General features: G+C 27.2%; 3 protein-coding genes and 3 pseudogenes across 5 annotated transcripts in view; 2 read left to right on the plus strand and 4 right to left on the minus strand.

The window, feature by feature from the left end:
- Nucleotides 1–244, minus strand: part of LOC132803232 (IN2-2 protein-like) — a 2,453-nt gene extending 2,209 nt beyond the window's left edge. Inside the window, exon 1 of one of the 3 annotated variants that reach the window (XM_060815609.1) lies at nt 1–242. This exon is cut by the window's left edge and continues 36 nt beyond it. In XM_060815609.1, the coding sequence (XP_060671592.1) occupies nt 1–177 (177 nt within the window). In that variant the 5' untranslated portion in view covers nt 178–242. The other 2 variants (XM_060815610.1, XM_060815611.1) reach the window with 2 other exon arrangements.
- A 25,455-nt stretch (nt 245–25,699) lies between these two features.
- On the minus strand, nt 25,700–26,392 carry LOC132803085 (probable aldo-keto reductase 2; annotated as a pseudogene).
- A 3,464-nt stretch (nt 26,393–29,856) lies between these two features.
- Nucleotides 29,857–40,334, plus strand: LOC112492202 (IN2-2 protein). The gene is given in 4 exon segments (XM_060815612.1): nt 29,857–30,072; nt 30,074–30,194; nt 30,330–30,530; nt 38,838–40,334. Coding segments are annotated over 4 exon segments (582 nt in total). The 5' UTR covers nt 29,857–29,989; the 3' UTR covers nt 39,015–40,334.
- Nucleotides 40,335–42,420: 2,086 nt separating this feature from the next.
- Nucleotides 42,421–44,884, minus strand: LOC132799187 (probable aldo-keto reductase 2). Its single transcript, XM_048477651.2, has 5 exons — nt 44,588–44,884; nt 44,091–44,291; nt 43,310–43,482; nt 43,125–43,227; nt 42,421–42,903 (listed from the first exon to the last, which is right to left on the minus strand). Exons 1-5 carry the CDS (start codon nt 44,798–44,800, stop codon nt 42,559–42,561), a joined length of 1,035 nt encoding a protein of 344 aa, XP_048333608.2. The 5' UTR covers nt 44,801–44,884; the 3' UTR covers nt 42,421–42,558.
- Nucleotides 44,885–59,359: 14,475 nt separating this feature from the next.
- On the minus strand, nt 59,360–60,581 carry LOC132803086 (probable aldo-keto reductase 2; annotated as a pseudogene).
- Nucleotides 60,582–61,724: 1,143 nt separating this feature from the next.
- On the plus strand, nt 61,725–64,923 carry LOC132803204 (vacuolar protein-sorting-associated protein 37 homolog 1-like; annotated as a pseudogene).
- Nucleotides 64,924–72,089: the final 7,166 nt, after the last annotated feature.

Raw genomic sequence — 72,089 nt, forward strand, 5'->3', positions numbered from 1 at the left:
GACGTCGGAGGTATCGAGGAAAGTGACGCCGGAGTTGATGGCATGGTGGATGAGAGATATCATATCGGATTCAGGCTTTGGAGGGCCATAGACAGCCGACATGCCCATGCAGCCAAGTCCTTGAGCCGATACCTCTAGACCTCGTGAACCGAGCTTGATTCTTCTCACTTGCGCCATTTTCTTACTAATCTCTCTGAATTTTCAGACACACAGATTGAGAGCAGTGACACTTACACTTTCACACGCACACATATATGTACAGGTGGATGGATGGGAGGGATTAATCATAAAAGGTGAGAGTGGTGGAAAGTGGTCAAAAAGAACAGAAAATGGACATTTGGAATATGGATGGCGTAAGAGCATACGTTTGTTTTTTGTTTGGTGAATGTAAGAGCGTACGTTTGTGGGCTTAGGCAATAAAGATAATCCTTCCGTCACCGGCTACAATGTAAGTGTCTAATAAATTATATACGTAAATATACATGTAACTACTTCATTAAAAATAAATAAGCATACACATCATATCCGTAATTCAACATTCTATAGTGATACTTGAAAAAGAAGTAATAATAAAAAATTAAAAACATTCTGTAGTGATTATAAAAAACATTTACAAAGTCAATCCCAATGGGAACAATCAATGGTAATTTTTTTTTTTCTTTAATGATGACCCAAGTGGGTGGATCCAACGACATATAATTTTGTGTAATATATTTCAAAGCAAAATATGTTGATCCTATATCGATTTTAAATAAAAAATGAAACTTGCTTCTTCATAAGTATGTATATATATGGATTTAAAAAATAATTATTAGCTAAATAAACAAAAGCTTCCAAAAATTATCTAATATATGTAATTTTCTTTAATTATTTTATTTTATGAAATATAATAATTTTACTTTTTTGGAAATATAGAGTTTTTTTTTTTAGAAATTTATTATTCTTTCTGAACTTATATATTAGAATCAATCAAGCATTTATATCTATAGATATTTTCAATCATTAATTAATTTTTCTTTTAATGAATAACCAAGCTAATTAAATTGGTATTATTCTCTCACATTCAATTTATATTTAGCACTCCTACGTTCATTCATTTTTCCTAAACATGTGATAGCAAACTTATATATAAATTGAATATTTATCTTTTTTTCAATAAAATAAAATAAAATTTATTTAAGTCCTTTTCAATTTTTGCCTTAGGCCTTCGAGCAAGTTGAGCTGGCCTGAGCTAGCTGTATGGGACAAGAAATATTTCCCGAATGGATGTTTGTTCCTGTTAAATATAAAATTATATAATTTTTTATAAGAATATAATTAACTATATATTTTTTAAATACTATAATTAATTGTAATTTTCCAACTATATAATTAATTTTAAAAAAAATTATTTTTTGTCATATTTTTTCTTAATAAATATAAAATTTTATACATATACTTTTAGTAGGCATAATAGAACAATAATATATTTTTTCTTAATTACAATTAATTATAAAAAATTGAATTAATTATAACTATTGAATTAATTTCAACTATTGAGTACTGGGACGAAAAAAAAGGAGCATCGTGATTTCTTACCGGCCATTGGGTTTTATTACCGCCTATTTATTCACGAACACCACAACACTACTTCCCAATTAAGAAGTTCCATTCTAGAAAATTATTTTCTATCAAATAACCATTTGTTTCTCTCTTTCTGATTTGTTTTTATATTTTATATTTATTTTAACAATACGTAAATGTGAGAATCTAATAATATTTGGGCTAAAATTTTATTTTGATCGTTTTAAAATTTTCACTAAAATCCCAATGCATAAAATATTATACTATGATCTATTTAACTGAGTTAAAATATTTGAAGAATCACAATTTAGATTAACTATTTCATGCCGTGAAAATATAATGAATTCAATAGTTAAAATTGTATAAAATCAGAAAAGTATTTAAACTAGAAACTATTATAGTACTATTAAATTTGTGTAGAAATTAAATCAAACCAAGTTTTACAAAAAAAAAAAAAAAAGAAAGACAGAAAAATTAGGTCCCTCTAAAATGGTTGTGATGAGCTAGTTTCACCAAAAATAATAATAATAAAAATAATTAAAAAAAGTGTGGCAATTTCATGGTCAAAAACATTTGGTCCAAAGAGTTGGGCCTGGACCTGGTGGCATAAGTCCAGTATTGCCATCCACGGCCCACAGTTACATCAAACCACATATTGAAATTCTTGTCAGCGAAGATATAAAAAGAGTGAAAAATATACACGGATTAATTCAATATAGTATCCAAATTTAATATATACATATATATATATATATATAATAATTTAGTGGACGGACTAATTCGCTTTTATCATTGACGATCTAGAGACAACATTAGTTTAAAACATTTGTCTTATTTTTATGTTTTAATATTAAAAATCTAGTAAAGAAAAGTGAATGTTTATTGGAAGCAATTAAATTTTAATATGGTGTTCAAATAATATTAGATTTTTTAAAAGAAATTAAAAATTTAATACATTTTCTTCTTTATCTCCAATTAATTTTATGTCACATTCAGTGAAGAAAATATTGATGTCGATGGAAATGTCGAGGGTATGATTTTACGGAAATATCGATAGAAATGTCGATATCGATGGAAATATCGGTAAAGTTACGGAAACTGTAAATTTTTAATTTAGAAAATAATTTTTTTTATATGAGATAATTAACATAATAAAATTATATAAGAATACAATAATTAGAATACAATAATCATAAAATATTCTATAAATATAACAAATTATTTATAAGTGAATAAAATATAAAGTTAATTCACACCAAAATATATAAAATTTAACAGATAATAGTAAGATACAAGAAATTCTCAAATATAATCCCTAATACATTATTAATACCAAAAAGAATTCCTTGGTTCTTCAAATTGATGATCATATCTTGATGTTTCACGTGTATAACAATAGGCATTCCAACTCATCATATTAGAGAATTTTTCCATGTAATTGTAGATGTGCCAACTATATCTTTCTCTATCAATCCCAACCAATTGTCCAAGTGGAGGATAGTGTGGATTTATCCAATGAGGAGTGTAACATTCATTTTGAGACATGGGATGATTGAAGATATCAACATCGTAATATCTGTGAGGATTATGTGAGCTCATTTGACCAATTGGATACACAATTGGAATCTCAGAATTTCCAGATTGAGAATTAACTTGTGTATTTAAACTCATTGCATCCAAAGAGTTAGAAAGATAATCTTCATCATGTTGATTCATCATCGAATTGCCATAATGCCTTCTTGAACCAGTGCCTGCTGTTCGAGCTCCATGATCAAAATCCTGTGTTGCATGTGTATATTGATCTTCACCAGTAAATGGGCTTAATGGTTGTTGGCTTGGTTCTCGATAGTATGTTGCACTCCCACCTCCACCTATATTATATCCTCCTCCTCTATTGCCACCACCACCACCACTGCCACCGTCATCGTCGTCGTCGTCGTCATCATCATCATCATCATGATCATCATCATCAAGATCAACAACATCATCATCATCTTCATCCTCATATTCATTTCGTTGAGAATAACTACCACCAAATGTTTCTACACGAGGACTAAATCGTCTAGTTGAAGGCCTTGTCACTATTTCAAACGAATAATTTCCTCCACTATCACTGCTCATAACTTCTTCAGCAATAACATTCTCAACATTTATCCCTGATTGTGAAGCATGCATTGCGACTCGAGGATCTGGATTGCCTTCATCATCATCTAAGTGTGAATTCTTAACCCATTGGATAATAGGATTATCTTCATCTTTACCAGGGTCAGCTCCAATTTCAAGAAGATCCAAATAATCAGAATCTAATTGCGGTTGATTTGTTAATTCCATATCATAGTAGCAAAAAACCAATTTCTGAAGTTTTTCATATGCGAGTCTATTTCGTTGTTTTGTGTGTATTAAAGCGAAGGTGCTCCAATTACGCTCGCATGCGGATGATGATACAGTTTGTGACAAAATACGCATTGCCAATTTTCTGAGTGTTGGGGTGCTATTACCATACATTGTCCACCATTCAGCTGTATATTTCAACATTATAAATCAAAATATATTAAATTTTAAAAAAATTTTAATTATTAATAAAATTTTTGATATTAAGCACATTTTTTTATAACAAGTAATTGAAATGCACATACCAGGTATCATTTCTGCCCGGGCGGCAATTGCTGCACGATCACCAAACCCTTTTCGTGCATCTCTAAAGCATATTATCTATATGTAAAAGTGAAAAAAATTATAAAAAATGTTATTAGTATGTTAGTTAAAAAATAATAATAAACAAAATCTTACTTCATTTCCAAATTGAGATATACGATCCGAATTTGGATATAATGCTGCAAAGACATCATGAACAGCTTGTACAAGATCTGAATCAGTGCCAATTCCTTCTTTATACTGGAACCGTGGATTTAGAAAGTATGCTACAAAATAATAATAAAAATTAAATCTAATATATAAATTATAAGACAAAATATTAATTAATAATAAGTGATTGACATAAAATTACCAGCCATATGGAGAGGATGAGAAAATGTATTGTCCCATCGAGCATTTATGATGCCCATCACCCACTAAATTCCTCTTTGGTTATTGATTGCATATCTCATTTTTTGAAAACAATCATACAATATTGGCATCGTAGGTATGAACTCAGCATCAACAATTCGCAAAATATTATATAATGGCCCATACAAATTAACAACGTGAGTAACAGAATCCCAAAAATGATTATCAAAGATAAGTTTCTCCACTTCTTTACCTGCTTTTGTTCGACTCAATTAATGCTCAGCCCATGCATCGCTTGTAAAGACTTGTTTTAGAGAAGCTTTCTTTTTAAGGAGACTATTTAAAGCAATATAGTTTGTTGCAAACCTTGTTGCTCCTGGTCGAACGATGTCTCCTTTGCATATATCTCGCATTAAAGAAAGTAACCAATTATAATTATAAATATAATTGGTTATCATTCTTGCACGCTGAATGATCCTTGCAATACTTTCATGCTTTCCAATATCCTCAAATATAAGATCAATACAATGCGCAGCACATGGTGTCCAATACAAGTTGTACTGTGTCATCAATTTCTTACCAGCCTTTACGAGTGCAGAACCGTTATCCGTGACTACTTGCACAACATTGTTCTTGCCCACTTCATTGATAACATTCTCCAAAAGTTTGTATATATACTTATAGTTTTTTATTTTATCTGAGGCATCAACTGACTTAAGAAACACTGATGACCCTTTGCAATAGACCATAAAATTCAATATTGACAGCTTAGTTGGTCCTGTCCATCCATCGCACATAATTGTACAACCATATGTCTTCCAGCTTTCTTTAAACTTTTCAATATGCTGTTGCATCTCTTTATATTCCATGTCTAGATATTTTTCCTTAATTTCATATGGAGATGGAATTTGAACTCCCATACCTGATTGTTGAGCACCAACGATCATGTTTTTTAAATGGTGTGATTTTGCCTTTGCAGGTGGGACATTATCATAAATAAAGAACTTTGCTACTAGTCTTCCCAATGTGTTTTTCATACCATCTTTTGTCAACACATCTTTTATATTTTTTTGTTTTGCACCGGATGACTTATACAACGAAGGTGCAAGTGCAACTGAGAAAATTATTGAAATTGTTGTCTACGAATAGGCTCCCTCACACTTGTTGCAGGACGAAATTGAGCACATGGTTGACTACCACCCTCTCGAGAAGATCCTGATCCTTGACCTCTAGGGTTAACAAAGTTCCTTCCTTGTTCTTCTTCCCATCTATCTTGTTTAGATGCACGGACTGCAGCTTTATATGAGTCTCTTTCATCAGGATGCATATCTGCTGGATATATACATATATCATCATTATCATCATCATCATCGTCACCATCATCATAATTACTCCGAGATGGAGCTAAGTTACCCCGTAATTCATTACGAATGTTTTCCTCCATTGTTTTTTTTTTTCAATTTTGCATGGTCTTTCTTCCTCAAATAATGGTAAATCTCTTTCTTCACTTTTGGAGGTACATTGGGGCACTTCTTGACATTACTTTTTGGATCAGAATGTGCTAAATGATACTTTAATCTTGTTATTCCACCACTTTGCATTTTATGGTTACAATATTTGCAAATTGTACCATACTTGTTACCTTCAATTGGAATACTATGTGACCAAGCTGGATCTGCTTTTCCGCTACTACTTTCCATTTTTCCTTTTAATAATCATACATAATTATTAAGTTAATAATAATATTAAGAACAACAATAGGAATAAGAATAATAATAATAATAATAACAAGTAAAAAAATAATAAAAGTAACAATAATTTCAATAATAATAAGAATAACAATAATAACAATATTAATAACAATAATAACAACATTAATACTAATAAATAATAAATATAATAAGAATAATAATTAGAAAAAAAATAACAATAATAACAATAAAATAATAATAATAAACAACAATAATAACAACGTTAATAATAATATTAATAATAGAAATAATAATAACCACATTAATAAAAATAATAACATCAACAATAATAACAACATTAATAATAATCATGATAATAATAACAATATTAATAATAATATAAATAATAACAACATGATAATAATAATAATAACAATAGTAAGAAGAATAATAATAACCATAATAACAATATTAATAACAATAATAACAACATTAATAATAATCATGATAATAATAACAATATTAATAATAATATAAATAATAACAACATGATAATAATAATAATAACAATAGTAAGAAGAATAATAATAACCACAATAACAATATTAATAACAATAATAACAACATTAATAATAATCATGATAATAATAACAATATTAATAATAATATAAATAATAACAACATGATAATAATAATAATAACAATAGTAAGAAGAATAATAATAACCATAATAACAATATTAATAACAATAATAACAACATTAATACTAATAACGATAATAAATATAATAAGAATAATAATTAGAAGAAAAATAACAATAATAATAATATTAATAATAATAATAAAGAACAATAATAACAACGTTAATAATAATATTAATAATAGAAATAATAATAACCACATTAATAAAAATAATAACATCAACAATAATAACAACATTAATAATAATCATGATAATAATAACAATATTAATAATAATATAAATAATGACAACATGATAATAATAATAATAACAATAGTAAGAAGAATAATAATAACCATAATAACAATATTAATAACAATAATAACAACATTAATACTAATAACGATTATAAATATAATAAGAATAATACTTAGAAGAAAAATAAAAATAATAATAATATTAATAATAATAATAAACAACAATAATAACAACGTTAATAATAATATTAATAATAGAAATAATAATAACCACATTAATAAAAATAATAACATCAACAATAATAACAACATTAATAATAATCATGATAATAATAACAATATTAATAATAATATAAATAATAACAACTTGATAATAATAATAATAATAACAATAAGAAGAAGAAGAATAATAACCATAATAACAATATTAATAACAATAATAACAACATTAATACTAATAACGATTATAAATATAATAAGAATAATACTTAGAAGAAAAATAACAATAATAATAATAAACAACAATAATAACAACGTTAATAATAATATTAATAATAGAAATAATAATAACCACATTAATAAAAATAATAACATCAACAATAATAACAACATTAATAATAATCATGATAATAATAACAATATTAATAATAATATAAATAATAACAACATGATAATAATAATAATAACAATAGTAAGAAGAATAATAATAACCATAATAACAATATTAATAACAATAATAACAACATTAATAATAATCATGATAATAATAACAATAATAATAATAATATAAATAATAACAACATGATAATAATAATAATAACAATAGTAAGAAGAATAATAATAACCATAATAACAATATTAATAACAATAATAACAACATTAATAATAATCATGATAATAATAACAATATTAATAATAATATAAATAATAACAACATGATAATAATAATAATAACAATAGTAAGAAGAATAATAATAACCATAATAACAATATTAATAACAATAATAACAATATTAATACTAATAACGATAATAAATATAATAAGAATAATAATTAGAAGAAAAATAACAATAATAATAATATTAATAATAATAATAAAGAACAATAATAACAACGTTAATAATAATATTAATAATAGAAATAATAATAACCACATTAATAAAAATAATAACATCAACAATAATAACAACATTAATAATAATCATGATAATAATAACAATATTAATAATAATATAAATAATGACAACATGATAGTAATAATAATAACAATAGTAAGAAGAATAATAATAACCATAATAACAATATTAATAACAATAATAACAACATTAATACTAATAACGATTATAAATATAATAAGAATAATACTTAGAAGAAAAATAACAATAATAATAATATTAATAATAATAATAAACAACAATAATAACAACGTTAATAATAATATTAATAATAGAAATAATAATAACCACATTAATAAAAATAATAACATCAACAATAATAACAACATTAATAATAATCATGATAATAATAACAATATTAATAATAATATAAATAATGACAACATGATAGTAATAATAATAACAATAGTAAGAAGAATAATAATAACCATAATAACAATATTAATAACAATAATAACAATATTAATACTAATAACGATAATAAATATAATAAGAATAATAATTAGAAGAAAAATAACAATAATAATAATATTAATAATAGAAATAATAATAACCACATTAATAAAAATAATAACATCAACAATAATAACAACATTAATAATAATCATGATAATAATAACAATATTAATAATAATATAAATAATGACAACATGATAGTAATAATAATAACAATAGTAAGAAGAATAATAATAACCATAATAACAATATTAATAACAATAATAACAACATTAATACTACTAACGATAATAAATATAATAAAAATAATAATTAGAAGAAAAATAACAATAATAATAATATTAATAATAGAAATAATAATGACCACATTAATAAAAATAATAACATCAATAATAATAACAACATTAATAATAATCATAATAATAATAACAATATTAATAATAATATAAATAATAACAACATGATAATAATAATAATAACAATAGTAAGAAGAATAATAATAACCATAATAACAATATTAATAACAATAATAACAACATTAATAATAATCATGATAATAATAACAATATTAATAATAATATAAATAATAACAACATGATAATAATAATAATAACAATAGTAAGAAGAATAATAATAACCATAATAACAATATTAATAACAATAATAACAACATTAATACTAATAACGATAATAAATATAATAAGAATAATAATTAGAAGAAAAATAACAATAATAATAATATTAATAATAATAATAAAGAACAATAATAACAACGTTAATAATAATATTAATAATAGAAATAATAATAACCACATTAATAAAAATAATAACATCAACAATAATAACAACATTAATAATAATCATGATAATAATAACAATATTAATAATAATATAAATAATGACAACATGATAATAATAATAATAACAATAGTAAGAAGAATAATAATAACCATAATAACAATATTAATAACAATAATAACAACATTAATACTAATAACGATTATAAATATAATAAGAATAATACTTAGAAGAAAAATAACAATAATAATAATATTAATAATAATAATAAACAACAATAATAACAACGTTAATAATAATATTAATAATAGAAATAATAATAACCACATTAATAAAAATAATAACATCAACAATAATAACAACATTAATAATAATCATGATAATAATAACAATATTAATAATAATATAAATAATGACAACATGATAGTAATAATAATAACAATAGTAAGAAGAATAATAATAACCATAATAACAATATTAATAACAATAATAACAACATTAATACTAATAACGATAACAAATATAATAAGAATAATAATTAGAAGAAAAATAACAATAATAATAATATTAATAATAATAATAAACAACAATAATAACAACGTTAATAATAATATTAATAATAAAAATAATAATGACCACATTAATAAAAATAATAACATCAACAATAATAACAACATTAATAATAATCATGATAATAATAACAATATTAATAATAATATAAATAATGACAACATGATAGTAATAATAATAACAATAGTAAGAAGAATAATAATAACCATAATAACAATATTAATAACAATAATAACAATATTAATACTAATAACGATAATAAATATAATAAGAATAATAATTAGAAGAAAAATAACAATAATAATAATATTAATAATAGAAATAATAATGACCACATTAATAAAAATAATAACATCAATAATAATAACAACATTAATAATAATCATGATAATAATAACAATATTAATAATAATATAAATAATGACAACATGATAGTAATAATAATAACAATAGTAAGAAGAATAATAATAACCATAATAACAATATTAATAACAATAATAACAACATTAATACTAATAACGATAATAAATATAATAAGAATAATAATTAGAAGAAAAATAACAATAATAATAATATTAATAATAATAATAAACAACAATAATAACAACGTTAATAATAATATTAATAATAGAAATAATAATAACCACATTAATAAAAATAATAACATCAACAATAATAACAACATTAATAATAATCATGATAATAATAACAATATTAATAATAATATAAATAGTGACAACATGATAGGAATAATAATAACAATAGTAAGAAGAATAATAATAACCATAATAACAATATTAATAACAATAATAACAACATAAATACTAATAACGATAATAAATATAATAAGAATAATAATTAGAAGAAAAATAACAATAATAATAATATTAATAATAATAATAAACAACAATAATAACAACGTTAATAATAATATTAATAATAAAAATAATAATGACCACATTAATAAAAATAATAACATCAACAATAATAACAACATTAATAATAATCATGATAATAATAACAATATTAATAATAATATAAATAATGACAACATGATAGTAATAATAATAACAATAGTAAGAAGAATAATAATAATCATAATAACAATATTAATAACAATAATAACAACATTAATACTAATAACGATAATAAATATAATAAGAATAATAATTAGAAGAAAAATAACACTAATAATAATATTTATAATAAGAATAAACAACAATAATAACAACGTTAATAATAATATTAATAATAGAAATAATAATGACTACATTAATAAAAATAATAACATCAACAATAATAACAACATTAATAATAATCATGATAATAATAACAATATTAATAATAATATAAATAATAACAACTTGATAATAATAATAATAATAACAATAAGAAGAAGAAGAATAATAACCATAATAACAATAATAACAACATTAATACTAATAACGATAATAAATATAATAAAAATAATAATTAGAAGAAAAATAACAATAATAATAATATTAATAATAATAATAAACAACAATAATAACAACATTAATACTAATATTAATAATAGAAATAATAATAACTACATTAATAAAAATAACAATAATAAATATAATAACAATAGTAAATTAGAAAAAAAATAATAAGAATATTAATAAGAATAATAACAATAATAATTAGAAATTGTTAAATAATAAACACAATTTTAATAATATTTATTATTGAAATGCTTAATTTTGAGGATCTAGCAATTGTGAATTGATAATTTTTTTCTAACGTGGATCTTCCAAAAGTTCTTCCTTTTATGAATATAAATGTTGAATAAAGAAAGAAAAGAAGATTAAAAACTAAACTTCGCGTGCACTCAATTTCATTTTTCTGAAGCTTTATGTTTACTCTCTCTATGATTTATACTGAAAGTGAAACAGACGGATTCAAAACATCAAAATATAGCTGAGGTGCTATACACCCATATTTATAGTACATTCATTTCCTTACCTCTTTAAGATTATAATTGTCTCATGAATGTACTTTAAAAAAAAAACCAAAAATGACAGCACCAACTTACCTTTAATAACTTTATTTTATTATTTCTTTCCGCAATTCTCTCGTTGTATTATTTGTTTCTGCAATTGTTTGATGATTTTTTTTTCTTTACTTTTACTTTTTCAGTCAGAGGCTCAGAGGCTCAAAGCATGTGAACTCACAGTAAATTTATTATTTTTTTCATTTCAAATTTTTTTCCTATACTTTCGGTATCATACTTGATTAATATTTTGAAAAAAAAAAAATCAAACAATCAATCATTTCGGCACATTCATTCATGTTTAATTTCTTCAATTTCGGCTCTCACCCTCTCATTCAATTTTTTTTTTTAAGCCAATAACAACCAAAAAAGCAAAACAAAAAAAGAAAAAAAAAAAAACCCCAATTTCCCAATTTCGGCCTCTCTCTTCTCTTCTCTTCTCGTCTCTTCTCTCTGTGAAACCCCCATCTCTTCCCCCCCTCCGGCCGGCCCTCTCTTTCCCCTCTTCTCTCTTCTCGGCCGGCCATCTCTTCAAGCTTCTTCTCCCGGCCGACCAAACACACACACAAACACACACACCCAAGACTCATAACACATGGAGTTAAAAAAAAAAAAAAAAAAATTCTTTGCGTTACTAGCAAATTGACAGATGGTTAATGGTATTCAAGAAGGAAAGATCATAAACAAAAAGAGAAAAAATTAGCTAAACGGTGGTGGAATTGAAGAAGTAGCACCAGGCTTCATAACCGACTGCGTGCGTCAGTGCGTGAAGGGGAGATATGGGAGTAGCGTCACTGCCTCGCTGGAGCCCTGGGTATTCCTCTTTCTCACTTTTTTCTGTATTTTTCTTCTGCTGTTTGCTAAATTGGATTGATTCTTTGTTTGCTGCATCAATTTCCCTTTATTCCCCCCCAAACCGAATGAATTCTTCATTCCCAATCATTATTTTCTTTATTTTTTCTGTATTTTTCTTCTGCTGTTTGGTTAATTGAATTGATTCTTTGTTTGCTGCATCAATTTCCCTTTATTCCCCCCCGAACCGAATGAATTCTTCATTCCCAATCATTATTCTCATCTCATTTCATATGTAAATATAATTATCTTCGATTAGTAAAACTGTAAAGGTATGAACCAGTCGGCCGATATATCCAGAAATTTTCACATTTTTCCGTCGACAACCGGCCCGATCTTTCCACCTTAATGACCCAAAACCCGACATCTTCACCGACAATGGACGAGTCCGTCGACTTCCATCGATTCCGACGACAGATTGACGACACGCGTGCAAGAAACTTCTTCCCCCCCCCCCCCCCCCCGGCCGTCGGTGTCGGACAGCGTCGACAACGGAAATTTTCGTCGACATTTCCACTGTCTCACTGATTTTTACTTCCCTGGTCACATTAAATATCTCATACCATAAGGTAAGCTAGGTAATCCACTAGATCAAAACTATATGTATATATATATACACATTAAGAATCAAATATAGATAAGATTCAAAATTTTGATATTAATAAAAATATCGAGAATTTAAAATATGAGAAGATCCACGAAAATATTGAAAATTATTGAATACCCATGAAAATTCATAAAAAAAAATAGAAATTGGTGGAAATTTATTTAAAAGTGAAATTTTTTATTGAAATTTTAGAATTAACTTATTTAATTAATTAATTATCTAATTGACAATTAAAATTGAAAAATATTGAATGAATATTATATTTCTCTTAATCGATTTGATTTTTAATAAGTGTTAATAGTTACAAAAATACTATTATTAATAAAAAATATAAAAATACATATTTAATAAAATTATTTATTAATTGAGATGTATAAAACAATTATTACAATTATATTATGTTTTATAAATGTCATTTCAATACTATAAAGAACTCTTGAGTAGTTGAAAATTATTTGTATCTTTCTCATTCTCATTTTAAAATATAAAAATGTAAGAAATAATTATTAAAAAATATATCCCCTTGATAAATTTGCATGTAATTATTAATATACCATCAATATGAATATTTGAAATTTAAGTTTGCATATACCAAATAGCATCAATACTAAAATTTAGAACCTTAGTTTATAGAAAATATATTTTCTGTATATCTTTCAAATTTTGTCTACGTTCTAACTTCTATCTAACTTATAACATTTATATATATATATATATATATTAAATTTATTATTGTAGATAAAATAATTATAGGTACGTAAGCTCATAACTTGTGATATTATTTTCTCTAAGATTATGATAAGTAGACTTGCCTAGCATAATTTTGGACATTATTTTTTAAATATAAATTTTTTATTTTTATTTGCCTAATTATTAGAAGACAATTTAAAAGTGCAAAATATATATACATATATACATATATATATATATATATATCAATAATATTAATTCAGCAAAAAATTTTACTAAACTTTAATAATATATATAAAAAAATTTAATAAAAAAATTTAACAAAAAAAGAATCATAGGCATTTTCAAAATTTCTATGAAAATTATGTAATTTTTTAACTAAATTATAAAAAAAAATTGATGTGAATATTATGATGAAAATTTCTATGAAAATTATGGAGAAATATTCAAAATTTTGGTAGATATTATTGAAATTATACCTATTTTCACTTAGAAGTTAAATTTCCTTTCAATGTATTTAAAAAATAAAAATTTCACAGACATTTTTGATATTTTAAACTATAAATATAGTATCCAAACCATAGAATTATAATATTTCAAGCAAAAAGTAATGCTAAGGATACCAATAATTTGTACCAAAAGCTATACCAAGATGAGGTAAAACCTGATATGGCATTTAACTCCAATTCACATTATTCCCATGTCACCATTGATTTATTCAAAAACTTAATTTTTATGAATATTTTATTAGATTATTTTGAACAAAGTTTAGGATTTCTCTTTACCCCATTCTCACAAACAGCCACTTTCAATCTTGGCTTTCCACACCATATCCACAGAGACAATATCTGGTTGATGGGGTTTTCATCATTTTGCTTATAACATTTAAAAGTTTCTATTCGTTTAACGATATTCCTAGTTTTGAGAATCCATACAACAAAGTCATAATCTAACAGTGTGTTTGTTTTTCTAATTCCTTCATGTAATACAGATGCCTCCTAAATTGGTAATAACGATCCAATAAAAAAAGAAAAAAAGGCAACAAATCCATCCACTACCTCTTCATCAGAATTATAAGTGCTAACCGAACCCAATAGAACTTATGTCATACATATACTTATAGTATTTTCTCGTGTTTAAGAAAATAAAAAAATAAGTTACGAAAAATATTGGGTTCAATACTCGCGCCGCACTCTTAATTTGGCTTTGGATCCCATATACTCATCACTTTTTGTTTAAATTTGGGAAAAATAATAGAATGAAAGATGGAGTGTATTATTCTTTCCCCCATTTCTCCCTACAATTATGTGACAATGGAGCGACTAATAGTCGATAGACTTAAAATTTAACAATGGAGGACGCAACAATGGCTGCTCATGAGATGATAATAAAAGAACCTATAATGTCGTAAAATTTATTCAAAATAATCTAATAAAATATTAACAATGATTAAACTTGTTAATAAATCAGTGATGGCATGGCAATGATATAGGAAATTAAATTGGATGCCAACTCAAGTTGCATCTAATTTTGGTATGGCTTTTAGTACAAATTATTGGTATCTCTAGTATTACTCTTCAAGCAAATCATATTTCTTTTGTTCTATTACACAAAATGTATTCTTTGGGCGGATTTAGGGATTTTTTTTTTCGTAATTCCCTTTTAACAATATTCATATTGACCATAAATGATACACAATTAACTTTTCATTTGTTTAGTGTTAAAAAAAAAAAACTCATTGACATTAAAAAAAAATAATTTATTATTTACAAAAATACTATTTGTCATCAATGATAGATTATTATCAATGGGACCTACATATCAAATGATAACTTAAGTGAAACTATTAAAATGTTTATTTTTAAAGATTTTAGTAAAAAAAATAATATTATTAAATATCTCAATTAAAACTTAGCACATAAGCCTTTGACAGTCACCAATATTAACAAATACAATACTTTATTATTTAATATATAAAATATTCTAGATTTAAAACAAATTTTAATAAAATTTATTTATATTTATTTTGATTTTTTTAAAACTAATATTGAAGAAATTCCATTAGCACACTCTTTCTCATTTCTCATTTCAATTACAAGTTATTTAATGATTCAACGAAAAAGGAAGTGGAAAAATGAAAAATCCTTTCTTTCTTCGATCCTAAGTTGGAACTTACAGAATGAAAAAGACAAGTGAAGTCAACAATCAAATATTAATACCCCATCCTATTCTATACGCTTGAAAATACACCTCTCCAAGTCAATAACTTTTTTTTTCCTTGTTTTCTTTTCTCGGTAAACTCCAAATCGCTAACTTAAAATTAAAACTATCTCCCCCCCCCCCCCATAAGGGAATTATGTGCTTAAAACTTAAGGGAAAAAATATATGATTTAAAACAAATAGTAAGCTTTTCATATTTCTATTAAGCATTTGTTTATTATGCAAACTAAGTTAGTATTTTTTTTTTCTTTCTCATAATCCCTACTAATTTATGTAGGTACTATTAATTTTGAAAAAAAAAATTAAATAATTTTTGGTGTGCGCGATTAGAATTGAATAACGATAATATATAGTTTTTATAATATTTTTTTTCCACTAACCTAAATTCCTGGTTCCGACCCCATGAGTTGGTCAGTCTTGGTGTTAATTGGAAACTAGATCTTAGCCGTAAGAGAATAAATGCAAACAGACAAGAAAAAATAGGAAAGAAATGACACCTGAAAATATTTTCCACATGACTAAATATACAATAGAAATACAGAAATTAATACACTTATGATTAACCTTTTGGTAGGAATAATGGTGCATGAAAATCCTTCCCTTCTTTTAGGAAACTAGAGAATAAGTTCTAGTGTTTGGATTATTTAATTCTGGTGTGGGCAAATATCTCTGTTTTCAATAATGCCTTTGGGTGGTGTACATTTGGTAAGTTTTTTTAATCTTGGCAATCATGGTGATCAAGGAAGAGTTACCACTGTTTCCAATTGTGTTAGAAGCACAATTGATCATCATTTAAAATGCAATTCTTTGATACAATTGTGGAAGGATTTGTAAAGCAGAAAGTTGGTCATAAACTACGAAACCGAAACTGTTCAACATGCTAATCGTATCGCAATGGAGTGTTGCATTGCCTTTCAATCTAGTAGATCGATTTACAAGGGTTAGATATGAAGTTTGCAAGGATAAGATGTTGAAATGCAAGGTGCTCCCACTTCGAAAACAAACTCCAACCGAGCTCCTCCATCAATATCGTTTGCTACTTCGTTCACAGCTGCCTGATCTCCACTATACTATTTGTTAAATTATTGAAAAAAAAAAAAAAAAACCCAAAGGCTCTTATAAATAATCCCTATGAGTACAAACAATTATAACTTAAAATCTTTATATTACTCTTTCAAATAAAGCATCATATACAGTTTCTCATTTGTCATTTAAGTTTTTCATTTTATTTTTATGTAAATTTTTCGTACGCATAATCCCATGAATAAAGTTAACGTGCAAAGTAATTTAGAAGCCAAAAAAAGGGGCCCCAAAAAAAAAAAAAAAAAAAAAAAGCTAATGTAATAAGAAGTTTTGAATAAAGTACCAAAGGGGAAGCATTCGGAAATAGAAAGTATAGCGTTAATTAATTTCTATAATCTCTATTTCGTAATTTAAAAAATCAGTACTTTTATTTATTTTTGGATATATTACACTGCATATTTTTATGATTTCTCTTAATTACAACCAAATATTTTCATGAAGTTATAAAAATATAAATACGAGGATATCCGATTATAATAAAAAATAATCTCAAAAGCATGCAATGTAATATATCTTTTATTTTTTAATATATATAAATATAAATATATATATATATATACAAAATTTATAATAACTTCATAATATTACGTATAAAAAAAATAAAAAAAAACTCTGTAACCATAATCTTCTATTTACCTATTTATATATATATATATATATATATATTTTTTTTTTGTGTTTGTGTAATGCATTTTTAACTAATATATATTGTAATTATCCCTAATAAATTTTGTTAAATATCTTAAACACTTGATATAAAGTAAAGAAAAATTAAATTCTAATAGTGTTAAATTAATACCCAAGAAAAGTAAATGTTATAGTAATATATAAATATATATATATATATATATAAATATATATGTATAATGTATTCGAAATAGTTATAGAGGAAAGTGAAATCTTGCATTTGAAAATACTACATTGGTATGAAATATAGCGCAAAACATAAAACATTTTCAAACTTTGAAAAATGTGCTCTCTGATGGGGATGATGAGGTTGGGGTAACTTGTGGCAAAGCTATTATATTCATGGCATGTAATTAAATTTACTTTCTTTCAAAAAATTTCAAGGTGAGCCGTCTAATTTAAAAATCATAAGATTTACACATTCAATTTAATATGAGTCAATTTGATGCTAAACATGAGTTTTAGTAAAAAACAAATAATAATAATAATTAAAATATGACATATATTAATTAATCGTGTTTAATTTTCCTTTAACATTTTTAACTAAAAATAAATATTATATATTTGACAATACTATTTTAGTACCAAACTAGCATTTATCCTATGCAATGAACAGCATATATAACTATAATAGATAATTTTAAAAATAATCTATAATAATTAAATATATTTGAAAATTTATTTAAAAGTTTTAAAGTTAATAAGTATATTTAATTTTTTTTAATCTATATTATAAACGTTTGTTAAGAACTATAAATTTGATCTATATATATAATATTATTCAATCATAAAATTTAAATTCAAATGTATTTTTTGATTCCTTGGAAATAATTAATTTCCATATATTAAATACTCATAATGTAATTTATTTATTTATTATTATCATGGTTTAAAATAAAATTTAGTTTACAAATGGAAATGGATAGAATTTCCATAATATCCATTGAAATTTCTGAAATTTCGCCGAAATTTCGCCAAAATTTCTATGGAAATTTTCGTAAAAATATCCATATCAAATCCTTAACGATTTAGTAAAAAAAAATATAATTTCCATATAAATTTCTGAAATTTACATGAAATTTCCGCTGAAATTTCAAAAATATTCATGAAATTTTTTAATTTTTTTAAAAAAAATCATAAATATTCTTGATATTTAGTAAAATTTTATCAAATTAACTTTATTGACAATTTTTTTATCCTTTAATTGCCTTTTAAACATTTAGTCATATAAGTAAAATAGAATTAATTGAATTGAAAACATTAATAAGTTCTACTTATTGAATATCGATAAAATAAAAATACAAAAATTATGAATTATATTTTTGAATCTGGAAAATCTTACTGTAGAGAATATTTGTTTTACAAATGTGAGTAAATAGATGATGAAACATATACATGGAGATGTCACAACACGAAGAAGATTTGATTTCTATGAATTTTGGATAAATAAGGGTTGGAAGTCATTTTCATAACTCTTATTCAATGGTTATTTATGGAATGTCATCAAGTAGCAATTCATAGGTAGCATTTCAAACTCAACCATCAGAGAGTAGTAGTTATGCACATAATCAACCAATAATGCAAGATTCATATAGTTGGCATATTAATAATTATATGCAAAATTATCCAAAAAAAAAATATTTTCATAATTACTTCTCACATTTCACATTTCAAAATCAAAAAGAGGAAAAAACCAATAATTTTAAACCATTCAGAAATTCTATATTGTATTAAGATAACATTTATGAACTACAATATAATTGTAATAATCGTTTTATATATTTTAGTTAATAAATAATTTTATCATATGTGTTTTTGGACATATTTTTATTATTAATAATTTATCTATGGTCATTAATGCTTATTATAAATCAATTCACTAAGAAAAATATAACATCCATTCAATATTTTAGTAAGTTTTATAATCAATTTGATAATTGATGGATTAAATAAGCTAATTCTAAAGTTCAATAAAAATTTCTATTTTTTAAAACAAATTTCCATCATTTTTTTTAATTTTTTTTATCAATATTCGATATTTTCCAATGTATCTATGGAAATTTTCGTATTTTAAACTCTCGATATTTCTATCGATACCGATTTTTTAAATATTGATTATTATTATTATTATTATTTATTTTCTTATAAATACATTTTTATATTATAAGGTAAATTATTCATGAAATTCAAGTTAAAAAATATTTACATATTTAATTTTTTTTTCATCTGTAAAATTTAAATTCAAATATATTTATATAATTTAATTCAAATTCAAATGTATTTATATAATATTTTACATGTATAAAATTCAAATTCAAATTCAAATGTATCTTTTTATTCTTTGCAAATAATTAATTTTTCTTTGTTAATTCCTTTTAATATAATTTGATTATATTTATTATTATTATTATTATTGTTATTATTATTATAACCAAACTAACAATAATTTAGATTCAAAAAGAGATATATATATATATATACCATATATATATATATATACATATACAATTTCACTACCATATGTGTCTGCTTGTACATTATGATATAGATTAACACAAAATTATATATAATTTATGGTGTAATGTATATATTTTATTTTAATATTACATATAATTTGATTATGATCTACGTTTAATGTGTATGACAATATTAATTATAGTAAAATTATATATATATATATATAGTATTATATATATATATATATATTGTTTATTTAAAATTTATTTCAAAAGAAAAACTGGTTTTATATATATTTAGATTCAACCATAAAAGCTAAAAAATTTATACTTTTCAATCGACTATCTAATATTATAATAATAAAAATATATATTCTTAAATACAACCAATAAAGGTAATAAATTTCATGCTTTAAAATATCTGTTTCATTTGGTACTGATTAATATTTTGATAGAATCATAAATAATAAAAAATAGATAATTTTTTTATTGATGATTTCTGAGAGAGTTTGGAATGGTAATATGCTGCTATGTAGCACAAGATTTTTATATTTTTATGTATTATATAGATTTTTACCTATCTAATTTTTTCCTTCTATGGAATTTTTCTATTTAATTTTTTCTCTCTATGGAAATTAAATTCAAATTCAAATGCATTTATATAATTTAATTCAAATTCAAATATATTTAAATAACATTTTCTATCTATAGAGTTCAAAGTCAAATGTGTTTTTTGACTATTTACAAATAATTATTATTTTTGTTGTTGTTGTTGTTGTTATTTATCTTGTAGATATATTTCTACCCTATAAGGCAAATTATTTATGGAATTGAAATTAAAAAATATTTACTGATTTAATTTTTTTTGTCTATAAAATTCAAATTCAAATTTAAATTTATGTGTATTTGTATAATTTAATTCAAATTCAAATGTATTTATATAATATTTTCTCTCTATGAAATTCAAATTAAAATTCAAATATATTTTCTGATTTATTGCAAATAATTAATTTTTTTATATTAAATTCTTATAATATAATTTAATTATATTTATTATTATTGTTATTATTATAACCTATAACAATAATATGGATTTAAAAAGAGGCATATGCATATATATACTATATATATATATGTATGTATATAATTTACTATATATATAGTTTCATTATTATATATGTTGGTTTGTACATTATGATACAGATGAATATCAAATTATATATAACTTATGATATGTTGTATATATTTTGTTTAATATTATATATAATTTGATTATGACATATATTTAATGTTCATGAAAATATTAATTATAGTAAAATTATATATATATATATATATATATAATATTATTAATATATGTTTATTGTTTATTTAAAATTTATTTTAAAACAAAAATTGATTTTATATATATTTAGGTACAACCATAAAGGGTAAACTATTTAATACTTTTTGAATTAATTATCTAATATTATAATAATAAAAATATATATTTTTCAATATAACCAATAAAGGTAAAAAAATTTGTACTTTAAAATAGTTATTGTATTTGGTACTAATTAATATTTTGATATAATCATAAATAATTAAAAAAAAAAGGATGATTTTTTATTGATAATTTTGGAGGAAATTTGAAATAATAATATGTTGACACGTGGTACAAGATTCTTCTACTTTTATATATTATAAAAGTATATAAAAATATATAAAAATGTATTTTTATATATTTAAAAAATATATATAATTTTATAAAAATTCCCATAAATGTGTTTATAGGAATAAAAATTATATAAAAATATATAATTTTTATATATTTATTATTCAAATATATAACGTTCTTGGGAAATGATTTCCAAGATGTTCCCCCATCGGCCCAAATATACTTGATCAAAATATGATTTTCCTAAACCGTTCCATCTAATATAATAATAAAAATATATATTAATTGATCGCAAAATAAGATCAAATAATTTATTTTGAAAATAAATCTTATTTTGCTATGTTTAACAATTATTATTTATGATATTGTATTTTTATATCCAAATATAAAAATACTTTTATTAATTTCCATATAACTATATTTACAATATATTTAATTAAGGAAATTACATATATGCAAATACATTTTACGTATTTGACTTATTTGATAAATAAAATAAAATCAAATATTTTGCTTATTTTAAATTTATTTTAAAATTATTATCATATGTCATTTTATTAATTGTTTGATAATTATTTATAGTTACATCATAAGCTGATTGTAAATATATTTGGTTATAACCATAAAAATGTAAGATAATAAATAAATAAATAAATAATAAATAAAATAAAAATAAAAATGTGCTTTTGGAGGGAATTTGAAAGAATGATATGCTGATATGTGGGACATACTCTTATTCTTTTATATATTATATAGATTATAAATATACATTTATGGTTTATTTAAAATTTATTTCAAAATAAAATTTGATTTTATATATATTTAGGTACAACCATAAAAGGTAAAATATTTTATATTTTTTCAGTCAATTATCTAATATTATAACAATAAAAATATATATATATATTTTCAACACAACCAATGAAGATAAAAAAAATTTATACTTTTAAATAGTTATTCTATTTTGGTACTGATTAATATTTTAATAAAATCATAAATAATTAAAAAAAATGATTTTCTTTTATTGATGATTTTGGAGGAAATTTGAAACGATAATATGCTGACATGAGGCATAAAACCTTTCTACTTTTATATATTATAAAAGTATATAAAAATATATTAAATATATTTTTATATATTTAAAACATACATATAATTTTAAAAAAATTCCTGTAAATGTGTCTACTGACTAGGCATAAAACTCTTCAACTTTTATATATTATAAAAATATATTAAAATATATTTTTATATATTTAAAATATACATATAATTTTATTAAAATTCCTATAAATGTGTTTATGGGAATAAAAATTGTATAAAAATATATAATTTTTATATATTTATTATTCAAATATATAATACAAAAGGGTAATAACTGTGCTCTTTGAGAATGATCTCCAAGATCTTCGTCCATTGGCTTGAATATACTTTATCAAAATCTGATCTTTTTAAACTGTCCATCTAATATAATAATAAAAATATATATTAGTTGATAACAAAATAAGATCAAATAATTTGTTTTGAAAATAAATCTTATTTTGCTATGTTTAACAATTATTATTCATGATATTATATTTTTATATCCAAATAAAAAATATTTTTATTAATTTCCATATAACTATATTTGTATATGTAAAAATATTTAATTAAGAAAACTATATACATGCAAATACATTTTACGTATTTGATTTATTTGGTAAATAAAATAAAATAAAATATTTTGTTTATTTTAAATTTATTTCAAAATTATTGTCATATGTCATTTTATCAATTGTTTGATAGTTATTAATTGTTATATCACAAATTGATTGTAAATATATTTGATTATAACCATAAAAGGTAAGATAATAAATAAATAAATAAATATATGCTTTTGGAGGAAATTTGAAAGAAGAATATGCTGACATGTGACACATACGTTTTTTTCTTTTATATATTATATAAATATAGATATGACATAAAAAATGGCATTGTCAAATGTAATGTACTCTTTACTAGTGAGGATATCTTGGTTGAAAGCTATTAGATTTATGGCATATGGCTAAATCATAAGATAATAAATCATAAGCTTTAGACATTCAAATTTTTTTCTATACTGGTCAAGTTAGACATTCAATTTACATATGTGGTATCTGTTAAAAAAGAAAAAGAAAAAAGAATTCATATATGATATATTGCAAAAGAAAAAAAAAAGAAAAGAAAAATTAATGAAATTAAATCCATGCTAAAATTAAAGTCAATTTAGAATTGGATTGGGAGCTAACGAGATTGGAAGAAAATAAGTTACAAATTGTCTCATGATCATCTTATTGCCTATATATATATATATATATATATTGTTTAATTACACATATTTTTCCCATTTTCAGCAAAATAATCCATAATGTTGATAACCTACTAACATAATTGTCATTTATTTTAATTAAAAATTGGATGAAAAGGGAGAGGAAAAAAATCCAAAACTTGATACTAAAACAATAAAATAAAATTTCATTTTGCCGCCCATTTATATTTATTGTCCTTTTTTCTTTCGTCAAGTCTTATACTGTTCTTATTTCCAAAAAGTTTTACTTTGCTTTCTCTTTTTCAAAATTTTGGGGCTACTTTAAAATGTTGTAATTTTGTGCCTCTTACATGGTAGAAGTGGAGTTTTGCCAATGATCATTTATTTACTAGCGCAATAGAAAACAATTTACCCTTTTCTTATTTATCAGAGATGAAAAACATTACAAAAGATAGTTAATTAGGCCAGGTCTGGAATCAAAACCATATACTTAAACATGCAAGTTAAGAAGTACTTTACAAACCAAATGAAAATAACACAAGAGCAAAACGTCTTGGAGGTTAAGGCCACATTTGAATCCTTCTAAAATCTATTAACAACTTCAACACTATCAACAATTTGGAACTACCTCCGAAATCCCCTTTTATTTTTTTATTTTATTTAGTTATTTTTTTTTTTTTGGGGGAAATCTGTTTCTATATATATTTTTAAATTTTTTTAGATGAATCAATTGTCATAGTCCCAATGGACTCAAATGCCATTGGTGACAAAATATCTTCTTTCTAGATATGCATATACAATATATGAAAAAATTGGCATACAAGAGCTTCTAAGCTTTCATTGGTGAACCGTATAACACTGCCATCCAAATCTGACCGAAAAATACTTCAATTCTCAACAACTACATGACTTGCTTAAGAGGCAAAACCAGATATAGCAGAAGGCATGTCCTTAAGTGGCTTTCCATGAAGACAATGGCGGAGTGTCCGACTGCTTATAAGTAGGAATCCCAGTTGCATATCTGTCACCTTAACAGTATCCATTGAAGCAAAAGCCTCAAGCTCTGCCATCTCTTCTTGTGTCAGTTTAACAGCAAAAGCGGCAATGTTCTGGTTAAAATTCTCGATTTTGGTAGTTCCCGGAATAGGACAGACATCGTTTCCTTGGTGATGAACCCATGCCAGAGCCAACTGTGATGGTGTGCATCCTTTTCTTGCTGCCATTTTATTCAGCCGCTTGAATATTGTTTTGTTGTGCTCTAGATTTTCTGGTTGGAACCTGGGTAGATGCTGCAAGCAAATATACACATTCACATTACAATTGAATTATATTTTATCAAAAATCACATCACAACATAAGAAGTACCATTCAATGGTGAATGATTAGCGTAGTCTAGCAGAATCTTGCACTAAAATGATGAAGTTTATTGGTATTCTCTGAACCAAAGCTCTATGTTTGATAGCACTAATTTTATAATTAAGAACTGTATTTAGGTGAAAATTGACAAACCTTTCGACGGTCTTCCTTGGTCACTTCATCTAGTAATTTGATTAGTCCAAAAAAGTAACAGCTGAGAGAACGTCTACCCCCATTACTCAGGCATGAGAGGTATTTAACTGACAGACTATGAATGCTAGAGTTCATAACACAGTTCTCAGGAAAATTGATATGAAGGTAGACCCAAATAACATTAACCGATGCCAGACTTGAGAACTTGTTTACAAAGGTTAGAAAATTATGCGATAAACTAGTGACGTCAATATCTGCCTTAGACCAGCAGCTAAGACAAATGCTAGCACACAAAATATATGGCCTTAAAAATTCACAAAAAAGGAAGAACAGATCAGAAATCTAAAATCCAAAATAAAACAGATAGACGATGATCTCAATCGACCTCAAACCATACTTTTCTACTTAGCACCGATGACACCATCCACCTGTACTCTTATCACTGGTTACTCCATTGTGCTCAAATGACTTTAAGTCCTCCCTTCAAAACCTTCCAAATCAGCCCTTGCTCATATAAGCACCCACCATGTACTCTTATCACTGGTTACTCCATTGTGCTCAAATGACTTTAAGTCCTCCCTTCAAAACCTTCCAAATCAGCCCTTGCTCATATAAGCACTTCTTAACCGTCTGCTTCTAACTCTTTTGATTTACCAAAAGCCTTTATGATTACAAACCAAAAGCTAATGAAAGAGGAATCCTCATAAGATCAATTATATGTCTATAAATCCATATATGTATTAAACATATTAGATTTAAGTAAATAAATATTATTTTATTAATTTTTAATCTTTATTTTTAATTAATATTACAATTTTAAATAAGTATGTAATTTGATAATAAAAAAGTATAGTTAAAATTTTATTAATGGTAAATTTAGTATATTAATATTATAATTTAAATGGATTATAACAATGTTTGGTTGGATTGACATGTTATCAAACATATCAATTTGGATTAATTTTGAATTAAATTGGTCAATTGAAAATTGATATGTTTAGTAAAATAGATTAATTTGAATCAATTCTGAAGTTAATTAGATTTATCCAAAATTAATCATAATTATTGTATTTAATAATTGTATTAAACAGGATTATCTAAATTTAATCTGAATCTATTTGTAATAACTATAAACTTATTAAATTTATATCGTTTTCAAATCATATTATAATGCTATCCCTAACTATTCCATTGGAACTCATTTTGTAAAATATTTTTTGTTTTTTTAATCATCATAGATTTATTATTATTATTATTATTATTATTTTGAAGAATCACTATAGAATATTGAATTACAGACGTGATGTAACACTTGCACCTTTTTTTTTTTAAATGAAATAGTTACTTGAGGTTGCATAAAATAGTCTTGTAGGGCATTAATTATTGACCTTCGCACGATTGACGGGTGGTGATTTGGCGTGGGTGATTATTATTGGGTTGGTTACAGCGAGCGACCAAAGCATTCTCTTATTCCCCAAGCCCACAAACGTAGGCTCTTACAATCACAAAAACACAAACAAGCTATGCTGTTACACCATCGAATGGGACTGTTTATTTGGGAAGTACTGTTAAGGTCTCCATGGACGAATAGGTGGTAATAAAACCCAATGGCCGGTAAGAAATCACGATGGCATTTGTTCTTTCTTCCCAGGGCTCAATAATTGAAATTAATTCAATGGTTATAATTAATTCAATTTTTTTATAATTAATTGTAGTTAAGAAAAATATATTATATTCTATCATGCCTAGTAAAAATATATGCATATAAGTTTATATTTATTAAGAAAAAAATACGACAAAAATAACTAAAAATTTTAGATTAATTATATAGTTGAAAAATTACAATTAATTATCATATTTAAAAAATATATAGTTAATTATATTCTTATAAAAAATTATATGATTTTATATTTAATAGGAACAAACATCCATTTGGGAAATATTTCTTGTCCCATACACCTAGCTCGGGCCTAAGAGTAAGAATTGAAAAGCTCCTAAATAATTTTTTAAAAAAATGATAAATATTCAGTTTATATATTATGTTGTTACCACATGTTTATCAAAAACGAATTAATGTAGGAGTGCTGAATATAAATTGAATGTGCGATAATAATACCAATTTAATTAGCTTAGTTATTTATCAAAAGAAAAATTAATTAATGATTGAAAAAATTAATAAATATAAATGTTTGATTGATTCTAATATAGAAGTTTAGAAAAATCAATAAATTTTTAAATAAAGCCTCTATATTTCCAAAAAAATAAAATCACTATATTTCATAAAATAAAAAAATTATAAAATACATATATTAAATCATTTTTGGGGGCTTTTATTTTAGTGTAGAGCTAAACAATTGCCTCGCTTACTTTATTCTTAGGTGGCACTTACCTAACTGATAATTATTTTAAAGAATCCACATATATATATATATATATATATATTGATGAAAAAGCAAGTTTTTCAAGTTATGTAGCTGGCTTCATCCACTTGGATCATTATTAAAAAAAAAAAAAAAAAAAACAAAAAAACTGTAGTTTATGTAAGCCTAGTAAAATTTTATACGATATGATAATACGATATGAATCCATATTATAATTTATGGGTTTGAGTTAACAATATCGTATTGGATTCGTATCGGTGTCATTCAATAAGATCCAATAAATTAATGAATTTTAACAGATTAAATATGACAATACTTGATAAATCCATTAAAAAAGAATATTTTTGTAATCACATAAATTTTATAATATTAAAATTACTCAATTAATTGTTAAACTATTAATTTTGTTCATTTTTAGTTTAATTTTTAAAAACTCTAAACAAGAATCTTTGTAATTTAAAAAAAATATATTATTTTATTATTTAAAAGTTAACATTAAATTTAAAATTTAAAATTTATATTTTTTTAATGGATTAATGGATCGGATAACGGATTACAAGATAATTTATCGAATAGATTCGAATTTATTTATTTTCACACGAAAACTTAACAATTCCTGTTTGAATTAACTAAATTTCACATTAATACCAGATAATATAATATGAACATCATTCAATACGACATGTTAGCCTGACTGTTCCATTGGGGTTGACTTTGTAAAATGTTTTTTTTTCTTACGTCACTATAGAATTATTATTATTATTTTTTTTTTCCGAAGAATCACTATAGAATGTTGAATTACGGATGTGACGCAACACTTACTCTTTGTTTTTGGGCTTACCTATATAATTTATTTTGCACATACGTTAATACTTTTTTTGTTTCCTGCTAAAAGGCACATACTTTGCACTTGAGACCGCATAATTTAGACTTGTTGGGCATTAATTATGGACCTTCGCTCGATTGACAGGTATTTAACGGGCGCGGGTGATTATTATTGGGTTGGTTGGCAGCGGGTGACGGAAGAATTCTCTACTATCCTAAACCCACCAACGTGGGCTCTTACACTCAAAAACACAAACTCCAAATGTCCATTTTCTGTCTTTTTGACCGCTTTCCACTGACAACTCTTCTTCAGTCTTAGCTTTTATCCTTAGTTCCTCCCATCCATCTATATATATATATATATATATGTGTGTGTATGTGTGTGTGTGTGTGTGTGTGTGTGTGTGTGTGTGTGCGTGTATGTACCACTACTGTCAATCAGTTTCTGAAAATCCTGACAGATTATTATAGGCAAAAGAGAGAGAGGAAAAAGAAAAAAGGAAGAAGAAAAATTGTAAGTAAGAAAATGGCGCAAGTGAGAAGAATCAAGCTCAGTTCACAAGGTCTAGAGGTATTGGCTCAAGGACTTGGCTGCATGGGCATGTCGGCTCCCTCCAAAGCCTGAATCCGATATGATATCTCTCACCCACCACGCCATCAACTCCGGAGTCATTTTCCTTGATACCTCCGGCATCTATTGTCCTTTCACCAACGAAATCCTTCTTGGAAAGGTCAATGGTGTTTCAGATTTTATATATATATACATATATATATATATATACATCCACTTCAGTATAGATTATTATTATTATTATTTAAATTTTGGGTTAGTTTTGGATTTTGATTTGGTGAATTGAAATTGGCAGGCACTGAAAGATGGAGTGAGGGAAAAAGTAGAGCTTGCTACTAAATTTGGTATCAGGTTTTCTGACAGAAAGAATGAGATTCGCGGCGATCCTCAGTATGTGAGAGCAGCTTGTGAGGGCAGTTTGAAGAGGCTTGGTGTTGATAGCATCGATCTCTATTACCAGCATCGGATCGACAGCCGGGTCCCAATTGAAGTCACGGTCTGCTCATTTTCTCCTCTTTCCTTTTGATCAAATTTCATGATTTCCCTTTTTTGTTTCTTTTGATCATGAACTTCTTAAATGGGGTTTTTATCAAATTTCCAACTATATATGTGTTGGGAAAATATCATAGATGAATATATGTAAATACATGTGGACAATTTAATACAAAATAAATAAAAATAAATACAAAATAAATAAAGCATTTTAGAACCTGTAGGTCTTTGAAATTGATCTACTTTCTAGAAAGGTTGACCGAGGCCTGCGTGATACCACAGTGTCCTTAAGACGTTTTACGCCCACCGGTGCAGGAGTTTTGTAACGAACATCTCCCAGGATACAACGGCTGTAAAAGCTTTCAGATTCAGCACCTCTGAAGCTTTTCTCTTCGAACTCTCTGTGTACCTTCACTTTACCACTATTTTTTTTTTCTGTATTTCCTTCCAAAAATTAAAATTGAAAAGAACGTTCTAGTTCGTGTAACCTTCAAACTCTCATAAGAAGTTATTCTCCCATAAAACTCTCTCCCACTATTATCAAAATATTATTTTATTTAAAATATTATAACAAAACTCAACAACCAAAAACCCAAATCATTCACACTTGTGGGCCTAGGCCCAACTCTAACAATCCCCCATATGAATGATTTGATTTAAAAATACAAACATGACTCTAGTGGTAAAGCTCTACAGTCGGAACCTGCATAGAATAGGTAGATGTTACTCTTTGAACCTTCCCTTGAGAGACTACATTTTTTTTACTGACTTATGGTAGAAGCGATATCTTTGAACCATTTCGTCTTTTGTGTAAATGACAACATAGCCCACACATGATTCCTTCCTGATACACTTCAGTTCTCACTGTTGTGTTCATTTTTGGCCCTGAACACCTCCCTGGTTCTACAAGAGTTTCTAAAGAATTGTGCCCTAAACAATTCTCCTTTGAAGCGGCCACTCTTCTCTCTCACATAGGTGATTCCTATTTCTTTTATAATCAGCATACCTATGCATAGATTACTAAACACACGCTTATAGGAATCATTAAAAGCATACTTTTATGCTTAACCTCTTTTTATCACTGTTTCATCATAGGAATGGGCAGAGGATTAACCCCCCACAGTGATCCATACTAGTCTTTACAATTGAGTTGTCCCATTGAACCTAGATCTTAGGATCTCCAGTCAACTAGGTTGGGTTTCCATCGTATTGACTTTATTCACGGGCTTCAATCCCATTCCCCTCGATGACTTCTCAACTAGTTCTCTATTTAACCCTTTGGTTAGCGGATCCGCAATGTTATCTTTTGACTTTACATAGTCTATTGAGATAACTCCAGTTGAGATTAATTGTCTAATGGAATTGTGTCTACGACGAATGTGTCTAGACTTCCATTATACATAATATTCTATACCCTGCCAATCGCAAATTGACTATCACAATGTAAACTTATTGCTGGCACAGGTTTAGGCCACCTCGGAATGTCCTCTAAAAATTGGCGTAGCCATTCACATTTATCTAGAGCAATAAACTCAGATTCCATAGTGGATCGAGCTATCACAGTTTGTTTCGAGGACTTCCATGTCACAGCTGCACCTGCTAATGTGAATACATAGCCATTAGTGGATTTTGAATCCTTTATATCTGATATCCAATTTGCATCACTGTATCATTCTAATACAGCAGGATATCTTGTATAGTGCAGTCTGTATTCACGAGTATATTGTAGATATCTTAGTACTCTAACGATCCCTTTCCAATGATCTTCATTTGGATTACTCGTGTATCTACTTAGTCTACTTATTACGTAGGCTAAGTCTGGTCTGGTACAACTCATCAAGTACATCAGACTTCCAATCACCCTAGCATATTCTACTTGAGATACACCTTCTCCTTTATTTTTGGATAAGCGTAAACTCATATCTATGGGTGTTCTGGCTATGCTAGTATCATCATTACTAAACTTAGCCAGTATTTTATCTACATAATGAGTTTGACTAAGAATGATTCCATTCGAAGTTCTCGTGATTTTCATACCTAAAATCACATTTGCAAGCCCCATATCTTTCATGTCAAATTTAGAATTTAACATGGCTTTTGTAGTTCGGACCATATTGTCGTCACTACCTACTATGAGTATGTCATCTACATACAAACATAGAATAACATATCCATTCTCTGTATCTTTTACATAGATACACTTATCACATTCATTTATTTTGAACCCATCTTTTAGCATGGCATTATCAAATTTTTGATGCCATTGCTTTGGAGCTTGTTTAAGTCCATATAAGGACTTTACCAATCTACAAACTTTCCTTTCTTGTCCTGGAGTAGTAAAACCCTCAGGTTGCTCCATGTAGATCTCTTCCTCTAGATCTCCATTCAGAAAGGCTGTTTTCACATCCATTTGATGTACTGCAAGATCTCGCAATGCTGTGATTGCCAGTACCATCCTTATGGAATTTATCCTCGTTACTGGAGAATAAGTGTCAAAATAATTAAGGCCTTCCTTTTGCTTATATCCCTTAATTACAAGCCTTGCCTTGTATTTATCTATTGTTCCATCTGCTTTCATCTTTCTTTTAAAAATCCATTTGTAACCCAAAGGTTTACAACTTGGAGGAAGATTTACCAACTCCCAAGTGTGATTCTGCAGGATGGAATCAATTTCACTTTTAACCGCTTCTTTCCATAAATTCCCTTCAGGAGAATTTATGGCCTCTTGGAAGCTTTGAGATTCACTTTCTAGCATATAAGTAAGAAAATCCGGACCGTAGGTATTTTCAGTTCTTACTCTCTTGCTACGTCTAAGCTCAACTTCAGTTTCTTGTTCTTGATCACTATCATGATTATCATCATAAATAGTATCATAAGTTCGTTTAGACGTACTCGGTCCTTCTTCCACTTTATATGGAAAAATGTGTTCGAAAAATGATGCATTTCTCGATTCCATTATTGTGTTATTGTGTATATCAGAAATTTCTAACCTATACACGAGAAACCGATATGCATTACTATTTTGTGCATATCCTATCAAGACGCAATCAACATTTTTGGGACCTATCTTCACCTTCTTAGGTGTAGGTACTACTACTTTAGCTAGACACCCCCACACTCGTAAATATTTGTAGGAGGGTTGTCTTCCCTTCCATACCTCATAAGGTGTCTTTACCTTATCTTTTCGGGGCACCTTATTTAAAAGGTCATTTGCCGAAAAAATGGCTTCCCCCCACAAGTTCTGAGGTACTCCAGAACTTATCAACATTGCATTCATCATTTCTTTCAAGGTTCTATTTTTCCGTTCAGCCACGCCATTTGATTGTGGCGAATATGGTGGAGTAACTTAATGTATTATGCCATGTTGAGCACAATACTCTCCGAAAGGAGTTACATACTCTTCACCACGATCACTTCTGATCACTTTAACTTTCCTGTTGAGTTGATTCTCAACTTCCGTTTTATAGAGAATAAATTTCTCTATAGCTTCATCCTTGCTTTTAAGCAAGTATACATAGCAGTATTTCGTGCTATCATCAATAAAGATGATAAAATACTTATTACCGCCTCTAGTCGGTGCGAATTTTAAATCACATATATCACTATGTATTAAATCTAAAGGTTCGTTATTTCTATTAATTGTTTGATATGATGACCTCGTTAATTTTGCTTCCACACAAGTTTCACACTTATGATTGGAATCAATTTCAAATGTGGGAATATGATTTAAGTTAATTAATATCCGCAGAGAATTAAAATTAACATGTCCTAGTCTACCATGCCATAAAATGGAAGACTCAACCAAGTAAACAGAAGAACTACTAGCTTTATTCATTTCTTTAGGCCTTACAGTCATTACATTCAGCTTAAATAAACCATTGACTACATAGCCCTTTCCCACAAACATCCCAAATTTAGACAAAATAACCTTGTCTGACTCAAACACTAAGCGAAAACCATGTTTGCTCAGCAGCGATCCAGATACCAGATTCTTGCGAATGTCTGGAACATACAATACATTATTCAGAGTCAGCTCTTTCCCCGAGGTCATCTTCAGGATTACTTTGCCCTCACCTTGGATTTATGAGGTAGCGGAGTTACCCATAAATAGCTTCTCCCCATTCTTCTTTGGCTCGAAGGAAGTGAACATACTCCTATCCGAATACACGTGGCGGGTCGCACCAGTATCTATCCACCACTCTCTAGGATTAGATCCCACCAAGTTCACTTTAGATATCACAGCACTTAGGTCAATATCGTCAACCTCTTTAGTGATGTCCTCCATCACTTGTGCTTGGTTCCTCTTTCTTTTTGGCAGCCTACATTCAGTAGCTCTGTGACCCATCTCGTCACAGTTGAAGCACTTGCCTTGAAATTTGGCCTTTTTAGAGATTCCTCCTTTTGGCCCTAGCTTAGAAGCTTTTCCAATTTGCTTCTTATTCTTGGAGCCCTGACCATGCTCCACAACATTAGCCTTCAACACGGCCTTCGAAGTTCTCTTATCAGACTTCCTGTTGTCATCTTCTATGCGAAGCTTGCTAATAAGAGCCTCCATATCCATCTCCTTTCTCTTGTGCTTCAGATAATTCCTGAAGTCACTCCAACTCGGAGGTAGTTTCTCAATCATGCAGGCCACTTGCAATGCTTCATTCATTATCATCCCTTCAGCAAGCATTTCCTGAATCAGCACTTGCAACTCATGTACTTGATTCATTATTGACTTTGCATCCACCATCATGTAATCCAAGAATTGGCCTGTAATAAACTTTCTTGATCCCGCATTCTCGGTCTTGTACTTTCGGTCCAGTGTTTCCCACAGCTCCTTTGCTGATTTCGTGCCACAGTATACACCATACAGGGCATCAGACAGGCCATTAAAGACATAATTCCGACATAAGTAATCAGAATTATTCCACGCATCCACCGCCATGAGAGTCTCCTTATCACTCTTTTCATTACTGGGTGGCGCATCTTCAGTCAAGTATCGCGCAAGTCCCAGGGTGGTCAAATAAAATAGCATCTTCTGCTACCATCTTTTGAAGTTTGCTCCATTAAACTTCTCAGGTTTCTCTGCATGACTAGCAGAAGGAGGCATCTGAATTCCAGAAGTCTGAGTGGGCATAGTCCTATTGTCTCCACTTGCCATTTCTGTAACATCACAAAACAAAAATCAATTAGTTGTTATTTTCTATATTAACAAACTAATTATATGCAATTTCCATAAGGAAAACACACAAAAAGTGATTTTTAAGGATCTGAATACACCACAAAAAATTACTGTATACACCCTAAAAATACTATTCACAGTCACTATTTACCGGACTGTTCATGCCACGTGCCACCATGCTGACGTGGCCTGGCCACAAGGCTGAGTTGGCACCCCTGCCACGTCATCATGCCACTGATGTGGCACCCGCCACATAATCACAATGATGATGTGGCACCATGCCACGTCATCGCTCGACACACGCGGCACCATGCCACGTCATCAGACCGCTGACGTGGTGCCCCGCCACGTGATCATCCTGGTGATGTGGCACCGCCACATCATAACCATGCTGACGTGGCACCAGGCCACGTCATTACATTGATGACGTGGATATGCCACGTGGTGATCCTGTTGGCACTATTTACGACACGTGTCACTACTAGAGACAGACACGTGTCACCTGTAGCAGGTCGACACATGGACTGTCCAGAGCATGAAACGTGGCCGTCCGAGAATGAGACACGTGTCATCTGTGTCAGGTCGACACATGTTCCACCCGTTGGGCGACACGTGGCTCATTGTTTGGGCGACACGTGGTAAGCCCATTTACCATTGGACCGGTTCTCTTGGGCCTTGATCTCAATTGTGCTTGAGTCCTGGGTTGAACAGTAGCCTGTTCTAACCTGGTCTGGGCTTTAGAACTGGACCTGACCCAATAACATTAGAAAAACCAGCCCAGCCTTTCATATACAGCCCAAACCTTATTACTTTTCTTCTTCAACCTTCAACCGGGTCATTTTGACCCGGTTTCTCTGGTAAACGGGTCATACGACCCAGCAACAATTTTCCTTCTCTTTTCCACTCTCCCAGTGGCCAAAAAATTACCGAAAATACACCAATATGTTTAAAAATTTATGGGCAATTCAATTTTGAAAAGATTTTTGATCAAGAACAAAAAATTAATAATTACCCATAAATTTTTATACCCACGGGTTTAATAAAATTTTTTTTTCCTTCTCTTGTTTCAACGGTGAAACACACATGGAAATATTTAATCAATATATATATATATAAGCATAAAAATGCAATATATACACAGTAAACAATAACATAATAAACAACTTAAATTTCCACATTATATTTACATATATAAAAATTAATAAAGCGTCTTAAGATTGTTGGGAAAATATCATAGATGAATATATGTAAATATATGTGGACAATTTAATACAAAATAAATAAAAATAAAGCATTTTAGAACCTGTAGGTCTTTGAAATTGATCTACTTTCTAGAAAGGTTGACCTAGGCCTGTGTGATACCACAGTGTCCTTAAGACGTTTTACGCCCACCGGTGTATGAGTTTTGTAGCGAACGTCTCCCAGGATACAACGGCTGCAAAAGCTTTCAAATTCAGCACCTCTGAAGCTTTTCTCTTCGAACTCTCTGTGTACCTTCACTTTACCACTATTTTTTTTTCTGTATTTCCTTCCAAAAATTAAAATTGAAAAGAACGTTTTAGTTCGTGTAACCTTCAAACTCTCATAAGAAGTTATTCTCCCGTAAAACTCTCTCCCACTATTATCAAAATATTATTTTATTTAAAATATTATAACAAAACTCAACAATCAAAAACCCAAATCATTCACACTTGTGGGCCTAGGCCCAACTCTAACAATATGTATATATAAATGTTTAACCTCGTTATGATTGATGAATTTGCGTTCGGTATTTGCATTGTTATGGAGAGTGTATATGTAATTAGATTATCAGATAGGGATTGAAAAGCTTGAATTTCTATTCCATTTTGTACTTAATTTGAATTTCTAACCTGTAGGTGCTATATCTATATAAATGTTGTATTTTGGTAATATATTTATAAACATGGTTTTCATATTTAGGATACATGTTGTTGTATTTTCCATGAATAATTTGCATAGAAACATTCAAAATATAAGAATTTCTCTTTCAAATACAACAATGTATGGTAAAAAGCTGCAGCTATAGCTCTGTTGCAATTGTCATCCTCTGGTAGCAATCTTGTCAAGAATAGCTTACCACTCAAATAAAAGTGTGTTTTGGAATAATGTACTGGAACCAAATTCTATGGGCCTGATCTAATTTGTGCACTTGTTTTTATCAGGGCAAATTCATAGCTTACTGCTTGGTTGGAATTACACAGTATGTTTGTAGAATTATTTTTTGCTCAGTCTCATTATTTCGATTTATCTAGTTTCAATTACCATAGTTTACTGCTTTGCCTTACAATTCATTTGATATTCCTACTCCTCCTACATCCTAATCTTCAATCATGAGCCTGTTTATCCTAGTTCAACCAAATGAGAGAATAATTTGAAGAACAAACCGATCAAAGCTTTCCAATTAGAAGTATCTTGCTGGAGTTTCCTCGCTCTCTCTCTCTCTCTCACATCATCATCTCCTTGTTTACACACACAGAAGAAATGTATTGTTGGGTAATTAATAAATTACCATAGTATACATTTTCAGTTTTTCCTTTATATGACCTACTCATATTTTAGCTCTGCTTCTGAAAAAAATGTTAATCTAAGCCTAGGACTGTGTGGTTAATGAAGATTGATGTCCAGACAATATATATTTAGTTTAGTAGTAATAAGCGAGTTACTTTTCTAAGACACTCAACCACCGAAACAGAGAGACAGAGAAAGGGAAGAAATCATCTCATATATGTATTGATAAATCTTAAGAATTCCATAAGACAATGTTAGGATCATATTTTGTTTTCATAACCTTTGGAAACTTAGAAAAAGGATATTTTTCTTTCATTAGTTTGTCGAGTATTTACTTTGGTCCAGTTCTTAAAAACTTTGTTTTTAAGTTTACTAGAAAAGATGATCAACTCCTTCAGCCCTTGCATTGTTTTTGTCCAACTTTTAAGAAGCAACTTTCAATCCAAGTGTATATTTAGAGCAGTTATGCATGATCACTAGTTTGCTGCTATATGACTTTTTTTATTAGCTGTTAATGTTTTGGAATTTGAGTGTGCCTCAAAATTTCAGATATTTTGAGAAATAAAGCACGTTGTTGGGAATTTTCCTAATATTATTTACATTCTGTTTAACAAGGTGGGGGTGCTAAAGAAACTGGTTGAAGAGGGTAAAATAAAATACATTGGTCTATCTAAGGCCTCTGCTGCAACAATAAGAAGAGCTCATGCTGTTCATCCAATAACAGCCGTGCAGTTGGAGTGGTCCTTGTGGTCGAGAAATGTTGAGGAAGACATAATTCCTAGCTGCAGGTGAGGCTTAATAGAAAAGTAAGTAATTTTATTCATAAAGTAGCTACTCATGTCCTAATGCTTTATTTCTATACTTTGTTAGGGAACTTGGCATTGGCATTGTAGCATACGGTCCTTTAGGTAGAGGGTTCCTATCATCTGGATCCAAACGGTCTCATCCGTGCTTTGTATGTTGAGTGAGTATGCCTTTCAAGAGTGAGGAACTCCTCTAAATATGTAAGAGAGAACATCATATAGTCTTTGGCTTGCTCCTTTTTCTTTTCTTCTTTCCAAATAATCCTCAATCCTTTTTTATAAGCAAGCAAGGGTCTGCTTGAGGATTCAACTGTAAAATAGCTTATTGCCTTGAAGAACTATACTTTAAAGCTGGGATTCTTAAGCCAATCTAGAAGCTCTTCAGCTGAGTAATCTTGAAGAGGTTTTGAAGGTTTGTTCAAACCTATGCAGGCTTTTCTTTTGCCTTTGTCCTGATCATTTTCCATCATCTCGCTTGCCTTTTTGACAATGACTTGCAACTTATTTCTTTTTTCTCCAACAATGATGGGTGAATTCATCTTCATTAGACAAATAATCCATGTAACAGTCATAACCTGGTTCACACATAGAGGGATCACAATCCCAGATGAAGTGTCCATCTATGTGATTGATGTAGATTGCCTTTCCATCAAGTTTGAATTGGTGAATGGGAATCTGGTCTATGGGTGAATCAGCCTAATAGTCTGTATTATAAATTGAGATCATCATCGTTTGGAATGTTCCTTTTGGAGTTGTGGATGGCTCAGGCTACGAGAAAGTGGCTTTGATAGAATCGCCTTCCTTTCTTCTGAAAGTTAGGTCCATGGAGACTAGAGGCTTAGCTTGGAGAGCTTGTAGCTGGAGCTTCTCGTAGTTCGTAATCATTTAAATGGGATTATCTTTTGCATTTATTCTGTTGATATTTTTCAGGGAAACGGGATGATAGATACGCCTTCTTCAGAGCCACAGTCTGAGTTAATAAAGACTAGATCTGTTTTAAAACCACTGATATATAAATTTAAGGCATGGTTCTGAAGGTGATATGCCAGCTTGTAATGTAGAGTAGCAGCAAAGCTTTCAACAATCTATTCAGCTCTATGTAATCGTACCTAAATCTTTAGGAGTTCAAGTAGCTTAGGTTCTTTTACTGGAATGTTAAAATTTAGGTAAAATGTTAGGACAATACTTTCATCATTTAGCGTTCTTAGTATTGTACCTATGGCAACATGTTCATACTGTACAATAGTATGGTTTAACAGAGCTAATCTAGCAGTAACTGGAAGACCCGTTCTTCCATGAAGAGTCAAAACTATTTTAATGGCTCCAAAATGGATATACGTATGTCTTTCCGTAACAATTTGATATTAAATAGGAGTGAGCTGGGAGACTTCCTGTTTGGTCATTAGGTTTCAAAACAGTTTTCTGTTTTATAAAACATAAAACTATTTCCAAAACAAAAGATTATCTGTTTGGCCATCAGTTTTCAAAAACAGTTTTAAAAAATAAATTATAAAAAAAAAATTAAAAAACATAAAAATGATGATTTCTGTTTTCTGTTTTTTAGTTTTGAAAACTGTTTTCAAACATTATTGGTCAAACATCCTTGTTTTCAGAAAACAAATAAAAATAGTTTATTATTATTTTTTTAAAAATAATATTTTGAAAACTAAAAACAGAAAACATGGTCAAACAAAATCTTATATATTACTTTTCGGAGGAAGTAGGGATCAAACAACTATTCATTCTTGAATACTGGACAAGCTGTGGTATTATCTATTAATATTATTATTATTCATTAATTCTTGTTAAATCGGAGAGTTTATTAATAGGTGAATTTTATTAAGAAAAAATGTTGTTTTTTAAATTTAAAATGGTTTTTATGGTGAAAACGAAAGGTAAACCATAAGTTGACTCTGAGAAAAGTTAGGCAAAGGAGGAATATGAGTAAATGGAAAGAATAACATTTTTCAATTGTTTATAAAAGAATAAAATTGGTATTTCCTAAAAATAAATAATTAATAAAAAAACAACATTTAATGCCCTGGCAAGAAAAATGATATGTTGTTTGTTAGGAATTGATAAGATAGTCACCTAAATAATGTAAAATGATAAAAGATTTTCAAAGAAGAACCAATTAATAATTGACCACATAGCCAAAGATACTTGAAAAACTGGAAAATAGTGTTGTATTGTCTATGTCTGCTAAAAATTAAATATTATTAAAATACTAAAGTAAACAAATTATATATATTTAAAAAATTAAAATTAAAAACAAAACCAAAATTCGAACATGTTATAACATCGTCATTAAGGAATTGGTACTTGACCCTTTTTTTTTTTTTTTTTAATATGTACTTATCATTGTGTTTTTATATTTATTTTTTTAGAACCTTCCTTTTGAGTTTCTATTTCTTTGTAAATTTTTTCTTTTTTCTTTTTTCAGTCGATTTGCAATTTCTTTCTTGAAAATATATAATTGTTCACAGAAATAAGAAAAAAATGAAATAAAAAATTGCGTTAAAATTTATAGGTTGATCTAGACGACTTAAGACATAATAAATGTAAGTAATAAATTTTGTTTTTTTGACGAAAATAAGTAATTAATTCACTATCTCATTTTTTAAATATTATGTCTTTAAAATATTTTTATTAAAAACTGGACGAAAAGGGAGGGGAAAAAAAAATTCAAGAACTTATACTGAAACAACAAAATAAAAATTGATCAAGCTACCATTTATATTTATTATCTTTTTTTTTTATCAATTTTTTTTTTAAAAATTTTTTTAACTTCTTTAGGCTATTTGATTTCACACCTCTTACATGGAAGAAAAATGGACTTTTACCAATAAAGAAATTATTTACTAATTAACTTCTTTTTGATAAAATTTACTAATTAACTAAATATAAAACGATTTATTTTTCTAATTTATCAGGGAAAAAAAAAAAACAAAATATTCGACAAACGATAAATTAAGTTGGCTGGAATCAAAACTATATATTTAAACATATTTAAACATGAAAGTTCAGAAGTACTTCACAAACTAAGTGAAAAACACACAACACAAAACAATTTATTTTTCTAATTTATCAGGGAAAAAAAAAATTGGAAAACGATAAATTAATTTGGCTGGAATCAATACTATATATTTAAACATACAAGTTCAGAAGTACTTCATAAACCAAGGGAGAAACACACCACACACAAGAGCAAAATGTCTTCGACAATTAAGGCCATATTTCATCCTGTTAACAACTCCAACACATCCAAATCTTTTTGGGGCAACTTTCTATCTTTTTGGGATGAAATAATTATCATAAATTTTAAATGGACCCAAATACCATTCGAGACAGAGTAGCTTACTTCTAGGTAGATACTTATGCAATATATGAAAAGCTTGGCACACAGAAAGTTCTAAGCTTTTATTAGTGAACCATATAACATTGTGCTCCAAATCTGACAAAAGATACTCAAAATTCTCAACAAGTTTATGAGTTACTAGGAGACAATATTAAACATAGCAAAGGGCCTGTGTCTAAGTGGCTTTCCATGAAGAAAGCGGCGGGGTGTCCGAATATTTATAAGTGTTACCAACAAAGTCACTCGCATATCTATCACCCTTAACAGCATCAACTGATGCCAAAGCTTCAAGCTCTGCCTTCTCTTCTGGTGTCAGTTTAACAGAAAGAGCTCCAATGTTCTGGTTAAAATTCTCGATTTTGGTAGTTCCGGGAATAGGACAGACATCATTTCCTTGGTGATGAACCCATGCCAGAGCCAACTGCGATGGTGTGCATCCTTTTCTTGCTGCCATTTCATTCACCCGCTCGAATATTGTTTTGTTGTGCTCTAGATTTCCTGGTTGGAACCTGGGTAGATGCTGCAAGCGAACGTACACATTTCACATTACAATTGAATTGGATTTTATCAAAAATCACATCATAACATAAGAAGTACCATTCAATGGCGGTTGATTAGCATAGTCTAGCAGAATCTTGCATTAAAATGATGAACTTTATTTGCATTCTCTTAGCCAAAGCTTTATGTTTGAAAGCACTAATGTTATAATTAAGAACTGTATTTAGGTGAAAATTGAAAAACCTTTCGATAGTCTTCCTTGGTCAGTTCGTCTAGTAATTTGGGTCCGGATGACAGGAACCCTCTACCTAAAGGACTGTATGCTACAATGCCAATTCCAAGTTCCCTAATAAAGTATAGAAAAAGAGCATTAGTACATGAACAGCTACTTCATGAATAAAATTACTTACTTTTCCGCTAAGCCTCACCTGCAGATAGGAATTATGTCTTCCTCCACATCTCTCGACCACAAGGACCACTCCAACTGCACGGCTGTTATTGGATGAACAGCATGAGCTCTTCTTATTGTTGCACCAGACGCCTCAGATAGACCAATGTATTTTATTTTACCCTCTTCAACTAATTTCTTCAGCTCCCCCACCTTGTTAAACAGAATGTTAATAATATTAGGGAAAACTCCCAATAACATGCTTTATTTCTCGAAAAATATCTGAAATTTTGAAGCATACTCAGTCAAATCCCAAAACATTAACAGCTAATCAGAAAAGTATATAGCAATTGAAAGCTGCTTCTTAAATGTTGGACAAAAACCAATGCAAGGGTTCAAGGAGTTGATCATCTTTTCTAGTAAACTTAAAACAAAGTTTTTAAGAACTGGACCAAAGTAAATACTAGATAAACCAATGAAAGAAAAGTTCATCCTAGTCTCTGTCTCTCTCTGTTTCTGTGGGTGAGTGTCTTCGAAAAGTAACTCGCTTATTACTAGTACTAAACAAAATATGTATTGTCTGGACATTAATCTCCATTGACACACAGTCCTAAGCTTAGATAGACATTTTTCTCAGAAGAGAGCTCTGTCTGAGTTTGGAATAAAATTGGAGTTGGTCATATAAAGAAAAACTATAAATGCATCCTACGTTAATTAATTAATTAATTAATTACCCATCAATACATTTTTTCTGTGCGTGTAGACGAAGAGATGATATGAGAGAGAGAGAGAGAGAGGAAACTCCAGCAAGATAAACAGACCGTGACTTCAATTGGGACCCTGGTGTCGATCCGATGCTGGTAATAGAGATCGATGCTATCAACACCAAGCCTCTTCAAACTGCCCTCACAAGCTGCTCTCACATACTGAGGATCGCCGCGAATCTCCCTCTTTCCGTCGGAATATCTTAAACCAAATTTAGTAGCAAGCTCTACTTTTTCCCTCACTCCATCTTTCAGTGCCTGCCCAATTTCAATTCACCAATTCAAAATCCAAAACTGATCCAACATTTAAAAAAAAATTCTTATATTGAAGTGGATATGTCTGTGTTAAAAATTTATACAACTCAATTCTGGTCCACTTCTCGAAAACAATGGTAGCTAACTCAGTTAAAGTATATAATCCAATTCCAACCAACTTTTTTAGAAGTTCCAAGTTTTCCAGATCAGTGTTATCGGAATTTTTTAAAAGTAGAGAAGAAAGAAAAAATATATATATATACAAAAAAGGAAAGAAAATGACAAAAAAGAGAACGGACCTTTCCGAGAAGGATTTCGTTGGTGAAAGGACCATAGACGTCGGAGGTATCGAGGAAAGTGACGCCGGAGTTGATGGCATGGTGGATGAGAGATATCATATCGGATTCAGGCTTTGGAGGGCCATAGACAGCCGACATGCCCATGCAGCCAAGTCCTTGAGCCGATACCTCTAGACCTCGTGAACCGAGCTTGATTCTTCTCACTTGCGCCATTTTCTTACTAATCTCTCTGAATTTTCAGACACACAGATTGAGAGCAGTGACACTTAACACTTTCACACGCACACATATATATACAGGTGGATGGATGGGAGGGATTAATCATAAAAGGTGAGAGTGGTGGAAAGTGGTCAAAAAGAACAGAAAATGGACATTTGGAATTTGGATGGCGTAAGAGCATACGTTTGTTTTTTGTTTGGTGAATGTAAGAGCGTACGTTTGTGGGTTTAGGCAATAAAGATAATGCTTCCGTCACCGGCTACAATGTAAGTGTCTAATAAATTATATACGTAAATATACATGTAACTACTTCATTAAAAATAAATAAATAAATAAGCATACACATCATATCCGTAATTCAACATTCTATAGTGATACTTGAAAAAGAAGTAATAATAAAAAATTAAAAACATTCTGTAGTGATTATAAAAAACATTTACAAAGTCAATCCCAATGGGAACAATCAATGGTAATATTTTTTTTTCTTTAATGATGACCCAAGTGGGTGGATCCAACGACATATAATTTTGTGTAATATATTTCAAAGCAAAATATGTTGATCCTATATCGATTTTAAATAAAAAATGAAACTTGCTTCTTCATAAAGTATGTATATATATGGATTTAAAAAATAATTATTAGCTAAATAAACAAAAGCTTCCAAAAATTATCTAATATATGTAATTTTCTTTAATTATTTTATATTATGAAATATAATAATTTTACTTTTTTGGAAATATAGAGGTTTTTTTTTTTTAGAAATTTATTATTTTTTCTGAACTTATATATTAGAATCAATCAAGCATTTATATCTATAGATATCTTCAATCATTAATTAATTTTTCTTTTAATGAATAACCAAGCTAATTAAATTGGTATTATTCTCTTACATTCAATTTACATTTAGCACTCCTACGTTCATTCATTTTTCCTAAACATGTGATAACAAACTTATATATAAATTGAATATTTATCTTTTTTTCAAAAAAAAAAAATTTATTTAAGTCCTTTTCAATTTTTGCCTTAGGCCTTCGAGCAAGTTGAGCCGGCCTGAGCTAGCTGTATGGGACAAGAAATATTTCCCGAATGGATGTTTGTTCCTGTTAAATATAAAATTATATAAGTTTTTATAAGAATATAATTAACTATATATTTTTTAAATACTATAATTAATTGTAATTTTCCAACTATATAATTAATTTAAAAAAAATTATTTTTTGTCATAATTTTTCTTAATAAATATAAAATTTTATACATATACTTTTAGTAGGCATAATAGAACAATAATATATTTTTTTCTTAATTACAATTAATTATAAAAAATAGAATTAATTATAACTATTGAATTAATTTCAACTATTGAGTACTGGGACCAAAAAAAAGGAGCATCGTGATTTCTTACCGGCCATTGGGTTTTATTACCGCCTATTTATTCACGGACACCACAACACTACTTCCCAATTAAGAAGTTTCATTCTAGAAAATTATTTTCTATCAAATAACCATTTGTTTCTCTCTTTCTGGTTTGTTTTTATATTTTATATTTATTTTAATAATACGTAAATGTGAGAATCTAATAATATTTGGGCTAAAATTTTATTTTGATCGTTTTAAAATTTTGACTAAAATCCCAATGCATAAAATATTATACTATGATCTATTTAACTGAGTTAAAATATTTGAAGAATCACAATTTAGATTAACTATTTCATGCCATGAAAATATAATGAATTCAATAGTTAAAATTGTATAAAATCAGAATAGTATTTAAACTAGAAAATATTATAGTACTATTAAATTTGTGTAGAAATTAAATCAAACGAAGTTGAAAAAAAAAAAAAAAGAAAGAAAGAAAAATTAGGTCCCTCTAAAATGGTTGTGATGAGCTAGTTTCACCAAAAATAATAATAATAAAAATAATTAAAAAAGTGTGGCAATTTCATGGTCAAAAACATTTGGTCCAAAGAGTTGGGCCTGGACCTGGTGGCATAAGTCCAGTATTGCCATCCACGGCCCACAGTTACATCAAACCACATATTGAAATTCTTGTCAGCGAAGATATAAAAAGAGTGAAAAAAAAAAAAATATATATATATATATATATATATAATAATAATTTAGTGGACGGACTAATTCGCTTTTATCATTGACGATCTAGAGACAACATTAGTTTAAAACATTTATCTTATTTTTATGTTTTAATATTAAAAATCTAGTAAAGAAAAGTGAATGTTTATTGGAAGCAATTAAATTTTAATATGGTGTTCAAATAATATTAGATTTTTTAAAAAAAATTAAAAATTTTATACATTTTCTTCTTTATCTCCAATTAATTTTGTGTCACATTAAATATCTCATACCATAAGGTAAGCTAGGTAATCCACTAAATCAAAACTATATGTATATATATATACATATTAAGAATCAAATATAGATAAGATTCAAAATTTTGATATTAATAAAAATATCGAGAATTTAAAATATGAGAAGATCCACGAAAATATTGAAAATTATTGAATATCAATGAAAATTCATAAAAAAAATAGAAATTGGTGGAAATTTATTTAAAAGTGAAATTTTTTATTGAAATTTTAGAATTAACTTATTTAATTAATTAATTATCTAATTGACAATTAAAATTGAAAAATATTGAATGAATATTATATTTTTCTTAATCGATTTGATTTTTAATAAATGTTAATAGTTACAAAAATACTATTATTAATAAAAAAATATAAAAATACATATTTAATAAAATTATTTATTAATTGAGATATATAAAACAATTATTACAATTATATTATGTTTTATAAATATCATTTCAATACTATAAAAAACTCTTAAGTAGTTAAAAATTATTTGTATCTTTCTCATTCTCATTTTAAAATATAAAAATGTAAGAAATAATTATTAAAAAATATATCCCCTTGATAAATTTGCATGTAATTATTAATATACCATCAATATGAATATTTGAAATTTAAGTTTGCATATACCAAATACCATCAATACTAAAATTTAGAACCTTAGTTTATAGAAAATATATTTTCTGTATATCTTTCAAATTTTGTCTATGTTCTAACTTCTATCTAACTTATAACATTTATATATATATATTAAATTTATTATTGTAGATAAAATAATTATAGGTAGGTAAGCTCATAACTTGTGATATTATTTTCTCTAAGAGTATGATAGGTAGACTCGTCTAGCATAATTTTGGATATTGTTTTTTAAATATAAATTTTTTATTTTTATTTGCCTAATTATTAGAAGACAATTTAAAAGTGCAAAATATATATACATATATATATATATATCAATAATATTAATTCAGCAAAAAATTTTACTAAACTTTAATAATATATATAAAAAAATTTAATAAAAAAATTTAACAAAAAAAGAATCATAGGCATTTTCAAAATTTCTATGAAAATTATGTTTTTTTTAACTAAATTATAAAAAAAATTTGATGTGAATATTATGATGAAAATTCTATGAAAATTATGGAGAAATATTCAAAATTTTGGTAGATATTATTGAAATTATACCTGTTTTCACTTAGAAGTTAAATTTTCTTTCAATGTATTTAAGAAATAAAAATTTCACAGGCATTTTTGATATTTTAAACTATAAATATAGTATCCAAACCATAGAATTATAATATTTCAAGCAAAAAGTAATGCTAAGGATACTAATAATTTGTACCAAAAGCTATATCAAGATGAGATAAAACCTAATATGGCATTTAACTCCAATTCACATTATTGCCATGTCACCATTGATTTATTCAAAAACTTAATTTTTATGAATATTTTATTAGATTATTTTGAACAAAGTTTAGGATTTCTCTTGACCCCATTCTCACAAACAGCCACTTTCAATCTTGGCTTTCCACACCATATCCACAAAGACAATATCTGGTTGATGGGGTTTTCATTATTTTGCTTATAACGTTTAAAAGTTTCTATTCGTTTAACGATATTCCTAATTTTGAGAATCCATACAACAAAGTCCTAATCTAACAGTGTGTTTGTTTTTCTAATTCCTTCATGTAATACAGATGCCTCCTAAATTGGTAATAACGATCCAATAAAAAAAAAAAAAAAAAGGCAACAAATCCATCCACTACTTCTTCATCAGAATTATAAGTGCTAACCGAACCCGATAGAACTTATGTCATAAATATACTTATAGTATTTTCTCGTGTTTAAGAAAATAAAAAAAATAGTTACGAAAAATATTGGGTTCAATACTCGCGCCGCACTCTTAATTTGGCTTTGGATCCCATATACTCATCACTTTTTGTTTAAATTTGGGAAAAATAATAGAATGAAAGATGGAGTGTATTATTCTTTCCCCCATTTCTCCTTACAATTATGTGACAATGGAGCGACTAATAGTCGATAGACTTAAAATTTACCAATGGAGGATGCAACAATGGCTACTCATGAGATGAGAATAAAAGAATCTATAATGTCGTAAAATTTATTCAAAATAATCTAATAAAATATTAACAATGATTAAACTTGTTAATAAATCATTGATGGCATGGCAATGATATAGGAAATTAAATTGGATGCCAACTCAAGTTGCATCTAATTTTGGTATGGCTTTTAGTACAAATTATTGGTATCTCTAGCTATCTCTAGCATTACTCTTCAAGCAAATCATATTTCTTTTGTTCTATTACACAAAATGTATTTTTTGGGCGGATTTAGGGATTTTTTTTTTCGTAATTCCCTTTTAACAATATTCACATTGACCATAAATGATACACAATCAATGATACACAATTAACTTTTCATTTGTTTAGTGTTTAAAAAAAAAAAAAAACTCATTGACATTAAAAAATAATAATTTATTATTTACAAAAATACTATTTGTCATCAATGATAGATTATTATCAATAGCACCTACATGTCAAATGATAACTTAAGTGAAACTATTAAAATGTTTATTTTTAAAGATTTTAGTAAAAAAAAATTATATATTATTAAATATCTCAATTAAAACTTAGCACATAAGCCTTTGACAGTCACCAATATTAACAAATACAATACTTTATTATTTAATATATAAAATATTCTAGATTTAAAACAAATTTTAATAAAATTTATTTATATTTATTTTGATTTTTTTAAAACTAATATTGAAGAAATTCCATTAGCACACTCTTTCTCATTTCAATTACAAGTTATTTAATGATTCAACCAAAAAGGAAGTGGAAAAATGAAAAATCCTTTCTTTCTTCGATCCTAAGTTGGAACTTACAGAATGAAAAAGACAAGTGAAGTCAACAATCAAATATTAATACCCCATCCTATTCTATACGCTTGAAAATACACCTCTCCAAGTCAATAACTTTTTTTTTTCCTTGTTTTCTTTTCTCGGTAAACTCCAAATCGCTAACTTAACCCCCCCCCCCCCCCCCCCCCCCCCCCCCCCCCGCGAAAAAAAAAAAAATTAAGGGAATTATGTGCTTAAAACTTAAGGGAAAAAATATATGATTTAGAACAAATAGTAAGCTTTTCATATTTCTATTAAGCATTTGTTTATTATGCAAACTAAGTTAGTATTTTTTTTTTCTTTCTCATAATCCCTACTAATTTATGTAGGTACTATTAATTTTGAAAAAAAAAATTAAATAATTTTTGGTGTGCGCGATTAGAATTGAATAACGATAATATATAGTTTTTATAATATTTTTTTTCCACTAACCTAAATTCCTGGTTCCGACCCCATGAGTTGGTCAGTCTTGGTGTTAATTGGAAACTAGATCTTAGCCGTAAGAGAATAAATGCAAACAGACAAGAAAAATTAGGAAAGAAATGACACCTGAAAATATTTTCCACATGACTAAATATACAATAGAAATACAGAAATTAATACACTTATGATTAACCTTTTGGTAGGAATAATGGTGCATGAAAATCCTTCCCTTCTTTTAGGAAACTAGAGAAAAAGTTCTAGTGTTTGGATTATTTAATTCTGGTGTGGGCAAATATCTCTGTTTTCAATAATGCCTTTGGGTGGTGTACATTTGGTAAGTTTTTTTAATCTTGGCAATCATGGTGATCAAGGAAGAGTGACCACTGTTTCCAATTGTGTTAGAAGCACAATTGATCATCATTTAAAATGCAATTCTTTGATACAATTGTGGAAGGATTTGTAAAGCAGAAAGTTGGTCATAAACTACGAAACCGAAATTGTTCAACATGCTAATCGTATCGCAATGGAGTGTTGCATTGCCTTTCAATCTAGTAGATCGATTTACTAGGGTTGGATATGAAGTTTGCAAGGATAAGATGTTGAAATGCAAGGTGCTCCCACTTCGAAAACAAACTCCAACCGAGCTCCTCCATCAAAACCGTTTGCTACTTCGTTCACAGCTGCCTGATCTCCACTATACTATTTGTTAAATTATTGGGGAAAAAAAAAAAAAATCCAAAGGCTCTTATAAATAATCCCCATGAGTACAAACAATTATAACTTAAAATCTTTATATTACTCTTTCAAATAAAGCATCATATACAGTTTCTCATTTGTCATTTAAGTTTTTCATTTTATTTTTATGTAAATTTTAGTACCAAAGGGGAAGCATTCGGAAATAGAAAGTATGGCGTTAATTAATTTCTATAATCTCTATTTTATAATTTAAAAAATCAGTAGTTTTATTTATTTTGGATATATTACACTGCACACTTTCATGGTTTCTCTTAATTACAACAGATATTTTTATGAAGTTATAAAAATATAAGCACGAGGATATCCGATTATAATAAAAGAAAATTTCGAAAGTATGCAATGTAATATATCCTTTATTTTTTAATATATATAAATATAAATATATATATATATATTTATATATAAAATTTATAATAACTTCATAATATTACATATATAAAAAAAAAAACTCTGTAACCATAATCTTCTATTTATCTATTTTATATATCTATATATATATATATAGATATATTTTTTTTTGTGTGTGTGTAATGCATTTTTAACTAATATATATTGTAATTATCCCTAATAAATTTTGTTAAATATCTTCAACACTTGATATAAAGTAAAGAAAAATTAAATTCTAATAGTGTTAAATTAATACCCCAAAAAAAGTAAACGTTATAGTAATATATTTATATGTATAATGTATTCGAAATAGTTATAGTTATATATATATATATATATATATATAAAGTTATAGTAATATATTAATGCTTTAAAGATGTAGGAAGCTTAAAAAATTAAGAAAACAGTCATTAAGAAATTAGCAGAGGCTATATAAATCTATTAAAAAATTAAAATTTTAAACCATAACTATCGTTCTCAAAAACCAGCATCGTCCCATGCTGGCTCCGCCAGTGTTGATTGTATTCGATTTTGATTTTCACTGAAAAGGAAAGTGAAATCTTGCATTTGAAAATACTACATTGGCATGAAATATAGCGCAAAACATACAACATTTTCAAACTTTGAAAAATGTGCTCTCTGATGGGGATGATGAGGTTGGGTTAGCTTGTGGCAAAGCTATTATATTCATGGCATGTAATTAAATTTACTTTCTTTCAAAAATTTTCAAGGTGAGCCGTCTAATTTAAAAATCATAAGATTTACACATTCAATTTAATATGAGTCAATTTGATGCTAAACATGAGTTTTAGTAAAAATAATAATAATAATAATTAAAATATAACATATATTAACTAATCGTGTTTAATTTTTCTTTAATATTTTTAACTAAAAATAAATATTATATATTTGACAATACTCTTTTAATACCAAACTAGCATTTATCCTGTGCGATGAACGGCATATATAACTATAATAGATGATTTTAAAAATAATCTATAATAATTAAATATATTTAAAAATTTATTTAAAAGTTTTAAAGTTAATAAGTATATTTGATTTTTTTTAATCTATATTATAAATGTTTGTTAAGAACTATAAATTTGACCTATATATATAATATTATTCAATCATAAAATTTAAATTCAAATGTTTTCTTTGGAAATAATTAATTTCCATATATTAAATACTCATAATGTAATTTATTTATTTATTATTATCATGGTTTAAAATAAAATTTAGTTTCCAAATGGAAATGGATAGAATTTTCATAATATCCATTGAAATTTTACCAAAATTTCTATTGAAATTTTGCCAAAATTTCTATGGAAATTTTCATAAAAATATCCACATCAAATCCTTAACGATTTAATAAAAAAATATATAATTCCATATAAATTTCTAAAATTTACATGAAATTTCCGCTGAAATTTCAAAAATATCTATGGAATTTTTTAATTTTTTTCAAAAAAATTCATAAATATTATTGATATTTAGTAAAATTTTATCAAATTAACTTTATTGATAAATTTTTTCCCCTTTAATTGCCTTTTAAACATTTAGTCATATAAGTAAAATAGAATTAATTGAATTGAAAACATTAATAAGTTCTACTTATTGAATATCGATAAAACAAAAATACAAAAATTGTGAATTATATTTTTGAATCTGGAAAATCTTATTGTCAAGAATATTTGTTTTACAAATGTGAGTAAATAGATGATGAAACATATACATAGAGATGTCACAAAAAGAAGAAGATTTGATTTCTATGAATTTTGGATAAATAAGGGTTGAAAGTCATTTTCATAACTCTTATTCAATGGTTATTTATGGAATGTCATCAAGTAGCAATTCATAGGTAGCATCTCAAACTCAACCATCAGACAGTAGTAGTTATGCACATAGTCAACCAATAATGCAAGATTCATATAGTTGGCATATTAATAATTATATGTAAAATTATCAAAAAAATATATATATTTCATAATTACTTCTCACATTTCACATTTCAAAATCAAAATGAGGAAGAAACCAATAATTTTAAACCATCCAGAAGTTCTATATTGTATTAAGATAACATTTATGAACTATAATATAATTGTAATACTCGTTTTATATATTTTAGTTAATAAATAATTTTATCATATGTGTTTTTGGATATATTTTTATTATTAATAATTTATCTATAGTCATTAATACTTATTATAAATCAATTCACTAAGAAAAATATAACATCCATTCAATATTTTAGCAAGTTTTATAATCAATTTGATAATTGATGGATTAAATAAGCTAATTTTAAAGTTCAATAAAAAAATTTATTTTTTAAAACAAATTTCCATCATTTTTTTAAATTTTTTATCAATATTCGATATTTTTCAATGTATCTATGGAAATTTTCGTATTTTAAACTCTCGATATTTCTATCGATACCGATTTTTTAAATATTGATTATTATTATTATTATTATTATTATTATTATTATTATTATTATTTATTTGTCTTATAAATACATTTTTATATTATAAGGTAAATTAGTCATGAAATTCAAGTTAAAAAGTATTTACATATTTAATTTCTTTTTCATCTATAAAATTTAAATTCAAATATATTTATATAATTTAATTCAAATTCAAATGTATTTATATAATATTTTACATCTATAGAATTCAAATTCAAATTCAAATGTGTCTTTTTATTCTTTGCAAATAATTAATTTTTCTTTGTTAATTCCTTTTAATATAATTTAATTATATTTATTATTATTATTATTGTTATTATTATTATAACCAAATTAACAATAATTTAGATTCAAAAAGAAATATATATATATATATATATATATATATATATATATATATACATACCATATATATATACAGTTTCATTACCATATGTGTCTACTTGTACATTATGATATAGATTAACACAAAATTATATATAATTTATGGTGTAATGTATATATTTTATTTTAATATTACATATAATTTGATTATGATCTACGTTTAATGTGTATGACAATATTAATTATAGTAAAATTATACATATATAGTATTATAATATATTGTTTATTTAAAATTTATTTCAAAAGAAAAACTGATTTTATGTATATTTAGATTCAACCATAAAAGCTAAAAAATTTATACTTTTCAATCAACTATCTAATATTATAATAATAAAAATATATTTTTTTAAATACAACCAATAAAGGTAAAAAATTTCATGCTTTTAAATATCTGTTCCATTTGGTACTAATTAATATTTTGATAGAATCATAAATAAGAAAAAATAGATACTTTTTTTATTGATGATTTCTGAGAGAATTTGGAATGGCAATATGCTGCTATGCAGCACAAGACTTTTATACTTTTATGTATTATATAGATTTTTACCTATCTAATTTTTTCCTTCTATAGAATTTTTCTATCTAATTTTTTTATTTATGAAAATTAAATTCAAATTCAAATGCATTTATATAATTTAATTCAAATTCAAATATATTTAAATAACATTTTCTATCTATAGAGTTCAAATTTAAATGTGTTTTTTGACTATTTACAAATAATTATTATTGTTGTTGTTGTTGTTGTTATTTATCTTATAGATATATTTTTACCCTATAGGGCAAATTATTTATGGAATTGAAATTAAAAAATATTTACTGATTTAATTTTTTCTGTCTATAAAATTCAAATTCAAATTTAAATTTATGTATATTTGTATAATTTAATTCAAATTCAAACGTACTTATATAATATTTTCTCTTTATGAAATTCAAATATATTTTCTGATTTATTGCAACTAATTAATTTTTTTATATTAAATTCTTATAATATAATTTAGTTATATTTATTATTATTGTTAACAATTATTATAACCTATAACAATAATATGGATTTAAAAAGAGGCATATACATATATATACTATATATATATATGTATATAACTTACTATATATATAGTTCCATTATTATATATGTTGGTTTGTAGATTATGATACAGATGGATATCAAATTATATATAACTTATGATATATTGTATATATTTTATTTAATATTATATATAATTTGATTATGACATATATTTAATGTGCATGAAAATATTAATTATAGTAAAATTATATATATATATATAATATATATAATATATGTTTATTGTTTATTTAAAATTTATTTTAAAACAAAAATTGATTTTATATATATTTAGGTACAACAACTATTTTATACTTTTTGAATTAATTAGCTAATATTATAATACTAAAAATATATATTTTTCAATGCAACCAATAAAGGTAAAAAAATTTATACTTTAAAATAGTTACTGTATTTGGTACTAATTAATATTTTGATATAATCATAAATAATTTTAAATAAAAGATGATTTTTTATTGATAATTTTGAAGGAAATTTGAAATAATAATATGCTGACACGTGGTACAAGATTCTTCTATTTATATATATTATAAAAGTATATAAAAATATATAAAAATGTATTTTTATATATTTAAAATATATATATAATTTTATAAAAATTCCTATAAATGTGTTTATAGGAATAAAAATTGTATAAAAATATATAATTTTTATATATTTATTATTCAACTATATTACGTTCTTGGGGAATGATTTCCAAGATCTTCCCCCATCGGCCCAAATATACTTGATCAAAATATGATCTTCCTAGACCGTTTCATCTAATATAATAATAAAAATATATATTAATTGATCGCAAAATAAGATCAAATAATTTGTTTTGAAAATAAATCTTATTTTGCTATATTTAACAATTATTATTTATGATATTGTATTTTTATATCAAAATATAAAAATATTTTTATTAATTTTCATATAACTATATTTAAAATATATTTAATTAAGGAAACTATATATATGCAAATACATTTTACGTATTTGACTTATTTGATAAATAAAATAAAATCAAATATTTTGCTTATTTTAAATTTATTTTAAAATTATTACTGTATGTCATTTTATTAATTGTTAGATAATTATTGATAGTTATATCATAAGCTGATTGTAAATATATTTGGTTATAACCATAAAATGTAAGATAATAAATAAATAAATAATAAATAAAATAAAAATAAAAATGTGCTTTTGGAAGGAATTTAAAAGAAGGGTATGCTGATATATGGGACATACTCTTATTCTTTTATATATTATATAGATTATAAATATACATTTATGGTTTATTTAAAATTTATTTCAAAACAAAATTTGATTTTATATATATTTAGGTACAACCATAAAAGGTAAAATATTTTATATTTTTTAGTCAATTATCTAATATTATACCAATAAGAATATATATATTTTTCAATACAACCAATGAAGATAAAAAAAATTTATACTTTTAAATAGTTACTCTATTTGGTACGGATTAATATTTTAATAAAATCATAAATAATTAAAAAAGAAGATATTTTTTTTTTTATTGATGATTTTGGAGGAAATTTGGAACGATAATATGCTGACACGAGGTATAAAACTTTTCTACTTTTATATATTATAAAAGTATATAAAAATATATTAAATATATTTTTATACATTTAAAATATACATATAATTTTAAAAAAATTCTTGTAAATGTGTCTACTGGCGAGGCATAAAACTCTTCAACTTTTATATATTATAAAAATATATTAAAATATATTTTTATATATTTAAAATATACATATAATTTTATTAAAATTCCTATAAATGTGTTTATAGGAATAAAAATTGTATACAAATGTATAATTTTTATATATTTATTATTCAAATATATAATACAAAAGGGTAATAACTGCGCTTTTTGAGAATGATCTCCAAGATCTTCATCCATTGGCTTGAATATACTTTATCAAAATCTGATTTTCCTAAATTGTCCATCTAATATAATAATAAAAATATATATTAGTTGGTAACAAAATAAGATCAAATAATTTGTTTTGAAAATAAATTTTATTTTGATATGTTTAACAATTATTATTTATGATATTATATTTTTATATCCAAATAAAAAATATTTTTATTAATTTCCATATAACTATGTTTGTATATGTAAAAATATTTAATTAAGAAAACTATATACATGCAAATACATTTGATGTATTTAACTTATTTGGTAAATAAAATAAAATCAAATATTTTGTTTATTTTAAATTTATTTCAAAATTATTGTCATATGTCATTTTATCAATTATTTGATAGTTATTAATAGTTATATCACAAATTGATTGTAAATATATTTGATTATAACCATAAAAAGTAAGATAATAAATAAATAAAAAATATATGCTTTTGGAGGAAATTTGAAATAAGAATATGCTGACATGTGACACATAGTTTTTTTTCTTTTATATATTATATAAATATAGATATGACATAATAAATGGCATTGTCAAACGTAATGTCCTCTTTACTAGTGAGGATATCTTGGTTGAAAGCTATTAGATTTATGGCATATGGCTAAATCATAAGATAATAAATCATAAGCTTTAGACATTCCAATTTTTTTCTATATTGGTCAAGTTAGACATTCAATTTACATATGTGATATCTGTTTAAAAAAAAAAAAAAGGATTCATATATGATATATTGCAAAAGAAAAAAGAAGAAGAAAAGTTAATGAAATTAATTCTATGCTAAAATTAAAGTCAATTTAGAATTGGATTGGGAGCTAACGAGATTGGAAGAAAATAAGTTACAAATTGTCTCATGATCATCTTATTGCCTATATATATATATATATATATACAGTCCGTCTATGGTGCGGACGGTCCTCATGCGGACCACAGTATTGGTGACGGTTTTTTATAGTATTGGTGACGATTTTCTAAAAAACCATCGTTAATACTATAAAAAACCGTCACTAATACTGTGGTCCTCATGCGGACCGTCCTCACCATAAAATTTCCGTATATATATATATTGTTTAATTGCACATATTTTTCCCATTTTCAGCAAAATAATCCATAATGCTGATAACCTACTAACATAATTGTCATTTATTTTAATTAAAAATTGGATGAAAAGAGAGGGGAAAAAAAATCCAAAACTTGATACTGAAACAATAAAATAAAATTTCATTTTGCCGCCCATTTATATTTATTATCCATTTTTCTTTCGTCAAGTCTTATACTGTTCTTATTTCCAAAAAGTTTTACTTTGCTTTCTCTTTTTCAAAATTTTGGGGCTACTTTAAAATGTTGTAATTTTGTACCTCTTACTTGGTAGAAATGGAGTTTTGCCAATGATAATTTATTTACAAGCGCAATAGAAAACAATTTACCCTTTTCCTATTTATCAGAGATGAAAAACATTACAAAAGATAGTTAATTAGGCTAGGTCTGGAATCAAAACCATATATTTAAACATGCAAGTTAAGAAGTACTTTACAAACCAAATGAAACTAACACAAGAGCAAAACGTCTTGGAGGTTAAGGCCACGTTTGAATCCTTCTAAAATTTATTAACAACTTCAACACTATCAACAATTTGGAACTACCTCCGAAATCCCCTTTTATTTTTTTATTTTATTTACTTAAATTTTTTTTTGGGGGAAATCTGTTTCTATATATATTTTTTAATTTTTTTAGATGAATCAATTGTCATAATCCCAATGGACTCAAATGCCATTGGTGACAAAATATCTTCTTTCTAGATATGCATATACAATATATGAAAAAATTGGCATAAAAGAGCTTCTAAGCTTTCATTGGTGAACCGTATAACACTGCCATCCAAATCTGACAGAAAAATACTTGAATTCTCAACAACTACATGACTTGCTTAAGAGGCAAAACCAGACATAGCAGAAGGCATGTCCTTAAGTGGCTTTCCATGAAGACAATGGCGGAGTGTCCGACTGCTTATAAGTAGGAATCCCAGTTGCATATCTGTCACCTTAACAGTATCCATTGAAGCAAAAGCTTCAAGCTCTGCCATCTCTTCTTGTGTCAGTTTAACAGCAAGAGCGGCAATGTTCTGGTTAAAATACTCGATTTTGGTAGTTCCCGGAATAGGACAGACATCGTTTCCTTGGTGATGAACCCATGCCAGGGCCAACTGTCATGGTGTGCATCCTTTTCTTGCTGCCATTTTATTCAGCCGCTTGAATATTGTTTTGTTGTGCTCTAGATTTTCTGGTTGGAACCTGGGTAGATGCTACAAGCAAACATACACATTTCACATTACAATTGAATTAGATTTTATCAAAAATCACATCACAACATAAGAAGTACCATTCAATGGTGAATGATTAGCATAGTCTAGCAGAATCTTGCACTAAAATGATGAAGTTTATTGGTATTCTCTGAACCAAAGCTCTATGTTTGATAGCACTAATTTTACAATTAAGAACTGTATTTAGGTGAAAATTGACAAACCTTTCGACGGTCTTCCTTGATCAGTTCATCTAGTAATTTGTTTAGTCCAAAAAAGTAACAACTGAGAGAACGTCTACCCCCATTACTCAGGCATGAGAGGTATTTAACTGACAGACTATGAATGCTAGAGTTCATAACACAGTTCTCAGGAAAATTGATATGAAGGTAGACAAAGTGGTAACCCAAATAACATTAACCGATGCCAGACTTGAGAACTTGTCTACAAAGGTTAGAAAATTATGCGATAAACTAGTGACGTCAATATCTGCCTTAGACCAGCAGCAAAGACAAATGCTAGCACACAAAATATATGGCCTTAAAAATTCACAAAAAAGGAAGAAGAGTTCAGAAATCTAAAATCCAAAATAAAACAGATAGACGATGATCTCAATCGACCTCAAACCATACTTTTCTACTCAGCACCGATGACACCATCCACCTGTACTCTTTATCACTGGTTACTCCATTGTGCTCAAATGACTTAAGTCCTCCCTTCAAAACCTTCCAAATCAGCCCTTGCTCATTCATATAAGCACCCACCTGTACTCTTATCACTGGTTACTCCATTGTGCTCAAATAACTTAAGTCCTCCCTTCAAAACTTTCCAAATCAGCCCTTGCTCATATAAGCACTTCTTAACCGTCTGCTTCTAACTCTTTTGATTTACCAAAAGCCTTTATGATTACAAACCAAAAGCTAATGAAAGAGGAATCCTCATAAGATCAATTATATGTCTATAAATCCATATATGTATTAAACATATTAGATTTAAGTAAATAAATATTAAGTAATTTTTAATCTTTATTTTTAATTAATATTACAATTTTAAATAAGTTTGTAATTTGATAATAAAAAAGTATAGTTAAAATTTTATTAATGGTAAATTTAGTATATTAATGTTATAATTTAAATGGATTATAACAATGTTTGGTTGGATTTACATGTTATCAAACATATCAATTTGGATTAATTTTGAATTAAAATGGTCAATTGAAAAGTGATATGTTTAGTTAAATGGACTAATTTGAATCAATTCTGAAGTTAATTAGATTTATCCAAAATTAATCATAATTGTTATATTTAATAATTATATTAAACAGGATTATCTAAATGTAATCTGAATCTATTTTTAATAAATATAAACTTATTAAATTTATATCGTTTTATAATGCTATCCCTAACTGTTCCATTGGAACTCACTTTGTAAAATGTTTTTTGTTTTTTTAATCATCATAGATTTATTATTGTTATTATTATTATTATTATTTTGAAGAATCACTATAGAATATTGAATTACAGACGTGATGCAACACTTGCATTTTTTTTTTTTTTACTGAAATAGTTACTTGAGGTTGCATAAAATAGTCTTGCAGGGCATTAATTATTGACCTTCGCACGATTGACAGGTGGTGATTTGGTGTGGGTGATTATTATTGGGTTGGTTAAAGCGACCAAAGCATTCTCTTATTCCCTAAGCCCATAAACGTAGGCTCTTACATTCACAAAAACACAAACAAGCTATGCTGTTACACCATCGGGGAATTTGGCCCAATACCCCTATTGAAAGCCTTCTAAGGAAATTTACCCCTTCGGTTTCAATATTTTTTGTTTTGCCCTTTTAGTTTTCAATATTCCTAAATTATCCTTTCAAAAGAAAGAATTAATGAAAGGATATGCGTATTCTATTTTTCCCCTGAACCTGAACGACATGAATGGAGCACAAAGAAAAGAGGAAGAGAAAGTGAGACAGAATGCCGAACAGAGCTTGGGAGAGAGATGATTTGTGTAATGGGTAATGCAATTTTTAAAGTCTTTAAACTCAAGAGCGACGGAAAATGACTTATTCTGGGAAGATCATCAGCTTGACTCTCTAATCCCTAAAGAGGAAGAGACCCATGTCTGTTTCAGCGATTTGAGCTCGAATGGTGCTTCATTGATGGCTCGAAAAGAATCTGTGGACTAGATTTTGACTGTTAAGGCGCACTATAGGTTTTCTGCTGTGGCCGTTGTTCTTGCGATGAACATCTCCCGTAGAAGCGTTCTTTGTCTTCTTCTTCTTCCTCGAGCTTCGGCCTTTTCTGTAATTCTTCCAACACAAAGAAGCATTTCGGGTGAGTTTTCGTTTCATGATGAAAAAAAATAAATAAAAAATAGATAACACTTTCTGCTTGCCTCCCCATTTCTTATCTTTCCTGCTCTTCTTTTCTCTTTTGTTGTCCAACATTTTGTTTGAACCATGGCCATTTCAGGCTACTTTGTCCCCTGGTATCTCTTTAAATATCTGTAATTTCTCATCGATTTCTCACTTGAATTGGGTATTTTTTCAAAAAATTTCAAAAACCCACCATTTTTTTTAAGGGCATGGAAATAAGAGAAACTGTGATTTATTATTAGCACTTTTGGTATTGTGCACTTTTGGTATTTTTGCAGTCATTCAGGAAATTAGACCCAGAAGATGAGAGCATAGACTTGTATATGTGCAGAAATATTTATGACAAATACCCTAATTTCAAATTTGAGTATACACTTGATTCAAACAACCAACTATAGAACATTGTCTGGTCATATGCATCTTCTGTCAAGTCATATAAGATCTTTAGTGATGCAGTGGTGTTTGATACAACTCATTGCTTGACTGTATTTGATATGCCACTTGGGATATGGGTTGGAATGAATTTTATGGTATGCCTTGCTTCTTTGGTTGCTTGCTTCTGCGAGAAGAAAATCTGAGGTCTTTTGATGGGCATTGAAGGTAATAGAGTGAAAGTAGAGTACAATACAAATATATTCTATTAGTCATTTTGTGAAGAAAGGAAGTGGGGTTATTGGTCATTTTGTGTAGAAATTATGATAATACAAATTTTCGGTAATTATGATAATATAAATTTTTTTGTTAGTCAAACCATCTATTGTATGGCTTGTGGGTGTAATTGCTGTTTTGAAGGATAAGACATGAGGTTCCTCATGCTCATGACTAAATTTTATATTGATTACTCATATGACTTTATGGAACTAGGTTAATTAATCTTTAGACAAGCATGTATTCTATCAAACTGTTCTAATAGTATCATACTTATTTCCTACTCTTTCTGTTATCAAGAGAAAACTAATTTCTACTTATACATTTGTTATGTCATTTAATTTTATTTTTCTAAAGCCTACTTGACAAATAATCTGTTTTACTATTTGTGAAAATATTAGTCATCTTTGTAAAAGTCATAAACTTCATATTTCATTTGATTATTGTAATGTTTTACGCTTTGATATGTTATTTTGCAGTTGGGTTACACATTATTGATTGATATTTATCATTCTCTTGTTTCATTTGGATATGTTATTTTGCAGTTGGGTTAAACATTATTGATAAATATTTATGATTCTCTTGTTTTTGATTGGATATTTTTTAGTGTTGACGAGTTAAGGAAGCTTTTGTTTGACAAGGATGCATACCATCAATTTTTACTTTCGCTCAATCAAGTTAAAATTCAAAATAATGTACGTACATAAGCTTTTTCTCTTATTTGGGAATCTGTCTGTAGTACTTAAGTGCATAAAGTGCATGCATCAACCCCTTTTTAAAATGCTTGTTAGTGAATATTGGGTATTGTGCTAATACAATGACTTTTGTGCTTGATTTATATGGTTTATTAATGAGCATGGTGGTTTATGCCTTCCCAATATATAGTAGTTTCACTATTGTGATTCTTGAGTCTATGTTCTGATTATTTTTCCTAGATATTTTTTTTCAACTTGACAATTATCAGCTAAGAGATGAAATTCGCAAAGAAACACTGCAGCTAGCGAGTTATTCTTTTCTTGTTATCTACTAGTTTTTGTTATATCAGTCATGCACAATTGGATTATGCATGGAGAAATCTACTAGTTCTTTTTTTTTTTTTTTTTAATTATATATATATCAGTCAAGCACAATTGAATTATGCATGGAGAAACAGATCCTGAATTTATTTAAACTCACAGGGGAGAACTTGGAAAATGAACCACGCATTATGGAGCTCAGAAATCAGGTAATATTTATCTTGCTTTCTTTAGGTAGTGTCGAATTTATTGTGTTGATTGTGAAACATTTTCTCCTATTTGTATGGTCACAGTGCAGAATTATTAGAACAACAGAGTTGGCTGCTACATAGGAGAAGCTACATGAGCTTGAGAGACAAAAGGAAGAAATGTTGAGGTACGGTTCCCCTGCTTCCCTTCTCCAAAGGCTTCAAGGTATAGAATATGATAATTTATAGTTGGAAATCTACATTGTGTAGTTTCTTTATGCTCAAGCACATGTTTTATTCCATTGTTTTGTACCTAGTGGCTATGCTTAAACATAAAAGAATTATTGTAGAGAAGCCAAATTTGATACTAAGCTACTTTATCTTAATTACTTTTAACCTTTATTTTATTGGTGTTTGTTTGCAGATGCAATGAACAAAACCGATGAGGAATCTGAAAATCTGCACAAGTAGCTTCTTGATAGGGAGATCGAGCTCGGTTCTTTTGTGCAGATATACAAGAAGCTTCGCACCACTTAAGCAAGCACTCATTCATCTTGCAGCTAAAACAAATTCCCTTAGTTGAATTGATATTATAGAAAGATATATACTTGGAACACACTGAAATCTTACTTGCAGTTTCAATGCATTGGCTAGATAAACATGATTGTCTGTGTATTATTTGGTTAAATATTTTCTCTTTGCTAGTATATCAGTTTTGACAGCACTTGTTCATGTACGTTCAACATTCATCGTGGTATAGTATTGTAAAGTTAAAATTTTATCAGTTTTTGCCATAATTACATCTACATTTATGATTTTTAACTTGAAAAAGCAAACGGATGCAGTCTATTGCATGTTTGATAACATATCATTCCGTGTTCAGTTTTTGGTTCAGTTGTTTGTATGTTTCTTACTATTGCATGGATGATATTACTGCCCAATGGTAATGACCGATGCATCGTCGGTAATTGACATTTGTACACCGTTGTAAAAGAATCACCACAATTCCATCCGACAACTTCAATCATGTGTGTTCTAACCAATAACATGCTAAATGTAGCCTTATTAATGATAAATTCTGACAAAGTAAGTGATCAAACGGCATTAAAAAATGACAACGTTCAATTTGTTTTTGATTCAAAAATTACCGAAGGTTTCGTCGGTAATTACCAAAACTCCTATGGCAATCACATTTTACCAATTTTTTGGGCTCCACAAGTCTCTTTACGTGTGTTAAATGAAAAAACATGCAACATATGGATTATAAAATGATCTTAAGGAGAGAAAATCCCAAAATTGCTTAAAAATTTCTCAAATTGGCCAAAAAATTATGATGACTGTAGACTTTCGGTAATTCCCGATAAAATCCTCGGTAACCAACATATACCCTCTGGAAAAATTACCGAAGGTTTCGTCGGTAATTACCGAAACCCCTATGGCAATCATATTTTACCAATTTTTTGGGCCCCACAAGTCCCCTTACGTGTGTTAAATGAAAAAACATGCAACATATGGATTATAAAATGATCTTAAGAAGAGAAAATCCCAAAATTGCTTAAAAATTTCTCAAATTTTCCAAAAAAATACGATGACTGTACACTTTCGGTAATTTCCGATGAAACCGTCGGTAACCAACACATACCCTCTGGAAAAATTACCGAAGGTTTCGTCGATAATTACCGAAACACCTATGGTAATCACATTTTACCAATTTTTTGGGCCCCACAAGTCCCATAATGTGTGTTAAATGCAAAACATGCAAAATATGGATTCTAAAATTTTCCTAAGGAGAGAAAATCCCAAAATTGCTTAAAAATTTCTCAAATTTTCCAAAAAAATACGATGACTGTATACTTTCGGTAATTTCCGATGAAACCGTCAGTAACCAACACATACCCTCTGGAAAAATTACCGAAGGTTTCGTCGATAATTACCGAAACACCTATGGTAATCACATTTTACCAATTTTTTGGGCCCCACAAGTCCCATAATGTGTGTTAAATGTAAAAACATGCAAAATATGGATTCTAAAATTATCCTAAGGAGAGACAATCCCAAAATTGCTTAAAAATTTCTCAAATTTTCCAAACAAATACAATGACTGTACACTTTCGGTAATTCCCAATGAAACCGTCGGTAACCAACACATACCTTCTGGAAAAATTACCGAAGGTTTCATCGGTAATTACCAAAACACCTATGATAATCACATTTTACCAATTTTTTGGGCCCCACAAGTCCCATAATGTGTGTTAAATGCAAAAACATGCAAAATATGGATTCTAAAATTATCCTGAGGAGAGACAATCCCAAAATTGCTTAAAAATTTCTCAAATTTTCCAAAAAAAATAGGACGACTGTACACTTTCAGTAATTCCCGATGAAACCATCGGTAACCAACACATACCCTCTGGAAAAATTACCGAAGGCCCTACAGTAACCACATTTGACAAATTTTTTGGCCCCCACAAGTCCCTTAATGGATGTTAAATGCAACAACATGCAAAATATACATTTTTCAATGATACGAAGAAGAAAAAAACCCCAAACATTATGAAAAAGTTCTCAAATTGGCCAAAAAACTTGATTACCGTAGGGCCTTCTATAATGAAACCTACGGTAATAGATTTATACTTTCGGGAAATATTACCGATGGTTTCATTGGTAATTATCGAAGGCCCTACGGTAATCAAGTATTTTTTGCCAATTTAAGAACTTTTTCCTAACGTTTGGGATTTTTTCTTCTTGATATCATTGAAAAATGTATATTTTGCATGTTGTTGCATTTAACACACATTAAGGGACTTGTGGGGGCCAAAAAAGTTGTCAAATGTGATTACTGTAGGGCTTTCGGTAATTACCGATGAAATCGTCGGTAATTTTTCCAGCAAGGTTAAATTGATTACCGTAGGTTTCATTGGTAATTACCGAAGGCCCTACGGTAATCATGTTTTTTTGCCAATTTGAAAACTTTTTTCTAACGTTTGGGGTTTTTTCTCCTTAGAATCATTGAAGAATATATATGTTGCATGTTTTTGCATTTAACACACATTAGGAGACTTGTGGGGGCCAAAAAAGTTGTCAAATGTACCGTAGAGCCTTCAGTAATTACCGATGAAATCTTTGGTAAATGTTCTAGCCAGTTTAAATGGATTACCGTAGGTTTCATCCGTAATTACCGAAGCCCCTGCGGTAATCAAGTATTTTTTGCCAATTTGAGAACTTTTTCCTAACGTTTGGGATTTTTTCTCCTTAGAATCATTGAAGAACCTATATTTTGCATGTTGTTGCATTTGACACTCATTAGGGGACTTTTGGGGGCCAAAAAATTGATAAAATGCGATTAACACTAGGGTTTCAGTAATTACCGATGAAATCTACGATAATCAAATTTTTGTGCCAATTTGAGAACTTTTTCCAAACTTTTAAGGTTTTTTCTGTTTAGGGTCAGTGATGAATGTATATTTTGCATGTTGTTGTCAAAAACACGCATTAGTGGACTCTTTGGAGTCAAAAAATATGTGAATTGATGTTACCGAAAGTGTATCGGTAATCATCTTTGTTTGAATTTTTATCACTACCAAGGGTCTTCTTTTCTCTTATTTTGTCAACGGTTATCATTACTAAAGCTAGATTCTGCATATTAAGATACCATTAATATAAGATGTCATAATATTAAATATACAATCTACATTGAAAATTTATTAAAGCACAAGTCAACAGCATATTTTTTCTAAACAACCTAATGTCTTCCGGGCCAAATAAAAGGTTCTCCTCACTGCTCTTGTATTCAATAAATTTCAAAACGAAGATGCCACAATCACCCCTACAGAATAGCATTAATGAATAGCATTAATGAAAACCAACCACGTGAATTTCCACACGTAAGCACAATTAAACAGCAACAATAGAAGTGGTTGAAAATGACATCACATTCATACCCATTATCTTGGCAGGGTGCATCTTTGATCATGGTCATCGTGAATGGCTCTAAAGTGGGAAGCACTTCCGGATTCTTCTTGTAATATCCCCCATACCTCAATAGGTAAGGCAGCATATACTTAAGGCATTTTGCATTGTCCAACTCTTTATTCTGGACATATTTATTTCCCATATTTGGATCGTATAAATCAATATGTCAAGCCTTCAAGTCCACACATGCTGCCAACCAATGGGCACCTCCATTGTTGACAGGGATGTACACCTGAAAATTAGATCGTAACGTCATTATCCACAAATTGGGAAACTTAGTCAGAATTTTTTTAAATATATGTATAGACTTACATAATCACATCTCCACCACGGCACGCTAAGTTTGGGTGACTTCCCATGCACATAGCTACGAAGTGTCGAATCACATGAATATGTGCTTCCAGATGCCTCCCATATGGGATAACGGCCTTTGATGGATGATTGCCAAATAATTAAATAGATACAATATAAAATGTCATCAATATAACATTCATGAATAAATACCGACAGATGTATTATCACTTACCGCACCAAACTACATAAATGAATATAAAACTTACCATCTCAGATGAGGAAGAGGAGAGTGGAACGTGCCCTGGAAGTTTGGTGGTTTCTTTCTCAGCTTTGGATTGTTGCCTAGTAGTTCATCAACGCTTAGAGTTGGGTGCTGATATGCTGTCACCGCGTCTCTTAGTTTGCATCTTCTTAACTCCCTTCTTCGATTGAGATCGCAAATTCCTTTTTGGTGCCATTATAAAATACAACCTATAAATGTAACTTGACAACATTAATAACTTTTTAACTACCTTTAGCCACATAGTCAACTATATATGCATATATAAATAACCATAATCCTAAATTACGAATACATAATTTATATAATTCTAAACAATACAAAATAACCATTTCAATTTAAATTGCCAATGCTGCTCATTTTCATCTACATTTAAAGTGTATATATATGTATATATATATATATATATATATAACTATGTATAAACAACTTAAAATAACATAAATTTTGATCAAACACATTTATTTATCCAACCAATTCCACATTTTTTATCACTTCCAAAATTAATTTATATCAGTTTTAATTTTTAAGCTTGTGCCAAACTATAAACCTTAATCAGCTCCATATTTTTTTCTCCTTTTGAACCCCAAAACTCTTTATTAAAAAAAAAAAAAAAAGGCCTGACGTCATCGATTACGTCAGTAAAACAGCAAGTAGTCCGTTACACACGCACAAAAATGACACGTTGTTGCTAATTAACGACATGTCGTCTTAATAGGACGACGTGTCGTAAGGATGGCCGACCGAATGACATGTCGTTAGTAAAATATGACATGTCGTTCACTTCTCCTTCAACCTCCAGCTTGTCTACCCGAACCCGCCCGAACCGGGTCTCGTACCCGAATTACGATCCAGAATTTTTTCCCACCTCCGGCCACCGTTTCAGGCCAAACCAGTCTCATTTTTTTCGTCTCTTCATTTCCTACTGATACCCAGTGTCAATCTATCCTAAAACTTAGATTTTAATAACTTCCATATAAAAGCCTTAATCTAACATAAATTTTTAACCGGTTTTAAACATCAATAAAGCAATTCACATTCCTAAACATATCACATTGTACTCAAAAAATATTATATATTCTTAAAATTCCAAGTATTTGATGTAAATATGAAATCCACAATATATATTCATCACACACGGCAATAAAAAAAAAAAACATTAACTGATGATGCTTATAAGTGGATTAAAAAATAGAAAAAAAATAGATTTTTGTTTTTTAGTTGAAAAGTTAAAAGGATTTTTTATGGTGTGGGATGTGGGATATGATGTGTAATGGGGTGGAGTAAAAGTTTTTTTGTAGAAATAGATTGGAAATTAATATAACAGGATATGAATGTCTTTTAAAATTATTTTAAGGTTATAATTGATATTAAAAGGTAGAAAAAAAAGAAAATGAAAGAGAGGGGGTATATTTCGTTACCGCCTTGCCAAGGAGGGTAAAGGGCAAATTCCCCTACACCATCGAATGGGACTGTTTATTTGGGAAGTATTGTTAAGGTCTCCATGGACGAATAGGTGGTAATAAAACCCAATGGCCAGTAAGAAATCACGATGGCATTTGTTCTTTCTTCCCGGGGCTCAATACTTGAAATTAATTCAATGGTTATAATTAATTCAATTTTTTTTATAATTAATTGTAGTTAAGAAAAAATATATTATATTCTATCATGCCTAGTAAAAATATATGCATATAAGTTTATATTTATTAAGAAAAAAAATGTAGGAGTGCTGAATATAAATTGAATGTTCGATAATAATACCACTTTAATTAGCTTAGTTATTTATAAAAAGAAAAATTAATTAATGATTGAAAAAATTAATAAATATAAATGTTTGATTGATTCTAATATAGAAGTTTAGAAAAATCAATAAATTTTTGAATAGAGCCTCTATATTTCCAAAAAAATAAAATTACTATATTTCATAAAATAAAAAAATAAAAAATACATATATTAAATCATTTTTGGGGGCTTTTATTTTAGTGTAGAGCTAAACAATTGCCTCGCTTACTTTATTCTTAGGTGGCACTTACCTAACTGATAATTATTTTAAAGAATCCATATATATATATATATATATATTGATAAAAAAGCAAGTTTTTCAAGTTATGTAGCTGGCTTCATCCACTTGGATCATTATTAAAAAAAAAAAAAAAATACTGTAGTTTATGTAAGCTTAGTAAAATTTTATACGATACGATAATACGATATGAATCTACACTATAATTTATGGGTTTGAATTAACAATATCGTATCAGATTCGTATCGGTGTCATCCAATAAAATCCAATAAATTAATAGATTTTGACAGATTAAATATGACAATACTTGATAAATCTATTAAAAAAGAATATTTTTGTAATCACACAAATTTTATAATATTAAAATTACTCAATTCATTGTTAAACTATTAATTTTGTTCATTTTTAGTTTAATTTTTAAAAACTCTAAACAAGAATCTTTGAAATTTTTTTTTTAAAAAAATATTATTTTATTATTTAAAAGTTACGTTAAATTTAAAATTTAAAATTTATATTTTTTTAATGGATTAATGGATTGGATAACGGATTACATGATAATTTATCGAATAGGTTCGAATTTATTTATTTTCACACAAAAACTTAACAAATCCTGTTTGAATTAACTAAATTTCACATGAATACAACATAATATAATTTGAACATCATTCAATACGACATGTTAGCCTGACTGTTCCATTGGGGTTGACTTTGTAAAATGTTTTTTTTTTCTTACATCACTATAGAATTATTATTATTATTTTTTTTTCGAAGAATCACTATAGAATGTTGAATTACGGATGTGATGCAACACTTGCTCTTTGTTTTTGGGCTTACCTATATAATTTATTTTGCACATACGTTATACTTTTTTTTGTTTCCTGCTAAAAGGCACATACGTTACACTTGAGACCGCATTATTTAGACTTGTTGGGCATTAATTATGGACCTTCGCTTGATTGACATGTAGTTGATGGGCGCGGGTGATTATTATTGGGTTGGTTGGCAGCGGGTGACGGAAGAATTGGGTTTTTTCGATAAATAGCCACCTTACAACTCCATTTTAGAAAAATAGCAAATTTTTTTTTTTTAAAACTAGCCACCTTGGGACAAAAATACCCTTGATAAAATTGAAAATTACACAAAAGGTTTTGTTTTTACCTTTTCCTTTCTTCCTCTACACAGCCGTTCGTGGGGTTTCTCTAAAGTCACTCTTTACATCTCATCGCCTCTCACTCTCATTTTTTTGTATTTTCTCATATCTCAAACTAAAATCAGGTAAAAATTTTATCTTTTTTCTTATTAGATGAAAGTAAGGAAATATGTGTTTTTTTTGTTTTTTCTCTTTCTCTTTTTTCTTGTAATTTTTATTAGTTTAGGGTTTTTTAAGCTTTTTATTTGATATGGGTATGCAAGAAATTAATTTATGAGATGTTATATGTGATTTTAAAGATACTTAGGTGGCATAT

Source organism: Ziziphus jujuba, chromosome 3, assembly GCF_031755915.1.
Source record: "Ziziphus jujuba cultivar Dongzao chromosome 3, ASM3175591v1".
In the NCBI taxonomy this organism is placed as follows: domain Eukaryota; kingdom Viridiplantae; phylum Streptophyta; class Magnoliopsida; order Rosales; family Rhamnaceae; genus Ziziphus; species Ziziphus jujuba.

Coding starts and splice junctions, on each gene's coding strand:
- LOC132799187 (XM_048477651.2), bottom strand. CDS start 44,800: ATGGCGCAAGTGAGAAGAATCAAGCTCGGTTCACGAGGTCTAGAGGTA. Junction 44,292..44,587: donor ACGAAATCCTTCTCGGAAAG/GTCCGTTCTCTT, acceptor GAAATTGGGCAG/GCACTGAAAGATGGAGTGAG. Junction 43,228..43,309: donor GACATAATTCCTATCTGCAG/GTGAGGCTTAGC, acceptor ATACTTTATTAG/GGAACTTGGAATTGGCATTG.